The sequence below is a fragment of the Vigna umbellata genome, chromosome 1, assembly GCF_029865625.1.
Source record: "Vigna umbellata cultivar VRB3 chromosome 1, Vumbellata_1.0, whole genome shotgun sequence".
Lineage (NCBI taxonomy): Eukaryota > Viridiplantae > Streptophyta > Magnoliopsida > Fabales > Fabaceae > Vigna > Vigna umbellata.
In genome coordinates this window covers 25,310,454-25,382,542 of record NC_142165.1, presented here as the reverse complement: position 1 = coordinate 25,382,542, position 72,089 = coordinate 25,310,454, and the positions used below count along the sequence as shown (strand labels likewise).

Sequence of the window (72,089 nt, the reverse complement as noted above, 5' to 3'; positions counted from 1 at the left end):
AACACCATCCACTACGCCACTACGGTGCAACTGAAGACGTCGTCGGTGCCGTTTTTGGCGTCATTGTCAGTGACACTTCCATCTCGTTCTTCTTCTTTGTGTCGTGTTCTCTCATTTCTTATTGTTCATCTTTGAAAATGGAGCTGTTGATATTGGTAAAATAGCATAAAGAATCCGGAAAATTAATATACATGAGATCATTAAGTCAAGTCCCGTGTAAACTCCTCTGTCAAAACGAAAAATCACAAACAAAGAAAAATTTGAAAAACAAAATTGAATGTATAGGTCAGGAAGGAAAAAAAGAGATAAAAATGTATTGACGACAAAGAGTGATAAAGAGAGCTATATTCAAGTGGAATTAATGGCCTATATAGATATCCATTATGTGAATTTGAAGGGAAAGATAGACCAACCATGACTGACATTGTGGTCAATTTAGAGAAGGCTTTATCTATTTGTGATACAATTTCCAATGGCTCTATCTATGTTCTTTCAGAATAATAAAAGTTCAGCCACGGGAAAGGGGAGAAAATATTGAAAATTCTGTGAATTCTTATTCATTTTCCTCAATTTCATATTTTCATTCATTCTTTCCAATATAGATTGATTAATGCATATTAATTGTCTTTTTATTACACGACAATAATTTTGTAATATAAATGAGCCACCCACCAAACGACCTTTGAATTCACGTCTTAGCCTATGCTTTTCTCATCTACCCTTTATCTTCTATATCTCGAGTGCTTGGTCACACATTTTGGTCTTTTTCATTTATCACACTACAAATTCAACTCTGATTTTGTCTCTTCCTACTCCTTCCATAAACTTATTTCCATTTTGGAAGCTACATGACTCAACTTTCTTAAAAGAAGAAGTCAAGTTTAAGCTCAATCAACTTATTTCCATTTCGTTTAACCTCAATTTCCTCTTTCTTCAACCTCAATCACACAACCTGCATAGAAAACTCTAAAATCCTAAATCAGAAAATCCTTAATGTGCAAAAACCCAAATCGCAACATCACTCCATCATATTCGTTTTCTACACCTCGAGACAACCTTGTCCTTCATCGCGAGCAGCACCTGCAAATACGGGTTATCCCACCTCCCCTCGAACCACCACCATGTGAAGAATGCGGAAATCCTTTGCCCTATGTCTTCGAACAAGAAGAACAACTTTGTGAAGAAGTCATTCCTAACCCTAACCCTTTTCGTCACTATACCATGAATCACCAACAACCCTAACCATTTGCTTTTAAATTTGAGACAACAATTTGCTCACTGTAGCACGAATCACTTTGCTCACAGGATGAATCAACAATTGATTTTGCTAACTGAGCAGCTCTGTCGTTAGCCCTTTTAACGCCGTAAGTAAAAAGGACTAACATGAATCGTTTTTGCAAAATATAGGATGTTAGTGAATTTAAAAAAAAAAAAGGAGGACAACTTTGAACAGACCCTACAAACCTAAGACCAAAATAGGTATTAAAGCTAAATTTTTTTAGTAATTTTATTTATATTTTAAAAGTTGTATATGTTTTATGTGGACAAATATTTTTTAAAATAACTTTATGTAATGTGTATTATGGACATTTAATTTTGATTTATTTTTCATAAATGTAAAACTTTTTATTTCTAAAAGTTTAAACTATCTTTAGTTTTTTGTTTATCGTTTTCGTTATGTGTAATTTTCACATAAGATTTTTTATTAAAATATTAGTTATTTGAATTTGTAATGTTAAATTTCTTTTTTAATTTCAACTGCATAAAAAAATTAAGAAAAAATCGGAAAAAAATACTAAAAGTACTACAATAATTAATAATATTTATAAAAATGAAAACACGAATCAATAGACCTAAGAAAATTAAGAAGATAATAAAAACGTGTTAAAAGGAATGGAGAGTAGTTGAAAAAATTTAAATGATATATGAGCTAAAAGTTAAAACAAAAATGAAAATAACTTGTAGCTTATAAACTCAAAATTTTGAAAATAAATTATTCTGATATATGTTACGTAATATATTTGACTAGTATTAATAAACTACTAAAACAAGTTAATAACAAGTTAATTGACTTCACTAAATACATAAGATATTTTTCTTGCAGTATAGGTGAATGAAAACAATTTGGGAAAATTTAAAAGCGGCCTGTGCTAGTGTTTTGGTGTGTATAACGTGTTATGTGTATTGGCAGTTGAAAAGATTGGAACTGAAGCTGAAGCAGTTTGCAGAAATTGAAACACAGTTGATGAAAGAATGTGAACAAGTTGAGAAACTGAGGCTGAGGTTTGCTTCTGAACGGTCCCATGTTGTTTCAGCTCGTCTTGGAAACGGTGGAACCACTCCTCCAATGAATGTATCAGGTGTTGGTCCTTCCATGATTAATAATAATAACAACAGTAGGCAGCAAATGATTTCTGCTTCTTCCTCACAGCCTAGCATCTCAGGGTATGGCAACAGCCAACCAGTTCATCCACACATGTCCTTTGTCCCGCGGCCTTCAATGTTTGGATTAGGGCAAAGGTTGCCCCTATCTATGATACAACAATCACAGGCTGTTTCTTCAAATTCGATGTTCAATGGCCCTAGTAATGTGCAGCCTGCTCCTAATCATTCGTTGTCGAGGCCTGTGTCAAGAACTAACTCTGGTTTAGGTTAATTAGAGGTTCGGTGTTAGTTTTAAAATACATAAGATACAATTATTGTATTTGATTATTGTTTTCAGCAGTTATGAGTAGTGCCATGAGTTTCTTTTTTTTTTTTTTGTTTTAGGCCCTGTAATTGGTTTCAGTAAACTGTGAAAGTGTTGCTTAAAAGGGAATAAGTAGGCATTTGATTTTCCTAAAGTTATAGTGCCTGTCCTTTTGCTTTCCGATTTAGGGAAACATGAAAAGTTTATTGACATCAAAGTAAAAACACCTCAGTTAGTTTACACGAACAATTGACATCGAAATATGGTCTTTAGTGACTTTTTGTCACACTGTCTTTGCTATTGTACAATCGAATAAATCCATGTTAATTTGATTATACTGTATCTGTCACAGGAAAATGGTGCAAACTGTTTATGGTTCAAGACCATTGAATTTAACGCATATGGTTCTCTAATTAAATTTAAAAAACGACGTCACACGCAGGTTAAGTACTAAAAGGACGAAGTTATTTATTTTGTCAGCAAGAAAGAATTATATGAGAGAACTTGGGTATCCCAACCTGTAGAGACAAAGCAAAGCCAGATAAAGAAAGTGGCTATTTTCTATTTGCATTTAAGGAATTCAAATACTTGGTAACCACTGCATCACCAAAAAATCCCCATACAAAAAAGACACAGCAGTCAACCAAACCTTGAAAAAAATTCCACACACCAGATAGCAGTAAACCAAACCTAGAAATGAAAAGTCAGTTGCAGTGACTGATTACACTCAAGGCTCAACTGAATACGTTGAGAACCTAAACAGTTTCTGTTGAAGACCTGCAGACCTCAAAAGGAGATTTCTCGGACCAACATTAACTGTTGGGGCCTCGAATTTGCAGGAACAGGATCACTCTTCACTTATTCATGTGTACTTCATGCATGGCTTTTCTTAAAAGCCTGCATAGCTTTAGGTGTATACCTCGAGCCGGTTCTTGCGAAATTGTTTGCACCTCTGCTGCATAGTACAAAAATTACCTGATAAGAACTAAGAAATAACTTAATATCAAGTTTGTAGCTTTACAGTAACAAGGAGAAACCAGAGCACCAGACTCTTGCAGAGGATGACTCTCCTCCTAACCAACTCATCACTTTCTTACGGTACCCCCTTCACACTTTCTCTACTCTCTCCTATAATAGAATTTTCCATCCTTGGATTCTTGACACGTCATTCCCTATCCTAACTAACTTCTCACTATTTCTTTTCCTAACCCCACTTTCTTTCTTCTTACATAAACATTTCATATTTTGAACCTATCTATTTCTTCTATAATTTTTCCTTGCTGAGTAACAGGCCCATGTACACTTCCCACCTTATGATCCTTATTATGAGTCTTATCATTACCCCTCCATATGTTCAGTATCAATTGTCTTCTTAATCATATAATTAGAATCCAATGATCTTGATAGCCTTAAGTGGTTCTTGATTCAAATTCCTGGTTAGATCCATCCTAAACTTGACTAATCAATCTACACATGAAGGAATGATTAAATTGTGCTTTTGAAAACTTTTTCACATTTTTCACAAAAGTAGTCTTATTATGAATAATTAAATGATAATTTTATATATCAAATAATCAATTGTGATAGTTTCATCTTGTGAGGTTTAAAAGATGTAACTTTAGTGCTTTATTGATTTACTTATTCAAATGTTTGTTTATTCGTGTTCAATAGATGGTTCTTCTTCTAAGTTAGTGTGAATATAAAATAGTAACGTGAAGAGATAACGAAAGAAAAAAGAAATACTTATTGTATTTTTATACTAATTTGTCTAACTACATAGACTATGTTTAGTTCTCAATCTATTGGTGCAACAAGCTATCCCTTCCAAAAACGGTTTGATTTTTCTTTTTATTTTAAATTTTAATTTTTCGGGCATAATAAATTAATGCTTAGTGACTTGGATAGTTTGATAAATATGACAAATATATGGTTTTGTCACTTTGAGTGAGTTGTGCATGGTATTAATTGATAACCATTTTTTTTGCTCAAAAAGTGATTTTGGATATATATTGAGATTATGATGTCATTTGTGAAAACATATGCTTGGGGTTGTTCTCATGTTTATATACTGAATTTATCATTGTTTTATTGTAATTAATAATTGTGGCAGAGTGTATATTGCTTTTGGCAACCAATAATTGAATCATGTGAGATTTTGTGCTTTTAGGTTTATAACTACTGTGTGCTACCTCACTTATAATTAACTTTTTGTTTGAGTTTCATTGCTAATTATTTTTTATTTGCATGTCTACATATGAACAAGTATTTTCTTTTCTTCTTTGCATCATAGTTTGACCTAAAAAATAACTTTGTTTTTCAAGAATAAAACCTTTTTGCAATAAGTATTAAAAGAAAATTTTCTTTATGTTTGAGCTTAACCCGTGAGTCTAATTGAAAATAATTGACCATCTTGAAGGAAAAACATTTTAAAATCATTAGTGTCATTCAAGTTTGGAAAAAGTTATTAAAAGAACAACTTGAAGGAAATATCATAAACAAATTAGAGATGGTTGGGTTCATGTGGTATATTCTTTAAATATTCCACACACACTGAAATACACACTTTATCTTTCTCTTTCACACTTTCTCTTTGTCTCTCTCTTACACACACATGCACACAAACAAACACACACACACACGCACGTAGACATGCGAGCGCACACATACACATACATGTACACACGCACACACACACACACTCACACAAACACATCCATTCACACGTACATACATACCCACACCCATGCATACACACACACGCATACACACCCTAAAGTTGGGAGAAATACTCGAATATTAAACAAGGTAAGTAAATTAAGTAATTATAATTTTGTATATTTTAAAAATAATTAGATTTTTATTAAATTTTTAGTTTAATACCTATTTTGGTCCCTCGGTTTGTAGGGTCTGTTCGAAGTTGTCCTCCTTTTTTTCAAAAGTTTACTAATGTCCTATATTTTGCAAAAACGGTTCACGTTAGTCCTTTTTGCTTACGGCGTTAAAAACGCTAACGACAGACTTTCTCCCGTGGTGAAAACTGAATGATTTGTACACTTCTCGATGACGTGGCACAGAGAGGTCATTTGAAGTGTTAATTTTGAGAATAAAAGTAAATAATGTGGAAATGTTATATCAGAGGGTTAAAATCAATTGAGGGATTCAAGATGTGAAATTACATTTAAAGTAAAATCAATTGGCGATTTGGGGTTAACAATCTGCTTCTTCACCAATTTGTGAATTTGGCCAATTTGCGATTTAGGGTAACATCAACAATTTGGGGGTAAATGATGTGAACTAGGATTTGCTTCTTCACCTAGGAACCAAGGAGCATTTCCAACACCATCCACTGCGCCACTGCGGTGCAACTGAAGACGTTGTCGGCGCTGTTTTTGGTGTCATTGTCAATGACACTTCCATCTCGTTCTTCTTCTTTGTGTCGTGTTCTCTCATTTCTTATTGTTCATCTTTGAAAATGGAGCTGCTGATATTGGTAAAATAGCATAAAGAATCCGGAAAATTAATATACATGAGATCATTAAGTCAAGTCCCGTGTAAACTCCTCTGTCAAAATGAAAAATCACAAACAAAGAAAAAATTGAAAAACAAAATTGAATGTATAGGTCAGGAAGGAAAAAAAGAGATAAAAATGTATTGACGACAAAGAGTGATAAAGAGAGCTATATTCAAGTGGAATTAATGGCCTATATAGATATCCATTATGTGAATTTGAAGGGAAAGATAGACCAACCATGACTGACATTGTGGTCAATTTAGAGAAGGCTTTAGCTATTTGTGATACAATTTCCAATGGCTCTATCTATGTTCTTTCAGAACAATAAAAGTTCAGCCACGGGAAAGGGGAGAAAATATTGAAAATTTTGTGAATTCTTATTCATTTTTCTCAATTTCATATTTTCATTCATTCTTTCCAATATAGATTGATTAATGCATATTAATTGCTTTTTTATTACACGATAATAATTTTGTAATATAAATGAGTCACCCACCAAACGAACTTTGAATTCACGTCTTAGCCTATGCTTTTCTCATCTACCCTTTCTCTTCTATATCTCGAGTGCTTGGTCGCACATTTGGGCTTTTTCATTTATCACACTACAAATTCAACTCTAATTTTGTCTCTTCCTACTCCTCCCATAAACTTATTTCCATTTTGGAAGCTACATGACTCAACTTTCTTAAAAGAAGAAGTCAAGTTTAAGCTCAATCAACTTATTTCCATTTCGTTTAACCTCAATTTTCTCTTTCTTCAACCTCAATCACACAACCTGCATAGAAAACTCTAAAATCCTAAATCAGAAAACTCTTAATGTGCAAAAACCCAAAAATCGCAACATCACTCCATCATATTCGTTTTCTACACCTCAAGACAACCTTGTCCTTCATCGCGAGCAACACCTGCAAATACGGGTTATCCCACCTCCCCTCGAACCACCACCATGTGAAGAATGCGGAAATCCTTTGCCCTATGTCTTCGAACAAGAAGAATGACTTTGTGAAGAAGTCATTCCTAACCTTAACCCTTTTCGTCACTATACCATGAATCACCAACAACCCTAACCCTTTGCTTTTAAATTTGGGAACAACAATTTGCTCACTGTAGCACAAATCACTTTGCTCACAAGATGAATCAGCAATTGATTTTGCCAACTGAGCAGCTTTGTCGTTAGCCCTTTTAACGCTGTAAGCAAAAAGGACTAACGTGAATCGTTTTTGCAAAATATAGGATGTTAGTGAACTTTTGAAAAAAAGGAGGACAACTTTGAACAGACCCTACAAAACGAAGACCAAAAAAGGTATTAAACCTAAATTTTTTTAATAATTTTATTTATATTTTAAAAGTTGTATGTTTTATGTGGACAAATATTTTTTAAAATAACTTTATGTAATGTGTATTATGGACATTTAATTTTGATTTATTTTTCATAAATGTAAAACTTTTTATTTCTTAGTTTAAACTATATGTAGTTTTTTGTTTATCGTTTTCGTTATGTGTAATTTTCACATAAGATTTTTTATCAAAATATTAGTTATTTGAATTTGTAATGTTAAATTTCTTTTTTAATTTCAACTGCATAAAAAAATTAAGAAAAAATAGAAAAAAAAATACTAAAAGTACTACAATAATTAATAATATTTATAAAAATGAAAACATGAATCAATCACTAGTACAAAATGTGCTTTTAAACTCGCACATTAGACCTCTGTTTATACCAAACCGCTGCCTATCGAGACACAGTGGCAGTTTCGTAATTAAGGAGACCTTATAGACCTCGGTTCAAAGAAGACCGGTGCAGAACAGCTCTACCACTTCGGTTTCAAAGGCAATCGGTGCCTAAACATATACTAACTTTCCAGGCTTTTCGTTTGAAATGGTTAGAAAAAAGGATATTGCTTCGGTTGCACGCAGAACCGAAGCATAAAGATCTACAACACGTCAAATCAGTCAAGTCAATATTAATAGGCACCGATTAAATTGAAGAACCGAAACAGAAACATAGTAATATTACCTCTATTATATTTTTGAACCGAGGCCGTATAGGCCCAGATCCTTTCTCTGCGATATTACCAAGTGGGCCTAGACCTAATTAAGGGTGAAGCTTCTTTCCCTTGAACGCACACCGCACCAGATCCTCCTCTTTCCTTGGCGCACCAGATCCCTTTCGGAGCAAACCCACTCTTTCCCTTGAAGGCGCACCAGATCCCTCAGATCCTCCTCTTTCTCTTCAACGCGCAACAGCAGCCACGCTGTTTCACTGAAGCTTCTTCCCTTTCTCTTCTTCCCTTGAACGCGGACGAGCAGCGAAAGTGTTGTGATGGAGGTGAGTGGCCAGCGAAGACGTGGAGAGATGCGGCGAGGCGCGGCGAGGTCGCGTCTAATAGCGACGAGGTCGCGTCTGATACCGGTGAGGTGCGGCCGATAGCGGCGGGGTCGCGTCTGATAGCGGTGAGGTCACGTCTGATAGCGGCGAGGTCGCGTCTGATAGCGGTGAGGTCACGTCTGATAGCGGCGAGGCGCGGCGAGGAAGGCGGCAGCGGAGTGAATCGTTTTTCGATTTGGCATTTTAGGGTTTCTGAAATTTCATTTTCAGATTTGGGGTTTTTGTTCTTGTTTTTGCAACTTAAGGTTTCAGTTATTCATCTAATTTTGGGGTTCCAGTTGTGTTATCTGAGTTTGTTGAGTTTGTGAAACAGCGTGGTGGTTATCTCCTCGGATTATTCATTTTGTTATCTGAGTTCTTGTTCATTTTTAACGTTTTTCAATTTGGGGTTTGCTGCTAATTTCTGAAATTGAAATCAGAAACGAAACAGGCTAAAGAAAAAAAAATATCCTACTACCTCGGTTTAGGTTCTAATCGAGGCCGTAGAGACAGACAAAATAACACGGTTTAGAACCGAGGCAAAAAGGCTACACTTTTTGCCTCGCCTGAATATGCCTGGGTTCAAAAACCGAGGCCTATGAGTGAAATTAACCGGTATCATATCCTCTTCTTGCACCAGTGAATAGACATAATAAGAAAATTAAGAAGATAATAAAAACGTGTTAAAAGGAATGGAGAGTAGTTGAAAAAATTTAAATGATATATGAGCTAAAAGTTAAAACAAAAATGAAAATAACTTGTAGCTTATAAACTCAAAATTCTGAAAATAAATTATTCTGATATATGTTACGTAATATATTTGACTAGTATTAATAAACTACTAAAACAAGTTAATAACAAGTTAATTGACTTCACTAAATACTTGTGTATGACTCTTAGACAATAATTATAATAATGATTAAAACAAAATGATTTACGAGTATTACAACAAAAATAATTTGAGAGAACGGTTTTTTTTATATCCCAGTCCAAAAAATAATATTGTATTGAAAAAAAAAGAGAGAAAACACGAATGTAAACATTGTAGTTATTAATTCTCGTGAAGTGTAAGTAATATTTTTAGTTATAGGACCTAGTAAATTTACTTAAATTTCACTTAAACAAGAAATAATAGGAAGAACGTGTAGTTTTTAACATTTCTTTATTCTTTATTCTGAAAAGTTTGAAGTTTATGTGAATTAGTTACAACTATGCTCCTATTATATGAAAAAATTTGGATTTCTGTTATATTTATATGGAAAGCTCAACAGAAAAATAACACAAAAAAAAAAAACTAAATAAACAATCGAATTCTATATATGAAATTACCAATAGTAACGTGTCTTTACTGTTTCTCCCATGACATTAAATGTGTTCTTGGGTTAAAGGAAACGTTAGTATGTAAGTTAATAGAACGTTTATATATTTTAGCTGTTAATTAATTACTAACATAAATTTTCATTACTTCAATAAGACAACTAAAACTGAACCAAGAAGCAATATTCTTCAAGTATAAATATAACTTCTCAACACTATTTTAGTACCATCATCAACGTGTCGTTGTAATCAAGTTATCATCATCATCAAGAGCTTCTTTCATAATCAGACATGGCCACATTCAGCAACAACTTTTGTCTAATGTTGTTATGTTTTATGATGAGTTCGACACTGATGTTGAACACTGTGCTTTCTAATGTTGCTTCGGCACCATCAAATTGGCCTGGGCCAGTGTCATCATCGTACGAAAGTTATTTGGCTAATTGTGCATCACATTTAGATCCAATTTGTGGTAGAGACATATACTTTGCTGTATTTTATGGTAACGCAACTATCATTAAAGATTGTTGTGACGAACTTGTGCGCGATGTTGGAAAAGTGTGCCACGATGATATGACAAAATTTGTTTTGACTAAGACACAGTTCAAGAGCAGTGGTGTTCAGATCGTGGAGAGGAGCCAGAAGGTTTGGAATGACTGTGTTGGCGTTGTTGAATCATAGGACTTTATACAATTCTTACACTGTAATCTCATCTCATAAAAATACAATTGATATCTTTTTTTCTTGAAATTAAATAATAATTCCATATTTTCATGGATGGCAAGGATTTTTTTTTTACTTCTTTCGTAACATCTTTAAAGTTAATAACTTAATAAGAATGTCTTCAGTATAGATAATTTACTGTTTTTATTTTACAAAATTCAATTTAGACATTATAATGAATAAGAATCAAGGTCACATGTTTAATCTTCTTCGTGACACAATTGTTTAAAGAAAATTTGTCAATTATATCATGATGTAGGTTAAATGGATCAAGTCATAATTATTCACCAATAATATCCTTATAGACACAACAATTCATCTTATTTTTTCATGCATGAGATCCACTAATTTCATTATAGACTTCTGTCATAACAATATAAGCTTCATTTATACCAAGGCATTATAGTAATCCCGATACAATTTTTATACAACTTGTTAAATATATTATATTATTAGATATCTTAGATAGATATTTTATATTTATCTTTAGGTAGGTATATTTTTCTTTTATTTGGATCAACTTATCGAAATTTAGATTTAAAATTTTATACTTCTAGGTTGTTTGTGCCAAATCAATGACTTCACAAATAAACTTTCGAAATATATGTTCAAGGCCTCTTACCAATAGATGTATCTTATATATATATATATATATATATATATATATATATATATATATATATATATATATATATATATATAAATTCATGTCCATCTCTTACGTGAGACTTTGTTTGTACCCAACAATTATTTGAATAATTTGGTTGCATTTCACACAACACTTTAGGGGAAACATTATTATTTTGATGCTTGATCTAATATTAATTGGTCATTTTCTAAATAAATTAATTTTTTCCTACAATTTTATGTATGATGAGTCATAATATCAACTACCCTTTAATCACTTTTAAACTTTCAAATGGGAAAAATTCAATTAATACTAATAACTTCATGATGTCTCAAAATAATGCTTCGACTTAAAATAAGAATAAAATAAACATAAACACAATTTTTGAATGTCGATGTATCGAGTTTCAACGTTTATCAACATTCTAATCAAATAATAAATAGTACATTCGCCTCCATTTATATATGACTTTGATGATTTTCCTTGAGTTACTGGTATCAATATTGGCTTTCTTCACCTGCTCAAAAATTTTCTCGTGTTCTTTATACCACTTGAACTCTTTACCCTTTCTTTAATCTTAAAAAAAAAGGAGAAAACACATAAGTTTTTCCTACTAAATTATAGTTGTTTCTTATTTATCAAGAATCTTATATCAAGAATCTTAATAAGCAATCGATGTTCAACCAAGTTCGTATCCAATCAGGCATCTCTTCATACTCCCAACAAAAGCAATCTTTAAATTCAGGTAGAATTTGGATTTTGCTTTCTCTCATTTACACACTTAACTATTTGTTGATAAACTCTTAATTTATAAATTTCGAATTGAAAACTAACTTATGAATTATAAGCGTGTGATAAAATTATTGATAAATCACAATGTGTAGAATGACAAAATAGACATGACAAGCTATATAAATTTTATTATATAAACAAAATTTTATCTAAGAAAAAATATATTATTATGTAATTATGATTTTATATATTTTCAAAAATATTTAACTTTTTAGTACTTTTCTTTATATTTTAAAACTGGTATACGTTTTCTTTTGAAATAGTTATTTTTTTTTAAAATAAGACGAGTTCATGTATATTAATGACATTTAGTTTTTATTTATTTTTCATAAATGTAAAACTTTTTTTTTCTCAATTTAAACTAGTGTTAGTTTTTATTACGGTTTTCGTTATGTGTAATTTTCACATAAGATTTTGTAATAAAATATTAGTTTTATTTGAGTTTGGAATGTTAAATTCCTTTTTAAACAACTGCAAGAAACAAATTAAGAAGAAAGAAAAAACTAAAAGAAATACAATAATTAATAATATTTATGGAATTTAAAATAGCTAATAATATATGTATTGTATAATTGTCCAGTCATTCATAGATTAGAGGGTTTACTTTTACTTGGATTTATGTGAGTCATCTTCAAGACCGAATGATCATGAAAGTGAACCAGGGTCATGAGTTAAAATAATTAACTTTAATATTGATCAACTTAGAGGTAAATTGTGGATTAGACCATAATTAGGTCCGTGGTAATCAAAGCTCACTCCAAACTCTATAAATACAAGTTTGAGATAAGCAAGTAGGTGATTTACATCTATACACTATTAAGATTTAAACTGTTTGCTTTCAAACCTTATACAATTCACTATATTTTGGACCGTTGATATTAATCATACCTCCCAAATCAATAAAAAAAAGAAAATGTTAAAAAAGAACGGAGAGTAGTAGAAAAAAAATGATTTATGAGCTAAAAGTTCAAAAAATCAGTCAAAATAGATCAACTTATAAACTACAACTTTTGAACATAAATTATTTTGATATCATACCAAATATACTTGTATATGGTTTACAAACTAGTAAAATAAGTTAATAACAAAGTAAATACTTTACTAAATATTGTGCATGATTCTTAGACAAGAAATATGATAATAGTTAACAAAAATAATTTACGAGCATTGCTATTTGATAACAACACTTATTATTTAGATTTACATGGATAGTCACCTAAGCCCAATAAATTTAGAGATTATATTTTGTAAGGGTTGACTGGTCTAAAGAAATATTTCTGTTAACAATAAATAGTAGTATTTATGACTTTACTAAATACTTGTGTATCTTAGAAAATAAATATGATAACCGTTAACAAAAATAATTTACGAGCATTACAACCAAAATAATTGAAGAGCCCCTTCTTATGTACAAGTCCAAACACAAATTATTGTATTAGAAAAAAGAAAAGAAAAGAAACAACTAGGGTAAAATCATAATTACTAATAATATGCGTGATGTTTAAGCAAGTCCTACTAATTTTGGTTGTATGACCTAGCAAATTTACCTAAATTTCACTTAAACTAAACAATAGAAAAAACGTAAGTGCTAATGCTTACTATTAAAAAATAAAGAAAAAAAACGTCCAATGTTAACATTTCTTATTATTTTTTTATTTTGAAAAGTTTGAAGTTCATGTGAATTAACTACAATGTTACTCCTACCGTATGAAGTTACCAGTAGTAACGTGTCTTTACTGTTTCTCCCATGCAATTAAATGTGTTCTTGGATTAAACATAAGTGGAAACGTTAATATGTAAGTTAATAGAAGGTTTCTGTATTTTAACTGTTAATTAATCACTAACATAAATTTTGATTTTTTTTTTCAAAAAGACAATTAAAACCGAACCATTCATATTTAGAAGCAATATTTTTTAGCTATAAATATAACTTCTCAAAATTATTTCAGCACCATCATCAACGTGTCGTTGTAATTAAGTTATCATCATCAAGAACTTCTTTCATAATCAGACATGGCAACATTCAAGAACAACTTTTGTCTAATGTTATGTTTTATGATAAGTTTGTCAGTGATGTTCAACATTGTGCTTTCTAACGTTGCTTCGGCACCATCAAATTGGCTTGGGCCAGTGTCACCATCGTACGAAAGTTATTTGGCTAATTGTGCTTCAAATTTAGATCCAATTTGTGGTAGAGACATATACTTTGCTGTGTTTTATGGTAACACAACTGTCATTGAAGATTGCTGTGACGAACTTGTGAGCGATGTAGGAAAAGTGTGTCACGATGATATGACAAAATTTGTTTTGACCAAGACAAAGTTCAAGAGCAGTGATGTTCAAATCGTGGAGAGGAGTCAAAAGGTTTGGAATGACTGTGTTGCTGTGATTGGATCATAAGAGTTTATACAATTCTTACACTGTAATAATCTCATCTCATAAAAATACAATTGATATATTATTTTCTTGAAATTAAATAATAATTCAATATTTTCGTGGATGACAAGGACTTTTTTACTTCTTTCATCAGATCTTTAAACTTAATAACTTAATAAGAATGTTAAATAATTTATTAACTTTATTTTACAAAATTCAATTTGGATATTATAATGAATAAGAATCAAGGTAATTCTTTGTGAGATAATTGCTTAAAAACATTACGAGTTATATAATAGTCTCATGATGTAAGTTAAGTGGGCTGAGTTATAATTATCGATTAATAATATTCTTTTCGTTACAACAATCATCCTACTTTTTCATCATCATGAGAACCACAAATTTTATTGTGAACTTATGCCAAGTAATATAAGCTCCAATTATATCAAGACATTACAGTAATACTCTTTTAACACAATTTTTAACGACTTATATAAACTGTTCAATTCTTTGACAAGACGATTAAATATTTTTTTCTTAAAAGTTTTCCAATAATACTATTCAATCCTTTTTTTCCAGTGTTTTTTTCCAGATACTTTATAATTGAAAAATTTGTGTAAAGTTTTTCTTTGGCTAATAAGTTTTTACAATGATTTTAGATTATGTCAAGTTGAGTTGATCACGTGTTAAGATGATTAGGTTAACTTCACGTTAAATTTAATATAATTGACAAAATGTATTTAATCTAGATTTAATTTAATTTAAATTATATTAAAAAATTTAAATTAATGTAATTTAGTTGAAATGGATCTAGATTTTGAATCCAATATATTTTATTTAATTTGAATTTCACGTAGACTAAATATTAAAAATTATAATCCATGATCACCTTAGTATATTTAGTTGTTATTTAAATTTGTCAAACTTAAAATATATAAATTAGTGTGGATTGAAGAAAAAACTTGACTAGCTAATATATTTTAAAATTCTGTCAACTTCATATTACTATACTCTTTTTGTTCCTTTGCATGGGCTAATGGAAAGTGGGAAGAAATGGAAAAGAGAAAATGTAAAAGGGTGTGGTGTTGTAGAAGGAGGAAGATGCTAAAGTAAAAAGAAAAAAAATAGAGCAAGAAGAAGGGGAACGAGTGGGAGAATGACCTTGCTTAACAAAACTATCCAGAAATGCAAAGAAAACAATAATATATAGTAATAAAATTCATCATCAGAATAAATTATATTGTTAAAATGAATTTGATATGAAGTGTTCGTTATGAACACATCAATTGGTTTCCTTTTATTATAATTTTTTATCTTTTCATTATTAAAATAAAAATAAGTAAAAAGCAATATTGATAATCATACATAACAATAACAATATAAAAACAATTTTTCTTCTGTTCATCTTTTCTTTTCCCGTCCCTTTTTATATCTCTCATCTCTATAAAACATAGAATTAATCCTAATGATGTTAATTCATATAGAATGTATCATTGCACCATGGTGTTTGAAGTCAACTTATCAGGCATTCAATTAATTTCTCCTTACATTACTTTTTACGTAAAAAAAAAGTAAAATAAAAAATTGAAATAAACTTCGGAGTTTTTGTAAAATATGTTTTATATGATTTTTCTAAATTAGATTATTGTAAAAGATGTTATATGATTTATGAAGGTGTTATGCATTTATGTTTGAAACAATTAATTTGCATGAACATAAGGAATAGGAAAAACCGTTGATTCATGAAATAAGTTATAATCATACGTTGTATCAAACTTTTAATCCAAATTAATTATAGAAATGATCAGAACTGACTAAAGTAAATAAGTTACGAAAATTCTGATATAATAAATACAGTATTCCAAACCATTTCAAAGGCATCATCAAATTTTCCAATTCATGGTGAAAAGCTTCCCCTTTGAAACAATGACTACATTCCACAAATTTTGTGTCATAATGGTACTTACAGTTAGCCTTGGTTTAATGGTGAAAACAGGAGTGTCAAGGGAGATTCCGGAAACATCAACTAGAATTTCTGATGAAAAAAATGATGCAGAAAGGCCATTGTCATCATATGAACAATATTTACAACACTGTGCTGCTAAGTTATACCCAGATTGTGGTTCCAATATTTTCTCAGCTATATTTTTTGGCAACGAAACTGTTACTTGTGATTGCTGTGAGAAGCTTGTGAATGATGTAGGAAAACGCTGCCACGATGATATGACCAAATTCATTTTGCAAAGGCCAGATTATAGGACAAAGAAGAATCAGATCCTTTGTAGAAGTGATAGTGTTTGGAATGATTGTGTTTCTCTTGAAAACCCTTCGCTTGAACCCATTGGTGCACCCTTTTCTGATTCCGTTAGTCTTGAATCAGAATTATTTATATGAAAAATTGTAATATGTTCCATCATATATAATATTATTAATTTATAATGCCTTGCCTAATTCGTCTTCTTAATTAAGAAAAGCCATAGTAACAATTGTTATCGATTTAAACATTATGATAACATTATTTTTTTTAATTTATAATGGAGTGTGTCCAATATTGATATGTGTGCCGAAAAAAAAGGATATATCTGTCTGCGTACATATCTATTCTTCTGTGTATTACCTATATCAAACATCCACCTGTTTTACCATATGCAAATCAGAAGTGAACGTTGGAGACAAAGAAGAAAATTACAAAATGTTCTTTCCATCAAAATTTGTGTCAAAAAGTTTGTATTACCTATAAAAAAAACAAGTATTATTCAATGGATATTTTCTTGAAACCTATAAATTGAAGATCTCTAACAAAAAGAGTAAGAAAATAAACACATAAACACGAATAAAAAATATAAGAAGAAAAACAAGCTAAAAAAACAAATACTCTCATGCTTGATAGAATTCATAAGTTTACTAATATGGAAAGAAAGAAAATTCTAAGAATATGTTAGATTGAATTGTATTTGTACCAGCAGGGACTGGACGCCGTACGGAAGGACATCCACGTCATTGGACCGGCCGCCCACATCACCGCATGAAACCCAAGGACCGGCCGCCGTACGGAAGGACACCCACGTCATTGAAGGGCGAACGCCCATATGCCCGTGATCACTAACTGGTAAAAGGTTATGTATGGCAGGGCGGACACCTATGTACCCCTACCCAAGACTCACCCGAAGTCGGCCGCCCAGGCCACGGACCCGTCAAGACCGGCCGGCCTTGAGGATAAGACCCGCGAGGACGGCCGGCCGTGTTGACTAATCATCTTAGTGTAAGGTAAGTAGGGTTTAAAAGCTATTTGGGCTGAATTGGGCCGTGATTAAATTTTCACTAATCCCAAGCCCATAGCGAAAACTATAAATACAGATCCAGGGTGAGTGGTAGATAGGTTGCATTTATTGCACATTCATTACTGTCTGAGAAAAACGCCTTAGCTCTCAACTGACTTTGGCATCGGAGAATCTTTTGCAGGTCTCCCACCGGCGAACTGAAGGGTGAATACGGAGAATCCGACGTACAGAATACGAGAAGAGAGTTACTTGGAAACGTGGAACCAGCACTGCCCCTCACATCCGAAACAGTATTCATATCTAGCTAGAGTGATAATCTAACTTAAATATAATAAAGTTTTATTCAGTAGCTTTTCTTCAATACTTTTAAGGCTAAGAAAAAAAGTTTAACCATTTGAAATTTTAAACTTTTTTTTTCATCAACACCTTACATCTTACTTAGGGATGACAACGGGTCGGGTATGGGTAGTGTCTACCCGCAACCCGACCCGCCGAATAAAATTCTACCTGTTACCCGATCCGTTACCCGATCCGTTACCCGCCGGATACCCGTTTAAAACATACCCGTGGGTATTTTAAAACCCGCGGATACCCACAAAAATAAAAAAAATATTTAATACATTTTAAAAATAAAATTACAAAAAAAATATATATAATATAATATAAATTAAATTACATATAAATTAAAATTTAATTTTAATTAAATTTAATCTAATAAAATAAAATTTTATTTTATTTTTCATTAAATTTAATTAAAAAATATATAAATTAATTTTTTTTTAATTTTTTGCGGGTAAGGATATCCGCGGGGCGTTTTAAACGGGTATTTAAATACCCGCTACTCGTTACCTGCGGATAGTAAATATCTACAGATAGTTATTATTCGCCGCGGATTTTACCCGTGGATACCCGTACCCGCGGATAAAATTGTCATTCCTAATCTTACTATTAAGTATCACCATTACATGATTAATCACGCCATTAGTTTGCAAGTAATTTCATAAATAATGCTTTTAGTGTTTCATTTTACATAAGAAATAGTTTTTAGTCCCTTTATTAATCTATCAGACCCTATTTTTTTCATTAAATTAGCTTTTTGTCTCAATAAGTTTTTAATCAGTCTTAGACTTAAATTTGAAACTAAAATTTTTGAGAATTAGTTTAGGATTTAATTGGTATAATATTAAAAAAAATTACTTCCAAATTCACTCTCACCTCTAAATCCACTCAAATAAACAATAAATTCTCTCAAATCCATTCAATAACTTTTCTTCCGATCAAATGAATTAGTTCCTCAGTTTGTCATTAATGTTAGTCTCCCGTTAATTATCAGTTCTATAAATGTTTTTCTACGATACTGTGAGAACTTTTAAGTAGGTTATTAATATATGTTCGTGGATTGTTTTTTTCTATACTACGACCTTTTCAAAATTTCAGTGTCTTGTTTTACAATTTTACACTGTCAAGAAAAAAAAAAGAAATGTCCTAAGAAGACCAGAAAATATGAAAAACTAAACAATATTTTATCACACGACTCAATTTAATTCACTAAATAAAAAGTGAATAATGAAGATATTGTGCCACATCATTAATCAATGTTGATATTATATAACAAAAATGGAAAATAATGATGTAAAAATTGAGACTGAACAAAAAATTATTAATCAATCAATTTTATAAGAAAATATGTAAAACGTAAAAGAGATTAAGAATAAATAATTGGTTTATTAAAGAAAGTATTGAAATATTTCATTCACATATTTTCATTTTTAATATAATAAGAAAAAAAATACAATTTTAATTTTATTAATTTTGTTTGAATATTTTAATTCTATTATTTTTTGTTTGAATTATATTAATAATTCATGTAATTAAACATATGTATAGTCACTATTCAATATTACATATTTTTATTAGAGAAAAAATTAATATTAATATTCAATTAATCTTAAAAAAAATACAGAAGAGATTTTAAATTTACAAAACGAAAAAAATAAATAAATAAAAAGCTATCTTTTAACTTGTATTAAGATTAACTATTTTTGTTTAATATACAGATGAGGCAATTAATACAAATTACTCATATATTTAATTACATTCATTATTATAAAATTTAAATAAAAATAATAAAATTAAAAGATTTGATATAAGATTATATTTTTTTATACTAAAATCGAAACAAACAAATACTTATTATTTACCGAAAAACTATTAACGCATTAAAATAATTTCTTTAAAAAATAATGTACTAAAAACAAAAATTCATCCAAAAAAAATTAATATGAATACCAAACCATACAAGATTAACATGTAAAACAAATTGATAATTTATTTATCAGTAAAAAGTATATATGTAAACTATTTTTTTAGAAAATAACATTGCTAAATTTTCATTAGGAAATTAAAAGTAAAATTTGAAAAAATTGCAAGTAAAGACATACTTTTTTACAATGGCTAGAAGAACATAAATTTATAATGGATAAATTAAACCCAAATAATAATTGAATGAATTTTGTATTTTATATGCAGGTCAAAAATTTGCATTAAAAATGGAGAAAACTAGATTAAACTGGGTCTAAAATATATATATGTTCTCATGAAACTACAAAAAATTTGAATAGATAAAGAAATATTTTATTTACGTGGTATATGAGGAATTTGCAATTTGAAAAGGTTTGCCACATGTGATAACGAAATTTGAAATCGTTGAAACCCGTGGGACCGAACCCGCTCCCAACGAATACTTAGCCCAATAAACGGTTCAGATTTGTTCTGATTTTGAACCAACCCATTTACCCTCTCACAATTACAACAATAAAGCAAATTATCCAGTTTCCAACTTTCACTGTTTCCCTACTCTGCATTCTGCGCCAACAACAACAAACCGAAGATCCGTTTTGCTCACTATAAATGAAAAATCGTTTTTCTCCGGCTACTTGCGCACACCAAATGTCGACGAAAAATCGTCGCTCGTCGTTTTCCTCCTCAACGGCGTCGTCTTTGGCCAAACGACATTCATCCGTCGTGTCGTCGGGGAAAGCTGCGAAGAGAGCGCCGCTCGCCAACATCACAAACGAGAGGAATGCGCCTTCCTCATCTTCGGTAATGATCGTTTCGATGTTTAACTTTTTGATTGATTTATCTGCGAAAAGGAATCGCTGAGATCGTGGAACATTATTAGGATTTGTTAAACCATTTTCGTTTTATTTTGAATAATTTGATTCTGGAATCACAGTACGTTGTGTCATGCATTGTAAATTGGATGATTGAAAGACAATGTCATTATTGTGGAAACGTTTCTTGAATGTGAAGTTGCGCGGTGGTACACGAGGTTTTTTAAATCCTTTTTGTGTTTGAATTTCTATTGTCTCTGTCAGTGTAATCAAAAGAAGATTTGTAGTTTAGTTCTAGAGATTTTGGTGGATGAGAATTCTATGATCGGTGTGATTTTTCAGCTGCATTTTGTTATTTGTGACCAGGGCGGCCTTTTCTGAAAAATTTAAAATATTTTTTTATTGTGGAAAGGACATAAAGAGGTGATAACCACCGATAAGAATGCATTATTTTATTTGAGGAGTATATGAAAAGTAAAGAGACTGAAAAGTTCATTTTTATGAGCAAAACTTTGAAGAAAAACAATTAATTTTTCTTAAATTTGAAATTTTCTATGTCAATCAGGTGAGAGGTTTTGATATAGTCGGTCGGAGGTTCTGGAATTTGGATTCTAACCTCAATATCTTCTTCATAGTAAAAAGAAGAAAACAGTTTAAAAAATTTCTCTGTCGTTTTTTTCTTTCCTCTGTGCTAAACAGGTGAAAACTTTTGGAGTACATGCTTAAGTCGTTAATAATTCAAAAAGCTCCTTGTTTTTTTTATTGAATACCGTTTAATTGATATCACAAAAACCTGCTTAAGTTTGGTGCTTGGGTATGTTAATTGGTTGCTAAGGTTTTGTTTTATCCATTACTTAGCTTGATTTCTAATGCAAGGTGTCAAGTTCAATTAAAACTGCCAAGACCAAGAAAGAGGATCCCGCAAGAAGCAGTAGCATCACAAGATCAACAACTTGTGGGAACAAATTACGTGAGTTAAAGACTAACTCAGGCACAACTATCATTCCAAAGGCTAATTCCTTACCACAAACGAAGGATGCTGCTCCTGCAGTTGCCAGAGTCTCTGTGTCCGTTCAGAGCAGCATTGGTGTTTCTCCTAGTAAATCAGATGCGAGGTCCGTTTCTATGGATGAAACGTTGTCTTCTTATTCTATCAAGAGTCCTGATGAAGTTGAATATCTGGACAACAGGGATGTCTCAGCTGTTGGTTCAATTCAGAGAAAGACAAGCAATTTAAGCATTTGTGATACCACCAAGCCAGAAGGTTGTGCACTACTGCAATTTTGCTTTGGTTCAAGTCACATTAATATTTAATTGCATGGTCAAGCATTTGTTTTACATGGTCTTTTGGATTACGATCGTTTTGTTTTTTTGCTTATTTGAAGTGAAGTATAGTATTTCATTTTTTCAGTCTAAGGTGTGTTCATTTGTTTGCAGGTAACATATATAGTGGGGAAATAGTTGTTGATTTAAAAAGAGAGGGCAAGGTTGTCAATATTGATAACATTTGCTCGGATCCGCAGCTTTGTGCAACCTATGCTTGTGATATCTACAAGCACCTACGTGAATCTGAGGTAACACTTCGTTTTTTCACTGTTAAAATAATGATTTGTGTTTCTTATTTCCTACATGGAAATAATGACTTATCAATTCATAATGATAATTTATATAGTATTCTGATCTCAAATGATTTCCAATTTCTGAAAACATAGGAAAAGAAAAGGCCTTCCATAGACTTCATGGAGAGAATTCAGAATGACATAAATGTTAGCATGCGTGCAATATTGATTGACTGGCTTGTTGAGGTATTATTTTGTTCATAAACGTCATGGGTCTTGAAATCTGTGCTTGGTAGAGAGAGAAAAAATATCGATGTGGTTATGGTGCAAACAAAAGGAGTTTGGACTAATTTATTCTTTGAGAAGTCTTTGCTCAAGTTAGATCTCGTTTTGAAACCCCTTTTACTATGCTAAACTTCAACTTTTCAATTGCAGGTGGCTGAGGAGTATCGCCTTGTGCCTGATACATTGTATTTGACAGTGAACTATATTGATCGGTATCTTTCAGGGAATGCCATGAATAGGCAAAGATTACAATTACTTGGTGTTTCCTGCATGATGATTGCCTCGTAAGGGAGCATAATATATCCTTTTCATGTTTTTTAAATAGATGCATTTTGTCCTTTTTGTTGGCCCTCAAGGCTAGCATTGACGTATAGAACAATAATTTGAGTTTTGGTTCTGGTTGACAGTAAATACGAGGAGATTTGTGCACCAGAGGTGGAGGATTTTTGTTATATAACTGATAATACGTACTTAAAAGAAGAGGTATGCATTGAATTTGTTGGTTAAATTTTACTGTTTTAAGTTCCTTTCTCCTATGACTTGAAGTGAGAAGATCTCTTTGAAAATCATTTAAATGCAGCTTTTACGAATGGAATCTGCTGTTTTGAATTATCTTAAGTTCGAAATGACAGCCCCAACAGTTAAATGTTTCTTAAGGTAATAGGTACTTACCAACGACTGTAATTGATGAATAAGATTAGGAAAACTTTTTAAGTTGCTCTGTTCTAACATTCACTCTTTCTTTTATGTGAAATAATTTCAGACGATTTGTTCGTGCAGCTGCTCATGATGTCCAAGAGGTATCTTTCGCGCTTTAAATACGCATTAAAGAATGCTATTGTTCAATATTGTCGTAGATTCCTTTTCTAAAATATTGGCATTTTGGTGATTTTTTTACCTGTCCACTTTCTCAGCTACCTTCACTTCAACTGGAGTGCCTAACCAACTTTATTGCCGAATTGTCTCTCTTGGAGTACAATATGCTGCGTTATCCTCCATCACTGATAGCTGCTTCGGCAACTTTCCTTGGCAGATTTATACTTTTCCCTTCAAAGAAACCATGGGTATGATTCTCGTCAAACTCAGTCACAACCGGCATTGAGGGAAAGTTTTGTATGATTTGATGGCTTACTATTTCTGTATTTTGCAACAGAATTCCATATTGCAACATTACACACAATACTGGCCTTCTGATTTGTGTGCTTGTGTGAAAGATCTCCATCGCCTTTGTTGCAGTAGCGATACTTCTAATTTACCTGCCATCCGAGAGAAATACAGTCAGCACAAGGTAATTTGCCAAAACACAAACATTTGTTATGCCATGTTTTTCCCTTTTAGTTAGGTTGCTTACTTGATTTATGTGGCAGTACAAATATGTGGCCAAGAAATGCATCCCTGTTTCAATACCGCAAGAAGTTTTCCAGAATTGAGCAAAGGAATTGATGTGGGCAATCCAATTATGACACAGGCCAAGTTTTGACAAAGATTCAGTCTAAACGATGAAAGGACCATTTCCTGTTAAAAGGCATAGTTATATGACACAGGTAAAACGTGTGATCTAAACATGTTGCAGATGTGCTGGTGAAGGTAGTGACATATACATGACATTACAAATTTCGTATGCCAACTTCCCTCCTCGTCGTACACACAAAACACATAAATGGTACTCATAGGAATTCCCTCGACTATTCATTCTAGAATTTCGTGAGACAAATTCCCTCTATTCTTAGTGTGTACATTTCAGGTATTTTTTTATTCTATTTTGAAAATATGCTTAGCAGGAAATTATCAAGCTTTCTTATCAGTACCCTTCCTTAGCTACTGTACGTTTTAGTATAATTTAGTAAAAGGAATAGAGAGCCGATAGGCTTGAAGAAGTTGAGATGTAACTCGTGATTGTAAATTTTAGTTTTAATTCGAAGTTAATTCAAGACGGGCATGCATTTGAAATATCATATATTCACTTGCAAAAAATCACAAATGCATTCACTCTAGAGGTAGTTAGTTGTAGATTGTCTATAAATACCAGGTGTAGCATATAAAAAGGGAGGAAGGATTGAAAATTATTTTTGATAGAAAACATCATCGATTATCAATTAAATTTTACTAAAAATTACAATTTTATTGTCAATCAATAACTTCTTTAGAAGTTATATATTTTGTTCCTTCACTAACATAATATGTTCCAAAAGAGTATTTCAATAGAGTTGTGAATATTAATGGGCCTACGATTCTGATCTCGAATGATGAATTCGCTAGCTTATCTAATCTATATAAGAATAATTTGGTTGAGGTGTCCGTGAAAAAAAATTCAATTTCCATTTATTGGAGGTAAAACACCAAGAAGTTAGACAAAAAATTAGAAGGATTCATATAATTGATTTACATGTTGACTGTTAGCGAGTGTTTTTTTTGTAATGAAGATGATTATAAGCCAACTTAATCTGTTTCGATTTTCAATTTGAGTTGACACGTTTTGACTTTTAAGTGAGAAAACTTATTGTTGAGACAAGATCGTTTATGGAATAATAATATGGAATTAAATGGAATAATAATATGGAAATAACACAAGAAGAAAATATAAGACTTAGAATTAAAACGGTTAGATATGATCTTTTATAAAATAATTTGTTATTATTTTGAGTATATTTTGTAGCATTAGTTGCCTAAAGGTTAGCCTCAATTATAGCTTATCAGTTATAATGGCAGCCTAAATTATAGCTTGAAATTTGTATATATTCTTTATGGCATAATACCCAATTTTGTCCCCACTTTGGTTCGGAAATCTCAAGTTAGTCCCTTTATAGAAAAGTGAGTTGAATGGATCCTTACTTGTAATTAATTGACTCTAATGAGTCCCTTCCGTTAAATAGAAGGAAACGGAGTTAGTGGACTGATGATGTGGGGCCCTTTCTTCTTGACACGTAAGCACGCAAACCTGAAGTTCTTCCGTCGGCAACATTGCATAAGCCTCGAGAAGTTTCGTTTTTCCGCATTGCTTATCTTAACAAACCTGAAATCCCAGTGTTACTGATGGGGGCTCTGGCAGCTGCTGCAACTGGCGCAATACTACCCACCATGGGGTTTCTTCTTTCTCACTCGATAAGTACTTTCTTTGAGCCTGCAGATGAACTCCATAAAGATTCAAAGTTTTGGTCTTTACTATTTCTTTCCCTCAGTGTTGCCTCCTTCATATTTCATCCGTTAAGGTCTTACTCTTTCGCGGTAGCTGGTTCTAGGTTGATAAAAAGGATCCGCCTGATGTGTTTTGAGAAAATAATTCACATGGAAATGGGCTGGTTTGATAAAGATGAAAATTCATGTGGAACACTTGGAGCAAGGCTGTCAACTGATGCAGTTTCTATTCGAACATTGGTCGGGGATGCTCTAGGTTTGCTTGTTCAGGATATTGCTACAACAACTACTGCATTGGCAATTGCCTTTGCGGCAAACTGGCAGCTTTCCCTCATTGTTGTTTTCTTAGTACCTCTCTTATTACTGAATGGATATGTTCAAATGAAGTCAATGCAAGGATTCCGAACTGAAGCAAAGGTCTGTGACTCATTAACATCATACTGGTACGACCTATGAAGGTCGGACATGCCTCACAATTAGTGTGTTTCGTGCATTTTCGGAATCTTTATTTTCGGACAATGCCTCAGAACCCTCCATAAAACAACAATTGGGCCCCACATCATCAGTCCACTAACTCCGTTTCCTTCTATTTAACGGAAGGGACTCATTAGAGTCAATTAATTACAAGTAAGGATCCATTCAACTCACTTTTCTATAAAGGGACTAACTTGAGATTTCCGAACCAAAGTGGGGACAAAATTGGGTATTATGCCATTCTTTATCAATGAATATGCAAAGCACGGATGATTTCCTCCATGGTATCAAATTAGGTTACCTTCCTCAAATTCTAAAACACCTAGCCGTCACTATTCTTTCTCTTCTTCCAAGCAATTTCTTTTTCCCCTTCCTTCTTCCCATTGTTGCCCATCAATGGCTGAAAATTTCAAATATTACTCTGCCCTAGTTGTCACCAACGTGAAGCATCTTATTCCAATCACCTTGGACATGGAAACCGGCCAATATCACTCATGGGCAACCTTATTTAAGATCCAAGCTAAAGTTCATTCAGTGCTCGAACATATCATCCTCCTACGGATGTTGCAGCCATAACAACATATCAAACAACCAAGGCCGTCTCCCACTATGGAACCGTCTTGATGCTGTTGTACTTCAATGGATTTATGTGACTATATCTCCTGATATTCTCACATCAATCCTCGTGGCTGATGATTCGGCTGAAAGAGTCTGGCATCATGTAGCTGATTTATTCCAAGATAACAAAAACTCTAGGGCGGTGTATCTTGAAACTCAGTTCACAAACACGTGCTTGACTGATTTCTCCTCCACCTCCGCCTATTGCAACCACCTCAAATCTCTTGCTGACCAATTATCTAATGTCGGGGCTCCTGTTTCAGATCAACGTCTTGTGCTCTGCTTGCTCGCTGGCTTAACCGAAGCCTATGTTGGTTTTGTCACGGTTATGCAACAGAAGGATGAATTGCCCAGTTTTGCTACATGTTCTCGTTTGAAGTTGGAAGAGATCACGATTAAGGAGCGAGCAACCCGTGAATCTGGTTCCACTGCCCTCTTAACCGTACATGAAGGCTTCTTTTCACAGCCGTAACACCATAACAACAACATTACTTCATCACAGGCTCGTAATAATATCAATCGAGGCAAGAAAAACAACCGAGGCAGAGGCAACAACAACCGCGGTGGCAAAGGCGGACGCGGTGGTGCATGGGCTGCAGGCGCTGGAAGGGGCGGTGCACCACAACAACAGCAATACCTAACCTACCCACCGTACCAGCATCCCTTCTTTAATCCTTGGGCAGGGTGGGCCTAACCTCCCTGTCCTTATCCAACAGCCTCATGGCAACCTAGACCTCCACGCCAAGCTGGTATTCTTGGATCAAGACCACCACAGCAAGCATACAATGCATCAGTAGCACCATCCAATGATGGTTACACACCTACAGATATTAATGTGGCCATACATAGCCTTTCACTATCTCAACCAGATGAGAATTGGTATATGGACACTGGTGCTACCTCTCATATGACGGCGGACCAAGGTACACTCTCATCTTATTTTTATTCGAGCAAAGATCATAATATTGTTGTTGGTAATGGTCATTTGATTCTTATTCATGGTCATGGAAGCACTACACTATCCCCACCCCACCCTCCTTTAAACCTAAACAATGTGTTGCATGCTCCAAAACTCATTAAAAACCTAATATCTATTCGTAAATTTACAAGTGACAATTTGGTTTCTGTTGAGTTTGATCCATTTGGATTTTCTGTGAAGGACTTGCAGACGGGGAACCATCTAATGAGGTGTAACAACTCTAGAGATCTCTTTGTCGTCCTCTTTGTCGTCAGAATTTTATCAATTGTAATAAAGGCAGTAATGATTTTTGCACTTCTTGTCCTCTTGGTAAACATGTGAAATTGCCATTTAATGTGTCTTGTTTGTTCACTGAATTGCCATTTGATATTATTCATAGTGATATTTGGACATCACCTATATCTAGCTCTTCTGGCCATCGATATTATGTATTGTTTCTTGACGACTTTAGCAAATTCTTGTGGACTTTTCCCATTTCTAAAAAATCACAAGTTTTTTCCCTCTTTCAATCGTTCACAACTCTAATTAAAACATAATTTGAAAGAGACATCAAGAATTTCCAATGAGATAATGGAAAGGGATTTGCTAATAGTCAATTTCAAAAATTATGCCAACAAAGTGGAATGCAATTTCGATTCTCCTGTCCTCACACCTCTCCTCAAAATGGCAAAGCTGAAAGGCAAATTAAATCAATCAATAACATTGTGCGGACCTTATTAGCACACTCATCCATGCCACCTTCCTTTTGGCACTATGCTCTTCAAATGGCCACTTATCTTCTAAACATTCTTCCCACCAAAGTTCTCGGATATTGTTCCCCAACGCAAGTCCTCTATCGAAAAGATCCCATCTATTCCCATCTTCGTGTCTTTGGTTGTCTATGCTACTCACTCTTTCCAGCCACTACAATTCATAAGTTGCAAGCAAAGTCCACCCCATATGCATTTCTTGGCTACCCATCACATCATAGAGGTTACAAGTGCTATGATCTTTCGAGTGGAAAAATTATTATTTCCCGTCATGTAATTTTTTATGAGACACAATTTCCTTTCTCAAAAATACATGATCCATCCCCCAAGTGTGTATGACCCTTTAAGTGAAGACACCTCTCCACATTTAACTCATCACTTATGGCCCACTCTCCCTGTTACAAACCCCACCACACATCCAGGCCAAGACTCTCGACCACCTTCTCCTCAACCAACCTCACCCGCTCCACCATTCAAATCTTAGCCTCACCAAATACTCCTCTCTCTTCTCTTACCACTACCCATCAGCCCCCAGTACCCAATCCCAGGCCTCACCAAATGACCACTCGTAGTCAACATGGCATAGTTAAACCAAACCCCAAATATGCCCATAATTTGAGTACTTCCACCACTACCTCTATTTCCCCTTTACCTAAAAATCCGGTGAGTGCTCTTCATGACTCAAATTAGAAAAATGCCATGACTGATGAATATAATGCTCTAATTAAAAATAAGACATGAGATTTGGTACCCTGGCCTCTTGATGTGAATGTAATTCGGTCTATGTGGATTTTTCGACATAAACACAACTCTGATGGTTCTTTTGAGAGGCATAAAGCCCGTCTTGTAGGTGATGGTAGGTCACAAAAGAAAGGAGTAGATTGTGATGAAACATTCAGCCCGATAGTGAAGTCGGCGACCATTCGCACAGTTTTGAGCATTGCTTTATCAAAGTCATGGCTCATTCATTAGTTGGACGTCAAAAATGCATTTTTACATGGTACTCTCAATGAAACAGTTTATATGCATCAACCCATGGGTTTTAAAGATTCATCTCATCCTCATTATGTTTGTTTGTTAAAGAAATCACTCTATGACCTAAAGCAAGCCCCTCGTGCTTGGTACAAGCGTTTTGCAGATCATGTGGCCACAATCGGTTTCAATCATAGTAAATCTGATCACTCACTTTTCATATATCATAAAGAGTTTGACATTGCATATATTATGTTGTATGTTGATGATATTATCCTAATAGCCTCCTTTGACTCTCTTAGAAAGTCAATTATGTCATTATTAAGTGCAGAGTTCGCTATGAAGGACCTTGGTCCACTGAGCTATTTTTTAGGGATTGTAGTTACCCGTAATGCAACCGGTATGTTTCTCTCGCAGAAAAAGTATGCGGAAGAAATTCTTGAAAGAGCAGGGATGACTAATTGTAAAACTTGTCCCACACCAGTTGATACAAAGCCCAACTTGGTGCCTCTAATGACATTCCCTATGAGAATCCTACTAAGTATAAACGTCTTGTAGGTGCATTACAATATCTTACTCTTACAAGGCCTGACATTTCTTATGCGGTGCAACAAGTATGTCTTCATATGCATGATCCCAAGGAAAATCACATGAATGCTCTCAAGCGTATTTTACGTTACATTCAGGGTACTATTGATTTTGGCCTGCATTTGTATAAATCCACCATTGGCAACCTCCTCTGCTACACAGATGTCGATTAGGGTGGATGTCCGGATACTAGACGATCTAACTCTGGATATTATGTTTTCTTCGGTGATAATTTGATTTCATGGTCGTCCAAACGACAACTTACATTATTCCGCTCTAGTGCTGAGGCCGAATACCGAGGAGTAGCTAATGTTGTTTCTGAATCTTGTTGGATTCGAAACCTCCTTCTTGAGCTTCATTGCCCAATTCACAAAGCTACAATGGTGTATTGTGACAATATGAATGCCATTCATCTATCAGGTAATCCAATTCAGCATCAACGCACAAAACACATTGAAATGGACATTCACTTTGTACGTGAAAAAGTTGCGCGTGGCGAAGTCCGTGTCCTTCATGTTCCGTCCCGCTATCAAATTGTTGATATCTTCACTAAAGGCCTTCTGCGCATACTCTTTGATGATTTTCGGGACAGTCTCAGCGTTTGTAAACCTTCCGCTTTGACTGTGGGGGTGTGTTAGATATGATCTTTTATAAAATAATTTGTTATTATTTTGAGTATATTTTGTAGCATTAGTTGCCTAAAGGTTAGCCTCAATTATAGCTTGTCAGTTATAACGACAGCCTAAATTATAGCTTGAAATTTGTACATATTCCTTATCAATGAATATGCAAAGCACGGATGCTTTCCTCCAAAAAAAATTGAGGCTAACCTTTAGGAAACTAATGCTACAAAATATACTCAAAATAATAACAAATTATTTTATAAAAGATCATATCTAACAAAATCCCAACACAGAAAACCTTAGGAAAACATTTAGGATTTTTGGAAATAGAAAAACAACTAAGTCAAAACATCAAAGTTTATCATACTTAAAGGATACCTTGTCTATCTAAAAAAGGCAAAGTCACAAGAAGCGTTTAATCTATCTAAACTATACCTTGAGCTAAAATATTATTTCCTTTACTCAACTTTTGATATCCTTAGAAGAAAAGTTTAATTGTTAACTAAAAATAAAAAGTAATTTATATACACTAAAATTTCACATACATAATTAGTGACTAATCGTTTCCGAAAATCTTATATTATTTATTTTAGGAATTTATATTTCACTCTTTGTTGAATGTATAAAAAGTATCATTACACACACACACACACATATATATATATATATATATATATATATATATATATATATATATATATATATATATATATATATATATTAAAATTTCACATACTTAATTAATGACTAATTGTTTACGAAAATTCTACTTAATTTTTTCAATGAATCTTTCCAACATTATTTCTTTTAAAAACATCATGTTTTGGACTGCATAGTGTCAAACTTCACTTTTCTTTTTCTACACCTTTAATCGCTTTTAGCCTGCCACGATTTGGTTAGTGTTTGTTTTTGTTATCCTTGTTTGGTTACCCAACGCTGTATTGTCAAAGTAAGTACAAATAGTATAATCAACATTTGTTTGGTGTCTAAGTGGTAAGAAGCCTAATTCTCCTTAAGGTTTTATAAATAAGATTTAAGGTTTTACTTCACTTAAAATAATACTCAAAGAGATTTGCTTTCATAAATGAATTCATAGAACATATCAATTTGAATATTAAAAGAAAGTAATTTAAGCATGCTTCGAAAGATATTTTCTTAATAACATGTGAAATTGGTACATTTTTAATTTTAGCTGATTATACTAATAATAAGTTTAAGCTTCTTTGTACGTATTTTGGTTTATATTAATTTATTATCTGATTTACGTTATAAAACTTTAGTGAAAAAAATTAGAATTTGTATTTATTGTTGATGTGAAATATGAAAAATTATCTTTATTTTGTTCAAATTATAAAATGATTAGTCATGAACTATATCTAATTACAAAGAGTTACAACCAGATTTTAATGTTATTGCTGATAGAGAAAAAGTAAGTGATGCAAACATACAAAATAAATATATATATATATATATATATATATATATATATATATGACTAAATTATATTATATAAATAAAAACAAACATCATCAATAAATTTTATAAAATTGACATAGACTTAAAATGATTAATGTACTATCATAATCGTAAAAAATTATTTTAACCAGATTTAGATTTCGTGCTGCATATGGTCTTCTTTTAATTTTCATGCTCCCATATCTTCAATTCTCATGCTCCCGTATCAAGCAGGAAATCTTAAAAGTTGTTTTGGAGAGAATTAGATGAGAAGTGATAACGACAAATGTGTTTTGAAAACCAAAAGCTAAGTTTATAATGATGACAATATGGAGCACTTAGCACACCAGAGAGAAGTTTCGTAGTGATATGTAGTCAAAGTTCTCACCTATACGTAGCTGAAATATTTGAAACATGTGCATATAAATAATGAAGTAAGTGAATATTAAATAATTATATAAATAACATTATAGTTGTTAATCTATCATTAATTATTAGTATGATATTTTTATCAGTGGAGTAAGTGAAAAGAAAGAGAAAGGTTGTATCATCTTTCATATCAACTATAAAAGGTAGAAAACGGAATATTTCACGTTATTTGTTGGATGGTTAGCAATGATATGAGTTTCAAAAGCTCCATGTATGCCCACAAAGTTATTTTCAATGTGTGTATATATCGTTTTATTTTTGGTAGCAGGTTTTATTTTTGTGGGGAAATTAAAAATTGAAATGAACTTTGAAACTTAGAACCTCCAAGTTTGCTCCAAGATTTATTTGGCTTTGGTTTTCTCACATTGGGGTTAGTCAATCTCTTTTGGCTCTGCGAAACTGATTTGTGATAATGTAAGGTGTTTTTACAATATTGAGATAGTCATATAAGACCATTGTTTTTTTTTATATGTTTCTATGATTGTTTGTCCAACTTTGTTATATTCAATTTCGAAGAAATGAGAGAAGGTACATGAAAAATATTTATTTTTAGGATTGACCGGAGAAACACATTTACCACCCTTCATTTCTATTGTTATGGTTATTACTTGTAAAAACAATTGCATATATTTATTTAACCTTACTAGAAGCACACATACGAGTGTTTCTCAACCAAGATTCTAACCCAACGTTTATGTTGCTTGGCTATTGTATGTTACCTTTCAAGATAATAAAAAAGCAAACTCTTCATCATACAAACAAATAAGAAAACAAACAATGATAAATTTTCTCATGTTTGTGTTTGTGTTATGAATAAAATTATCGGCGATAATCGTATAATGTGTTATACGTGAGCAAATGATGTTGTAGATGGTGTTGAGGCATGATAAATTCGAGAGGTGACAACAAACATATTTTGGATTTTTATTTAAAGTCATTGCATTTAAATTTTAAGATTATGTATTTGGATATATTTTATTTCCTTTGTTATTTCCATTGGACAAGAGTTTTTGGAACTATTATGTTTTGAATAAATTATGCACGTTAAATGTTGAGGTTTTCGAAAAAATGTTTTCGCACTATGATAAAGTTTTGAAATTTACTGGTTTTTGAATAATCCGTGACACCCTAGAAATAGGTGTTACATTATCCCTTCCTTATCAACAACAAATACAAAGGGAATGTCCCTCCCTTTTCAACATCTAGGAGCATCTAATCAGGGGGAGTACACTAGACGATAGGATAACATAGAATCAGGGAGAGTCTCCAGATTCCTAGAAGTCCTCATGCATAACATTGTACACATTCATGTTAATGTACTCTATTAATATTTTTATGTTAATACGCTTAAATATTTGTCTTTTACATATATTTGTCTTGAGTTCGACTCTCAGTGAAAGCACCAAATGTAATATTAATCACAGACAGACAGTAAGCAAAGTAAGTAACAGTAGAGAATAATATTCTTCCATAAACATTACTGTATTATTGTGCTCATCTTCCTTGACTAGAAAGAGAGATCATTTCAAAAACATGCAAGAATAGAGAATTAACAGAGAAGTCAGAAAATGAACCATCCATCCCCTTTTCCTTTTTCCCTCACTCTCATATAACCACCCCCCACATCACACATAATCTTTCATACGTATATTGGGCCTCCTCAACCTTATACTTTTTCTGTTATGCACAATTGTATCATTGCTTGCCACCTGTACATTCTGTCTAACATAATTATTCTCCTCTAAATTTTTTTCCTGATTTGCCCTTATGTCATTCCCACTTGTGACATTATGTTTGATCTGAAACTAACCAGCATGCATGTAAGTCAACCTAATAATGAAAATAAACTAGTAAAATGTCCAAATGATGTGTGAAACTTACACTAAGAACTTTAAAATTTTAGAAATATAAATGTACTTCTACGCTGACTGAAAATCATACTGTTTACATCAAAACGGGAATATTGTTAAGACAAGATCATCTATAAGACTGAACTATCTAAATGACCTCATATGCTTTCAAGTTTAACAAACAACAATAAGCTAAATGAGCATATGACACAATGTTATCTTTGGAAAAGCAATACAGATAATGTAGTTTATGAAAAAGCTTTAGTAAAACACACCAATACATGAATAGACACACTGTTAAACGACTTCTCTCTTATAAGCGTCAATGAGAGTATTGTTGAATGCACTAGTGTTATACATTGCTATACAATGATCAAAGAACTCTCAATATGTCTTGATAGATAAAAGAGTCAAAATACGATGATCCAAAACTTTGTGTTAAAAGACACCTTGCTAAATGCGCTTTTGGACAAATCAGAGAAAACTTAAAGAAGTGTTTTGAGTAAAATCCTTCAGTAGACTAGACGATACCATGTGTTAAACAAACTCCTTCATCAAACGATGAAGTATTCATCAACTACTTCGTATCTTAATCAAATGCTTAAACAATCAAATCTTGCCTGAATAATAAAAAATGTGAAAAAAAGACTTTCTAACGCGCCTATTACGCTTCGGTTCTCACAAAACCGAAGCATAAAAAGGCGTGGTGGGATTTTTGCATTTTCACAAACATATAGGCCTCGATTATAAAAAAATCGAAGTCATAACATACTTTTGGCTTCGGTTCTCTACAGAACTGATACCATAAGGTCCTACGAAACTGACAATTTAAGACTTTTCAATTGACAAGTTTTCTAGACAGGACTTTTGGCCTTAGTTTTCTATAGAACTCCTACCATAAGGTTGATTGTTGGCCTTATTTCTCTACAGAACCGCTGTCACAGGGTCCTGCGAAACTAACAAGCTTTTTGTACACAAATTTTGGCCTCAACTCTTTATAGAACCACTGCCATAGGGTCCTAGGAAACTGACAATTTAAGACTTTTCAATTGACAAGTTTTATGGGCAGGACTTTTGGCCTCGGTTCTCTGCAGAACTGCTCCCATAAGGTCCTATGAAACTGACAAACTTTTTGTATATGACTTTTGGCCTCGATTCTTAGCAGAACTGCTGCCATAGGGTCTTGATGTTACAAGTTGTATTTTCAATTGACAGCCCTATTTATAGCTCTATGGCCTCGATTATGTTGAAAATTGATGCCATAGAATCTTTATGTTTCGGTTATACAGCGAACCGAGACATAAAGTTTGAAAAAAATTTAAAAATTTTCACCTGAAAATATTATTTTTTATTTTTTCAGAACGCTTTAGGCAACGGTTGGTCATAAAGCCCTTATATATTTGGTTAATATAATAACCAAGGTAATATATGTTCCTAGGGTTATATTTTGCAAACTAACAAAGCCTCATCTTACATTTCTTCTTTGTTTCTTCTTTTTCTTCTCTGCTACGACGAACTTTCAGCAACCACCATAGGTAATTTTTCTTTCATTTTACACAAATGCTTATTGATTAACTACTTTAGGGATGATTTCCTTTCGTTTTGACCGATTAATTACTCTTTCGTTTTAACCAATTACCTTTTTCCCTTTCCAGCACAAAGATTTATTTTGACACTAAACTCATCTTTATGGTTAGTTTGATTTTGAGTTTTGATGAACTTTCATTTTTGTTTTCGTTTTCGATTTTTAAGCTCGTTTGTTGTTCATACATTGTTCATACATTGTTCATAAACCATAGGGTAAAACTGAAAATATATCCAAATGACCTGGAAATTCTTTTCAAAGCACCAAAATACCATGAAAAGCTCCCACAAAAGGTTTTGGATCAAAATTCAAAGTGTAAGTATATGAAATATTTTTCCTAAGTTTGAAAAAAGCAAAATAAATTGACAAAAAATAGAAAATGCCTTTTTTTAAAAAAAATCTAGAAGGAACAGCGGCTACGCGAGCTTGCACGACTTTGGAAATTTTTTTCTACCCAAATTGATATATAATATGGTCAAATCGGCTAATCAAAATAAATGTTATGATCAAATCGACAAATCGACAATTTTTTTTTAATTTTAAGGGTATATGATAGTGGTTCCTAAGAGAACTGTTGCCAAAAACCGAAATCTTTTTCTTTTGGGTTTACTGCTTTGGTTCTTTTGAACCAAGACAAAAAGCATGCCCATTTTTTCGCTTCTTTTGAACCGAGGCCAAAAACTCTCCCTTTTTTACCTCGTCTGAATAAACCTCGGTTTCAAAGTCGCTATCAAATGTTGAAAATAATCACTGTCGTAACCTTTGTTGCACTAGTGACACATTCTTGTTTTGAACGTGCATTAAATGTCGTTAAATGCACAACGTTTAAAAACAACAAAAGTGATAAAAAAATGACATATTTGTCTACATGTATATCTACTCTACTATATGCATATTACCGATCAAAAGTCACAAAATGTTCTCTCTATCAAAAGTCGCGTCAGAAAGTTTGTACAACCTATTTTTGATAAAGAACTGAAAAAGCATGCTTGCTTTGCAAGTTGACTATTACCAATGGCTGCTACCTATGACAAGGCTAAGAAGATCTGAAGGTCAAATCAAAGTACTATCTAACGAACATTTTGTTGAAACCTATATATTGAAGAATGTCAAACAAAAGAGCGAGAGAATAAGCACACGAACACGAAAGAAAATATTTGTGAAGAAAAGAAAAGCTCAAAAGAAAAAGGAAATACTCTCAAGCTTCATAGAATCATAAGCTTATTGTTGTAAGAAGACAGAAGATTCTAAGAGTCTATTAGATCAAATTGTACTATATACACATCCTCTTTGCGAGAGTAACAGTCTAAGGACTTGTAACCAATCTGTTTGATTGTAAATTCTGAAGAGAATTCAAACACTTAACAATTAACTCGGTGGAGTTAAACAGTAGCTAGATGAGTTTGTCTATTGGAAGCCAGGAACTGGTGAAACTCACCTAGATAGTTTATCAAGAAGATATCAGGAGTGTCTAGGGATACCGAGAATGGTGAAGAATAATGCACATCCAAGAGTGGGTGAAACTCGGTTCTAGTCAGAGTAATGTGGGTTACTTGGAGTGACTAGGTAATACCAGTAGTGGTGAGAATACTCAATTGTAATCTTGTTGAAGATTATAGTGGAACCCTCTAAGAGGTCTTAGAGGAGAATTGGATGTAGCTCGATGGAGTGAACCAGTATAAAAACATTTGTGTGTTTATTGCTTTAATCTTGTTAAACATTTCTTTTTACAAACTCTGCAGTTGCACACTATCTTAAACATTATAAAAGTTCTTGTCATCGAAAGTTATTTTTTACTAAGAGCTGATTTTGTTAAAACGCTACAATAAACTTGTTTTAAACGACTGAAAAATACTTTTTTGAAAATTTATAGTTTTAACAAAACTTTCAAGTCAAACATTTAACAACTTATATATAAATCTTTTAATCGTTGACAAGTTTGTTAAACAATCTCCTTTGGAAAAAAAAAACTTTCCTATAACACTATACATACATCTACATTATTACAAACAATCAAATTTGGAATATGTTTTAATTATATATAAAAAAGAAGAAGATATTTTTCTAGTTAAATCAATTCCTCTTGAATGGATAACCTAATATTGGAACATAGTAAAAGTTCTATATTAGAAGAGCGGTGTTCATAAACCGCATAAATATGAACAAGAATATGAGAGAATAACGCACGTAGGTTATTTCAAAGGTAAAATTTGCCAACTTTTATGTTGGAAGCTAAATTTACACAAATCTAAAAGCACATTCTTTATATTGTTGAAGAAAACTCAAATGAACGGTTGACTTTGCTTTAAAATATTTCAGCAATTTGTATCCCTAGAAACTCGTCCAGGATATTGTAGCTAAAATTTATCCATACATCTTCACCACAATCTATTTTTAATCCTTTGAAACCCTATAAATTCTTATGTTCTCAAACATTCCACCAAGGTCCACACAACTTTTTCAACTCCTCCTCCTTTCCAAAAGAAAAACAAAAAGGAGGAGGTGATTGTTTCTCTTTTGCAGGAGCAATCAAACTTCGAAAGTTGTTTAGGTTTTTTAGAAGAAAATTAAATAATAATTAATAATTAGGTCACCAAGAGCACAAGCTGTATACCAAAGGAACATTCATGTCAAGAGAGGGATCTATGTCTCTTATCCAGGTGATTTTCCTCCCCATTGCCATAATAATTACATTTTTTATCTGCATACCTTTCTATGTCATTCAAACCTCATCCAGTAAACTATTACATATAATTTCCTTAAAAGAAAATGCATGTCATTCTTAATATTTCTATTTTATTAAATATAAAATTAATTTCAAAAGTAAAAATATAATTACTTATTTTTTTATATCATGCTACAGCAAATCACGTGTAGCTTCCTTAGAAGAAAGTTGGATTAAGAAACTCAAGAACAAACACTTCCTTCTTATACTTATAGGAGAGGAACTTCCCTATTATAAAAGAATAGCTTTTATCTTGTGATAGAGAAAAATCTTGAGGTTTTATTAGGGCAAATTATGTTCATAACCATATTTTGACTTCAAATGATAGAGCACTAGTATAAAAAAAAAGTCTTTTGCATAATATATTTAGGATTAATTTACATATGTTTAAACTGACAAAGATGTGGTAGAAGTAAATTTAAATTAGAAAAAAATATTCAGCATAATATTTTATATCGGATTTGGTAAAATCAGAGGTAAATTTACATCAATTGGTATGGTTCAACATAATTTTTTTAATTTTGTTTTTAAATTTAATTGATTTGACACAAAAACCAAAACTTTATATAAAGAAAAAATATCTTTAGACTATCTAATCCAATATCTCATCTAACATAAAACATTTTAACAAAAATTTCAATAAAAAATATAATCTAACAAAAAAAAAACCTAAACAATAAAATAAAATTATCTACATAATCTATTTTGGAGAAGGAAGGTTGTTAATTATCTCTTATTTATTGGATATCTTTCTCAATTAAAGAGGCTTGACCGTAGAAGACTTAAAACATTTGACTTAGGTTATTATGCAATAGTCATAAGAGTAACTTCGAACTGTAGCAAACATTTAAGTTCTAGAATTCAATAATACTTGTCATGCTCATCATCCAGTGTAGTAACATTAGAATAAATTAACTTGTCTATTATATTAAAATGAGAAATAAGTGACAAAAATTAGTTTATGCAACTTTTAGGAAAAATAACTATTACATGCAACTTTAGAGTACATGAATTGTTATAACTTTATTATGCATATATAAAACACAAATGGTAATAATTATATAAAACTGACAAAATAATTAAATGAAACATTTTGAACATGGAAGTATAAAATATCTAACATGTAAAAGTTTGATAAATCTCTATTTGATATAAGGAAACACCACAAAATTTTCATAATTTATTATATTTGTAAATATAAATGTCAACTAAATGTCTAAAATTTAGAAAACTGCCTGAAAGGTACTAAACAGATACAAACTTTTATTAAATCATTAATATACAAACTTTGGAGATTTTGATTCTCCAATCTCCTTCCACTGTTGAGTAGAAGATTTCTAAACTAACTTTCACGCATAAAGAAAAAAAAACACAAAAATACAAATAAGCAGATTCAACAAATTTAGAATATAGAAATTAAATATGAAAATAATAAAACAAAACAACCAAAATAAACTTAAAAACATAAAACAAACACATAAATGGATCACGGGTTAGTTCTTTAACATATAATGAATTGGTGAAAACAAAAATTACACCCACAAACAAATTCAATGAAGATAATCATTCATTCGTGATTGAGATTCCCAAAATCAATCATGGTGTTTCAATTTCAATACTACAATAGAGATATAAAGCACTTATCTCAATTTCAATACTACAATAGAGATATAAAACACTTATTTCAATAACACATTTTGTTCCACAAAAACTCAAATTTAGTCATTAAAATGAAAGACTCACACCAACTGATTCAAACTAGCAAAATAACTTTCAAGACCTCTAGAAACTCTCACAAATTTAAACATTGTCATTGGAAAAAGAAAACAAAAGAGAAAAATCACTTTAGAATCATGAGGAGGAAGATAGTTGATAGTATTAATTTAAATAATTTTATATCAAATATCAAATAGTCCATATAAACAAATTTAACCTATTTACAAAAATGTCATTACATATTTTTGTTCATTTTCATTTAGATCTAAATAAACTGTATGACATAAAAAAACTAGTTTTGCTCTAATAAAGTTATAAAGTTATAGAACATAAACTAACTTAAATAAATATTAAAAATAAATTATATTACTATCAACTTAACAAATACAAACATAAATAAATGTCAAAAATAAATTATACTACCATCAACCTCGCCAATTCTAACATAAACATCAAAATTAAATAAAATAAAATACTAACTTCAATAAATATTACAAATATTAGATTAGTCTTACATTAAAGTAAAATAAATTGTACTAATAAGTAAATAAATACTAACTTAAATAAATATAAATATTAAAATTAAATTACATTAGTTTCAATTTTATAAACACTAGCTAGCTTCAATATAATCAATTTTGTTAAAAAAAAATGTACTCTAACTTCAATTTAAAATACACTTAACCTGCTTTAAACTCACTTTATTTACACCCACTCATACCTCTAGCATTATTTGATATTTAATTATTACTATTGTTATAAAAATTATTAAATGAAAATGAAATATATTGAATATCTCAGTAATACAAAAGAACTATGTATATTTTAAGTATTTTTTTTTCACTTGTTTTTAATCAAATGTTTGCATTAATGGTCAAAATAAAACCTAACAGTTTGATTGAACAACAGCATTAAGAACACAGTATAAAAAAAACTCCTTTTGCATATTGTAAACATTTATTTGCATAGTTGTATCTAGCAATTACTACATTTTGAATTCAAAGAACTAGTGGATTGATCCCGCCAATTAAAATAGAAAAGATTATCAGAAGAATAAATTAACCCTAAAATTAGTCAATTGATAAACATATTCAAAGATACTCACAAGTAGACTTTCTGTAATAATTACCCTTTTTTTCTCGGTTTATTGGGAACCAGAGAAAACGAATTAGATGCCCCATTTCCACCAATTATGGGAATTTTCAGTAGAATTTTCTGAGTGAAAGAGATCCATTAGCAGTATTATGGACTATATTAGGATCACTACCATAAAAAGGAAACAATTTGACTCAAAAAATTGATAAATATACCTACCGTGTAGCACTTTGTTTGGCAAATCGTTCAATTCATAAGAACCCTATTCTCCACACAAGAAAAATGTTTTTGCAAAGTGGTCCTTTAAAGTGAAGTTATAATGATATTTTGTAGGTCTATAATGCATTTGTTCCACTATATAAGGTTGATATAGTAGTTGAAGTGAGGCACAGCAGCTACTTGAATAAACACTGTAGCTTCTTCTATATTCTATACCTCTCTTTCTGATTATTATTTTCATTATTATATTATGTAGCTTCTGCTGTAGTAGCTGTGTGATGAATGTGATAAAGTAATGTTGTACTGAAAAAACAAAAGGAAGCATACAGAGAGACAAGACCCTTGTAGCTGAAGGTATGAGAATTATACTTTCAATTAATTTCTTAACAAAATTTATTGTTGTTGTTATCTTTTCAAATTTAGAACTGTTGCATTGTCTTTGAAACATTTGAAGCAAACATCTTTACTACTATTATTTTAAGTTTATGAAAAAAAAACATTGAAATAAATTTTAGTATTTTGAATTGAATTCTATTAACTTTATTTTTTCTACTTAATATCAAGTTTTTATATCTTTTATATTTTTTTAGTGTTTAATTTTTCTATTAAAAGTCGGTGTCTTTACAAGAAACTTGAGATTTTATAGTAAATATAAGAATGATATTAGTATTAATTAATATAAGATGACAAATAGCTTTATTATTTTCGTTTTCACAGAATGTTTTGAAAATTTTGTTAATATGTTACGGTACAAAGTAGTTTTATGAGTTACCACAGATACAATTATGACTTTGTATCCTAGAATGTTTAATTTGCATATAACTCTTCCGTTTATATTGTGAATACCTAAACAAAAGATTGTGAAAATCGTGGTTTCGAACACAAAACAATAACAATAATGAAGTGTCCGAATTAGGTATGTCCTTTACAATCAGTGTTTGGCATAATATCCTAAGAATGGCCAAGTCATGTTGATTTAGAAGATGATTTTCATGATTTGATGTCGTTCAAAAGAAAATTCTCGAAGAAAAAAGAAAAAAGATAGATCCATAATGATAGGTAAGATTTGTGTTGGTTTTCAATTAGATTTGATGTTCTCCTCTTGATAATTCAAGTACTAGAATTCACTGAACATTAATATACTATTGAAGTAAAATTCCAACAAAACAACATTTATTAATTACATATCAGAGCATTTTTAATTATTTTCTTTTTTTGTAAATAATCCTCCTTTTGTTTCTTACCTAGTTACACGAGATTAAACAATAATTGATTCTTAATTAACCACCCAACAGTAATTAAACTTAAGCAATTCATCCTACTGTGTATAGCTATACTTCAGTGGACATTTTCTTATAAGAAGCTGCTTTTTAATTTTAAATTCCGGAAAAATAACGATTTAAAGTGCTGTACTTAATTTAATTTTAAGAAATATCTACAAACCTATGGTTAGGAGTTACTTAATTTTGATATGAAATCATTACCACAGACTTATGATTAATTTAATTTCAGTTGCATCAGTATGAGCATGTGTTTTGAAAAATGGTCAAATTTGACTCTCATGTTTACTTTACAATAGCTTTTTGAACTCATAGTGCCATGTGGGTCAGTAACTCCACTCATTGCACAAAATACGTTTTCTCTTTGAAGTTCCACGAGTCTTCCTCCCAACACTTATATATATATACCCCTCCACATATCTAGTTTCATGCACAATACAACCCCTCTAAACCAATTTCTTCAGAACCTTCAACATTGTCTGAATTTTGAAGATCATCACGTAAACACACACACACACTTTTTCTTGCTCTTTCTCACCCAAACACACCATTTTCTCCTTCCAAAATTCTTTTGAGCAAGAGGGGTGTGTGGTAAAACACTTGAAATTTGTTAAACTCTCACAAAATCCACCACCTTATATCAATAAGTCCATATTTCAGAGACAGTTCTTTCTATTTTTTATTTTCTTTTACTTGACTGATAATAACTGATTATAATCATACATATAACTCAATCCTACTGAACAGTGAGCACAATCTCTGAGGCTGCATATATTAGACTCTGAAGTTTAATTTGGGTCGGTGTCTCTCTCTCTCAAAGCAAGATGTTGGAAAACGATGCAGGCAGAACTTATCCAGAGGCATTTGAAGCCTCCAATGGCAAAATTCAACTCTCAGATTCCGATTCCTTTGATGATGATGGGCGACCCAAAAGAACTGGTAATCAAATTAGCCTTCAAAATCCAAGTATTTTGAAGTTCACTACAACTTCAGTTCATGTCATGGAATTGTTATTTTCAAAGTCACTCACTTTGAGTTTCACAAAACAGGAACTATTTGGACTTCAAGTGCCCACATAATAACTGCTGTTATTGGTTCTGGGGTGCTATCTTTGGCTTGGGCTGTTGCTCAACTTGGTTGGGTTGCTGGTCCCGCTATAATGATTTTGTTCTCTGCTGTCACTTATTACACCTCAATTCTTCTCGCTGCTTGTTACCGCACTGGTGACCAGCTCACTGGCAAGAGAAACTACACCTACACTCAAGCTGTCAGATCCTACCTAGGTATGCATCACTGTATAAAGTAAATTTATAGGATATAAATACGGGTAAACATCGTCTTATAAACCAGTTTTATAAAATTGAATTAGGTTTAAAGTTCAATATTAAAACTAAGTTAAAATATATTCTAACAAAATTTGTGTTAATATATTGTTCTACTGACAGTGAATTATCACCCATTAAAGTCTTTTCATAACATTTATGAAAAAGTATAAATTAAAACTAGCCCGTCTCTAAGTTGAATATAAAAAATTTAGAAAACTTATCAAGAGATACAAAATAGTTTATATATAAACTAATTCTAACTTAACGAAACTCACTTATATTGGATTCAGCGAGTAAGTTATTCATGTTTTTATTGAAGAAAATGGTTCTTGGGTTTTGCAGGTGGAATGAATGTCAAGTTTTGCGCGTTGGTTCAGTATATAAACCTTTTTGGAGTGGCAATCGGGTACACTATAGCAGCTTCCATAAGCATGATGTGAGTTTTGAAAGATGCAAGTGTTGTTGTGTGGATGAAAGTATAAGAACAAATGTGCTAATTGGTGTTTTGGGTTGTTCATGAAACAGGGCAGTTAAAAGGTCCAACTGTTATCATAATAGCGGAGGAAAAGATCCATGCAAAATGAACAGTAATGTTTACATGATTTCATTTGGAATTGCGGAAATTATTTTATCCCAAATTCCAGATTTCAACGAATTGTGGTGGCTCTCTATTGTGGCCGCTGTCATGTCTTTCACATACTCGATAATTGGACTCGGTCTTGGAATGGCTAAAGTTATAGGTACGGTTCTATTCATGTTATGTTAGAGAGAATTGTCATTTATTATATCATTGTGAGTTGAGGATTGAACTACTACAACGTAGAAATTTGACTTGAACTGTGCTTGTAACAGAAAACGGAATGGTTAAAGGAAGCTTAACTGGTGTAAGTATTGGTATTGTCTCAGAAACCCAAAAAGTTTGGAGGACATTCCAAGCTCTCGGTAACATAGCCTTTGCATACTCCTACTCAATGATCCTTATAGAAATTCAGGTACATCTACATTCATATGAACTTCACTGTTCAAAAGATAGATTCATAGGTCTTATTTGTATTCTTTTTCTAATCAAAATTGAAATTTTACATCAACAATCTGTATGATTCTAAATGGGAATATTATAAGTTGAAGTATAAACTAAAACAGGGGTTGTCATGAAACAGGACACAATCAAATCACCTCCTGAAGAGTCAAAGACAATGTCGAAGGCTACTTTAGTGAGTGTCTTGGTGACAAGCATTTTCTATCTGCTATGTGGTGGTTTTGGCTATGCAGCTTTTGGAGATTCAAGCCCTGGAAACCTGCTAACTGGTTTTGGCTTCTATAACCCATATTGGCTCCTCGACATAGCCAATGTTGCCATTGTTGTCCACCTTGTCGGTGCATACCAAGTTTACTGCCAACCCCTGTTCCAATTTATTGAAAACAACGCAGCACAAAAATTCCCCGACAATGATTTTCTGACCAAGGAATTTAAGGTACCAATCCCTGGTTTCAAACCCTTGAAGCTGAACCTCTTCCGGTTGGTCTGGAGAACAATTTTTGTGATCTTCTGCACTGTGATGGCAATGCTGCTTCCATTCTTCAATGACATTGTGGGGCTCATCGGAGCCATTGGATTTTGGCCACTGACTGTGTATTTCCCTGTGGAGATGTATATTGTTCAAACTAAAGTACCAAAGTGGAGCACAAAATGGATATGCTTGCAGATGCTTAGTGCTACATGCTGCGTCATAACAATTATAGCTGCAGTAGGTTCCATCGCTGGGGTTCTTGATGATCTTAAAGTTTACAAGCCATTCACCACCAGTTACTAGTTCAGTAGCATTACTCTGTTAACATTGTCAAAGATTTCATTAGCAATTTACGAGAAAAAAAAAAGGTAATCTTTTGCTAATTTGAAATCTAAGGACGTGATCTTGTTTATTCCTCAGCGTCTCGTGTAAGAGTCCACTACTCTCTGAATAGTATTGACGATGGCATCAAGTATGAGACCTTTCAAAAGGATTACAGAAAATAGGCTTGGAGTTAGAATAAAATTGTTGTATTTTTTATGTTGTTTGTAATTGTTTTTTTTATCGGGACTTGTGTATGCTTCTATTTATTCTGTAAACAGTGACTTTCTGTACTTTAGTGGTGTTTGAGCCCATGAGTACAGACTCTATAATATTTAAAATTGTTCATTTTGGAATTTGAATAATTTTCTTTGAAGTCAGAAATTTAAGTTCTTTTGTAGAATTTTAATGATGTAGAATATTTATTGATTATGCTAATATCTAATTTTAATAAAAAAAATCTTTATTTCCAACCTCTTTTAATAAAACCTTATCTATTGATTAATTCTTTTTATTTATGAAATTTGAAATTTAAATCTTATTTAAGAAGTTCAAAATAGTTGTACTATTTTAGAGCAAACTATTCACAAGTAACTTCTCTATTTGATTAAGTAAGTGTGTGACTCCAAATACTTGCATCAAAATTAGTCTTTTAACATTAGGTGCACTTACATTTTATCAGAAAACTTTTAGTTATGTTGGAAATGTACTCCGTAACTATGAGAAGCATTTTCTGTGCATGAGATTTAAGAAGATGATTTATTTCAAAGTCTTAATGAACAGTCGCTTCCATCTTTGTAAAGAAAAAGTGTAATCAATATGTACTTGCACTCTCGTTTGGAAAGTCTCACTCCTTTAATATAAAGCTCTTCTTCATTCTTTCCGCGTCTACAAATTACTTTTTTCTTAATTCCTAATTTTGTCCTCTAATTTTATTGAAATTTTTAAATTTGGTGTTTTTAAAAGACTAAAAGATTAAATTATAAAAACCAATAATTAGAAGTTCTTTTTGAAAATTTGAATGAAATTAAAGGACTAAATTAGGAATTAACTTTATTTTTTTAGAAAGTTGACTTATTGTAGGGATGAAGATGAAATTGATTGGGTTCCTACACTCTACGAGTGAAACGTGATTGGATTCTCTTTGATTTGTATGTGTGTTCTGTTGGAATTGCAAGTGATGAAGGAACGATGATAACTCATAAATGTGTATATTAATTGGAGAGTTTGATACAAAATTGATTAAGAAAAGTAGGTAAGGAAGATTTTGGGTGATGAATGGGAGAATATGTGCGTTGGATGAAGGTGTTGCGGGTTGAATGTTGGAGAGAATGAAGATGATAGGTATCAAGGGATAGGAAGAGCAATGTATAGTGTTCGTGGAGGATACATCCATTGAGTGGTAGATGGAATTTGAGATACATCCAGAAGCATATCAATACCCAACAACATAATCATGCTTGCACACATTTACAGGTTCAAGACATGCCTCTTGGAGTTCCTAGTTAACAAAAGACGAAAATGCCAAAGAGTAGAACTATCAACAGAAGCCTCTTAGAATGAACCATTGAGTGAGGTGAAATGTGTAGCTGAAAACATCCTTAATTTTTGTTTCGGTCGTAGGGTTGAGTCACTTAACACTTTCACAATTTGTCCCTTTTTGTCGCTCAGTCTCGCTCTCTGTATTTTGTTTGCTCGTTTGCTCGTTTGTCTGGAGGGGTACCTGCTAAAGGCACTCCGATGTCAAAGTTAGTAATTGAACCGTTTCGGTAATCCAATACAACAATGATAGTAATAAACACATAGTAAAATGCGATCACCTATCTCTTACCTTTGACTTATATTTATAGTTTTTGGGTGTGGGCCTAGGATTAGCGATATTTTAATCTCGGCCCAATCTCGGTCCAATATCCTTAAGCACGATTTACCTTAATCTCCTTAAGATTAATCGTTCGTGTTGTAAGGTCGTTCGCCCTTACCGGGCGTCCCTATGGACTTTCCTCCCGGCCGTCCGGTCACATGGTACAATTTTGAATTGAGTTTGAATTTTATTTTAATTGAAATCCCTTTTCCACAAAGAAAAAAAATGTTGTAGTTTTAAAATAAAAGGTAAATTTTAATTATATTTATTATTTTATTTAACAATTTTAACGACTTTATTCCGTTAAATCATACACAAAATATAAATAAAAATATTGTATAAATGATGACAACTGTCTAATCAAAGGTCCCATCACAAAAAGCATGATCAAACAAATACAAGAAGAGTCAATCAAAGAAGGTGAAGTCAAAGTCAAGCTCTTTTTTTCATTGGCCATCATTGAATAATTTTTGGGTTTTTTGTTTGGGCTTAGTAGAGTAGGACTTAATTTGGGTCTTGTATTTTGGGTCAAGTAGAATAGGGTTTTGACCAACCAAGTCAACAAAGGGCCAAGGCTCAATGTTGACCAAGGTTGGATGTCCAAAGCATAAAATTGACCAAGGGATCAACAATTTTGCCAAGCTTGGAGGACAAGGAAGAGGTTCAACCATGATATGTGTCTCTATCCTATTGGAGAGTTTTTCCTCCTAGTTAGTGATCACATGTCACTCTAGGAATGGAGAGTTTGTCCATAGGTAGTGGCCAGATGTCACCCTCTCATTTGAGAGGATTTTTGCCACTTGTCTCCCTCTTATTGGAGAAGATTTCTCCTTGCTTTCCAAGCCAACTAAGGTGGTTCTTTTAGGTTAAAGTTTCTGTCCATTTTGAGACACTTTAGCCTATAAATAGATGTGTCCCTCTTTTATGTAATTACCTTTGAAATAAAATAATGTTATGTTACCAAACTTGAGTCATACTATTATTATTAGGTTACTTTAGACTATAGCAACCCAAGTGACATTCTCTAACATCCTTACTCCAAGAGTTGTCCGACCTCTCTTAAAGAACTCCTAAACACATCATTCAACACTATAAAAGTCACCATGACCAAAACACTTAGTCTTGTCCCATCATCAAATATCCATCTTCCATGATTTTTCTTTTAGTTTTGGTCCAATTTAGTTAGGAGATTGTCATCAATAAATTCGTAAAATCTTATAACTTTATCAATTAAGTTCTAATTTTAATTATAATAATAAATAAAAATACCATAAGAGACAAAATACATAATATATATATATATATATATATATATATATATTTATTAACATATAAAAACACACAAACCAACATTAACTTCATCAACTTATAAGTATGAATTAAAACTAGCATTTTTATTAAATTATAAACTTAAAATCTAACTAAATTTAACGACTTTCAGATTTTATTCTTCCAATTTCTCTGGGATATTTGTTATCATACAATAAGAGTCAATTGGATTAACTCCATTTGTATGTTTACAGTAATAAGCACATGTACATACTTTACTAAATATTATTTAAATCACGAAGTGATAGTATGCAAATTTTAAACAAAAATAAAATTATTGACGTATATGATTCGACAAAATAACTAATTAACCATCAAAATTATTAAACATTTTTAATAACATTTTTTTTAAAAAAAAACTTAAGTATCAAAATTACATAATTCAAACAGTAAATAACTATAATAATAAATAAAAACATTATAATTTTTTTTTTGGATTATTCATTCATTCATCTTAAATTCACCTAACCCACAAATTAAGTTTGACAGATTCATTTATTCCATATTTGGAAAACGTTTTTAACACAACCTGAGTTTTGAAGCCATAATAAATGAAGTTAAACTGACATGTGTGAACTCATTCTAACACTCCCGAGGCTTTTAGAATATGAAACCTAGAAAAGTGCGCAAATTTGGACTCATCGCTTTCTCGTAACTATAACAGCATGCACTCCTCTCTAAATACGTATATGAAGAGAATGAATTTTAGTAGATTTAAGATTAAAGTATTTAAAAATTTATATATAATATAATGAATAAAATAGATGAAAAATGTTTTAATAAATAAAAACTAAAAAAGTATTATTTTTCTCTTAATTATAAAAGTAATTTAATATAAAATATAATTAATAATAACATTATTATTATAAATATGAAGGCCCAATCCTTCCTCATTGAAAACAACATTACTGTTTGAACCGACAGCCACCACCTAATCCGCGTTTACATTCTAGAAGTAAACAAAAGGCTACGTTTTGGTTCCAGCGTCACAGCGCTGATTTCATTAATAACTATTTACAAAATATTACAGAAATTAAAAGTAATCGTGCTTCAGACTTTCCTTGCTCATATGCCAAGAAAGTGAAGGGAAGTTGTTCTTTTATAATTTTATATTAACATTTTTACTTATAAAATAAACCAATAATCTATTAAAAATTATTTAATTAAAAAGAAATAAAACATATTAATGTATATTTATTCTTTTGTTATAATATAATAACTAAGAAAAAGTTCTATATTATTTTTTATTTAAATTTATTTGAATTGAAATATATATATATATATATATATATATATATATAATTTTAATAATAAATATAAATAATACTAATTTTTATTTTCATCTATTAAAATATTTTTTAATTAAATCTATTGTATCAATTTATTAATAAACAAAAGAGAGTGAAATAAAGAGGGAGTGACATAATTGTATGTCAAAATAAATGAGAGTGAAATAAATTGTATATCAAAATAATGTTAATAGAGACAAATAAAAAGTTTATAACAACAAAAAAAAACATTGTGTAAATATGTAAACAAAATACTTGAGTGAAGCTCAAGTTTTTGTTGTACTTGAGACGTTTGACCAATGCAAGAAGAACAACGTGTGTACATAGAAAAATCTACTCTGCTTAGAAAAAAAGAGTCTAGTTTTTATATTAAGGTTTCAAAGAGTCCAAAAGGAGTGTTTGTTCTCCACCACAAACTGAAAAATGGATAAGCAAGTGAGGCTATTCCTTCTTCATTTGATATCCCTCTTGACCGTGTTCACACAAGGAGCTGCATCTTCCAGATGCCCCATGGATCTCTCCTACGTTGCTTCCATTCCCTGGAACACCTCAATATGCAGAGGCCATATTGACACGGATCGCTGTTGCGACACGCTAAGGAGTGTCTTTGCCATTGGCCTCGCTGAGCTCCTCAAAGATACTCACAGATTTTACCTTCCTAATGCAAACACTTCCTCCGCTTGCTTACATGACTTCGCAGGCAGGCTTTCAGCCTTGTCCGTCAGCCAAAACATGGTCCGTCTTTGCTTCCCCAACCCATCACGCTTTGTTTTCAACTCTTCGGCTTGTGGGGGTATCAGAAACACGGAAGATTGGAACATTTCGGTGGACCGGAATACCCCTTTGTACTCAACTTGCAATGGGGACCTCAAAGACAAAACTCGCTGCAGAGTTTGCTCTGATGCTGCTCACACACTCACAGAGAAGCTCACAGCTATTCACCCTAATGCTGACGCCAAAAGGTGTTTTTACTACATTGCGCTGTACGCTGCAGCTCTTGTTAACCCGTTTGGTACAACCGATATAAGCACCACTTCTTGCATACTTTGCCTGGAGCATGATGTGGTGGTACACGGGTCAAGTCATGGAGTAGAACTGTGGAAGCTGGGTTTTGCGTTGTTGGGTGTTGTTATTGGTGTTGTTCTTGCTTTTGTGATGATTTTTGTGTACAGGAAGTGGGATAAGAGAAAGAGGCAGAGTGTTTATCACAGGGAGATTGAGAACAAGGTCAGGGCATGTGTTTTGCCTAATGTTGGGGCAAAATGGTTTCGTGTAGACGAGCTTGAGCGTGCAACTGAGAGATTTTCGCGGAAGAATGTGGTTGGTCAAGGTGGTGATGGAGTTGTGTATAAAGGTACTCTTTCTGATGGTGCCGTGGTTGCTGTTAAGGAGATTTATTATTTGGAGGGTAAAGGGGATGAACAGTTCTGCTATGAAGTGGAGATCATAAGCAAAATAAAGCACAGGAATCTTCTTCCTCTTCGGGGCTGTTGCATTTCAAGTGGTGATTTGGAAGGTAAGAGAAGGTTTTTGATTTACGATTTTATGCCTAATGGAAGCCTCAGCGACCAAATGTGTTCTGATGCTGCTAATAGGCTTACATGGCCACAAAGGAAGAAGATAATCCTTGATGTGGCTAAGGGGCTTGCTTATTTGCATTATGAAATCAAACCCCCAATTTATCATCGTGACATAAAGCCTACCAACATACTTTTGGACTCCAAAATGAATGCTAAATTGGCAGATTTTGGGTTGGCCAAGCAAGGCTCTGAGGATGAGTCTCATCTCACCACAAGGGTTGCTGGCACATATGGTTATGTAGCACCAGAGTATGCTCTCTATGGGCAACTAACTGATAAAAGTGATGTCTATAGTTTCGGTATTGTTATTCTTGAAATCATGAGTGGAAGGAAGGTGCTTGATGTTTTGGATTCATCTGCTGGTTTAATTACAGATTGGGTATGGACAATGACAGAATCTGGAAAGATGGAGGAAGTTTTTGATCAGTCAATAAGAGAAGGGCAAGAAAAAATCATGGAAAGGTTTGTTCTTGTTGGAATGCTATGTTCTCACTTGGCAGTGGCATTAAGGCCTACTATTGTTGATGCCCTTAAGATGTTAGAAGGAGTCATTGACATTCCCCAATTACCTGAGAGGCCAATGCCACTGGGTCATGAGTCCTTCCAATCTTCTTTGTTGAATGGTTTACAGAGTAGTGGTTGAACATGTAAGGCACTTGTTTATCTTATTTGAGTATGAGCAAAATGTAAATACAGATCCGTTTCCTTTAGAATTAGGTAGCACTTTTACTAGTAAAGTTCAAAGAAAAAATCATATTGTAAAATGTTTGTGTATTCAAGAGTAAGAAAATTAGTTATTATGATTAAATGTATTTTAGGTTCCTCAAACCTTGCTTTTGTATAGTCTTCCAAATTTAGTTCTCAGAATTTCCCAGTGGAATGATTGCATTTTTATCTGTCATAATTTGGTACTTTAGGAGCACTGAAAGACGAGTAGGTTTCTTCAAATTTTTCATTTGATGATAATTACGTGAGTATATATATATGTGTCAGAATTTAGTACTTAGGAGCACTAAAAAAGCCTTTAATTTCTTAATTTGATTGTATGTTATCTGTCATAATATGTAAGTGTTGGTTTTTCATGATAATCGAAGCTTCCTAGTTGTAGCATGTCCAAATCAGTAAAACAAAACATCAAACATTTTATTTTAGCAGTCAATTGGAACCAGAAATGTGTAACTTTTCACCTTATCATGATTTAGCATTCTGGAATTGATGATTAGTTTAGTATTTTTATTCTGTACACTAGTTTTTTTCATTCCTATGAATTAGAATGCCGTCGAAATTCGAAGATTTTATATGAAATACAAAATTTCCCTATGAAATTAAATTACTCTATATGTGAATTTCCTTGAGATCTACTACACCATTAAGCACTTCCCACGTAGATTATTTGATACTTATTTGCTCTTAATTCTTTTTTATCAGTTACATATTGTAATTTAACATCATAAAATATTGATAAAAAGGATATAAAACATTTAATAGCATTTTATGTTTTTAATTCACATCTCTGATCGATATTACTTCTCAAACCTATGTCAAACACAAGAAAATGATGAGAAATTATCTGAGTTGTGTCTGTATGATTCATGTGTCAAAGGTATTTAATGCGTTACGAAACACGTGTCAAGTTAAGAAAATACATTTTTGACGTCTTTTTTCTGCAAAACGCGTCTTTGCGCAAAGCCAACCAAAGTTGACGGGTAAAACCTGAATAATTGATAGTAATATCTTTAAAATATAATATTTGATTATTTTACTTAACATTTGTTTATATATATATATATATATATATATATATATATATATATATATATATATATATATATATATATATATATCCCAGAAAGTTTATAAATATGTGTCAACAAAAGGAAGTATAATAATCTGATATTTACTTTATTTTCATATATCTATTTATTTTCTCTTACTATTTTTATTACAAACTAAACAAGAAGAAGATTAATAGCACCTCCAACCTAATACTTTAAAAAATATGAGTTATATATATATACATATATATATATATATATATATTTTTTTTTTTTTTCTTTTTTCAATTTTTCATATTTATGAGTGAGATGAGACAGAAACTTATATTTGCATTTTTAGTAAATCTTATATTTGAAATAGACTTTTGACCTAAGCGAAAGATAAGTGAAAAAATCTAATAAAAAGATTAAGTCTGTCATTGGAAAGAAAAATATCTACTAACTTTGATAAGTACTAACATAAGGATCACCACACCTACCAACTTTGATCATTTTTCTTTTGAATTTTAAGAAACTCGAATTTGTAATATCAAGTGATAAGTTTCATATTAACTAATTTCAAGAAAAAATTATTAGCTATTATACTTTTAACATGATCTCATATTGACGTTACATTCATGGATTATTTTGTAGTTTTTCAAAGGCTTAATTACCTACTTAGTCTCCATGTTAGGAGGTAATTTTCTCTTTAGTACCCAGTTTTAAAAATGTAGGCATTTGGTACAAATTTCAAAAATGTTATAATTTCTCGCATCAATTATAACGCAGATAGGATTGAATTGATACAAATTTCAAAACATAGGTACCAAATGCCTATATTTTTAAAACCGGGTACTAAACAGAAAATTACCTCCTAACATGGGGACTAAGTAGGTAATTAAGCCTTTTTCAAATACCAATATATTATCTATGACGAGGTCCACAACAAAAATTAAAATTATCCTCAAAAAAATAATAACCATTTAAATGTATCACTTTTTACTGCATTGGTGCGCCTGTTTTTGTGTTTAACCAAAAGCCACAAAAAATACACTTCTTTTAATATATATAATAGGAAAAGAAAAGAAAAGAAAAAAAAAACTTTTCCAATAAATGACTATAAGAACCATACATGTTCGATGTCATCTTCTACACAACGTCTTTCGGCTTGCTTGGTTGACCCGTAAAACTTAGATACGCATGGAAAAATTTCTACTAAATACTTCCTGAAAAAAATTATCACTTCGTAATGGTAAGAAATACGTTATGCATAAATATAAAACTGTTACAATTTTTTTTAATAATTTATCCCCACTAATTGAATACAAATTGAATAAAATAAATAATGAGATCAACTTGAAAAAATAATTGAACTATTATTAAATGTTAAACCAAATTAACTAAAATTAATAAATAAGACTAAAAATATAATCAAGTTATGATAAATAAATCCTTTTTTTCATATTTTTCATTTAAAACTACTAATAAAAATGTTTTCTTTTTTCTATAAACATTTCTAAGAGAGAAAATAAAAATATATTTGCACAAATTATTCCATAAGATACTCGTAAAAATAATAAAAATGGCCTAATTAAAATTTTCGGAAACTAAAATCAACTTATGTTAAAGTTAAAAAAAATAAGAGTTTAATTTTTTTTAAAATTAATTTTAACTTGGAAATATTTTTTTCTTATAGAAAAAGTTTTTCTAATCATATCCTCATAAGGGAAAGGAAAAGGAAATAAATTTCTAAACTCTTTTTATTAAATTTTACTTGATTTTAACCTATTAAAAATGTTTGTTATATCCTGTGTGTTGCTGGTACTATATTATAATACAACGACTCGAATACACAAAAAAGAAAGCAAAAAAGAAGTGTTCTTTAAGCAAGATGATCCTTACCTTCATGTTGCTCTTCACCATTCTCATAGCTGCTGCTGCTGCATCTTCTTCATGTCCAATGGATCTCACCTATGTTCAAACCATTCCCTGGAACACTTCAATCTGCAAAGACCCTGTTAACAAAAATCTCTGTTGCAAAGCCCTTTCCAGCATCTTCGGCATAGGCCTTGCCGAACATCTCAAAGAAACATCCATGTTTTACCTTCCTGATGTAAACACTTCCTCCGCTTGCTTATCTGATTTCAAACACCACCTTGCAGCCATCTCAGTAAAACCAAACACAGTCTCTTTTTGCTTCCCTCACCCAACCCAGTTTGTCACTAACTCTTCGGCTTGTGCAGGGATTACAACTCTACAAGATTGGAACCAAAAGGTTACCATGGATAGCCCAGTGAAAACATCGTGCAAAGGGGACCTTAAAGACCAAACTCTCTGCAGTAATTGCACTCAAGTTGCTACAGAATTGGTTTCCAATCTGACACGTATTGACCCAAATGCTAATGACAAATGTTTTTACTACACAGTTTTATATGTTGCAGCTGTGGCTAATCCGTTTGGGACGACAGATCTAAGCACTACTGGATGCATACTTGGCCTGACACAACCATCTAATGCAGTAACAAGAGGGTCATCAAACAAAAGAAGAAAAACGATCAAGCTTGTTATTATGTTGTTGGGTGGTGTTGGTGTTGTGTTTGCTTTGGCTCTTGCTCTGATGGTCGTGTACAGGAAGTGGGATAAGAGAAGGAAGAAAAATGTTCATCGCAGGGAAGTTGAAAACGAGGTTAGTGCTGGTGTTTTGCCTCGTACAGGTGCTAAATGGTTTCACATATCAGAGCTGGAACGTGGCACGAGTAAATTTTCAGAGAGTAATGTGATTGGGAAAGGTGGTCATGGGGTTGTGTACAAAGGGACTCTTTCAGATGGAACTTTGCTTGCCGTTAAGGAAATTTTTGGTTTGGAAAGTAAAGGGGATGAAGAGTTCTGCTATGAAGTGGAGATCATAAGCAAAATAAAGCACAGGAATCTTCTTCCCCTTCGGGGATGTTGTGTTACAAGTGATAATTTGAAAGGTAAGAGGAGGTTTTTGATTTATGAGTTTATGCCTAATGGAAGCCTGAGTGATCATTTGTGTTCTTATGGTGGTAATAGGCTAACATGGCCACAAAGGAAGAACATAATCCTTGATGTGGCTAAGGGGATTGCTTATTTGCACTATGAAATCAAACCCCCAATTTATCATCGTGACATAAAAGCTACCAATATACTTTTGGATTCCAAAATGCATGCTAAATTGGCAGATTTTGGGTTGGCCAAGCAGGGTAATGATGGCAAATCTCATCTAACTACAGGGGTTGCCGGCACATATGGTTATGTAGCACCAGAATATGCACTGTATGGGCAACTAAGTGAGAAAAGTGATGTGTACAGTTTCGGTATAGTGATTCTAGAAATCATTAGTGAAAGAAAAGTGGTTGATACTTTGAATTCATCGACGGATTCAGTTACAGATTGGGTATGGGCACTTGCAGACTGGAAAGATGGAGGAAATTTTTGAGGAGTCAATAAGAGAAGGGTCAGTGAAAAGTATGGAAAGGTTTGTTTATGTTGGAATGCTATGTTCTCATTTGGTAGTGGCGTTTAGACCTACTATTGTTGAGGCCCTTAAGATGTTAGAAGGTGACATAGACATTCCTGAATTACCTGAGAGGCCAGTGCCACTTGGCCATGCGTCCTTTCAATCTTCTGTGTTGCATGGTTTGCAGAGAAGTGGTTGAAGATCAAAGCCACTTGTTTCATATTAATCAACCCTACTTTCTGGACGCAATGAACATTTTCTAGACCGTAGGACTTCCTCGTCTTAACCGTTCCATATCCCTGGAATTGGTTCCATATACCCTCCCCTCTTCTTTATTTTTAAACCCTCTTCCTCTTCTTTATCTTTAACTCCTTCCCCTCTTCTTTATCAGAGAGGGTGAAGAATGCTCTATATCTTGCAAATTTATTCTCACACTCACTCCCAAATCAGTGCATTTGAACATGAAAGAAACCCAAAATCGGTCGCTCCAAATCAGTGCATACACTACAATCCATTCACGCGAACACAACATAAAGGATATGTACGATGGACTTAAGAAAATATTATGAGAATCCATTAGTAATGTAGGAAAGTGCATTTTTTAAATGATGTTGAGTGTTTGATTATTTGAATGTTGAGTTAAGTAAAGAAATGGAAGGTCATAGCATTGAGTCGAGCATTTCTTATCGAAAGAGAAGTAAAAGAAGACAATGTCTACGTGTAAAAATTGTTGTTTGCATTTTACCCAGGAAGAACTATGGTATGATATTTAATTTTTGTGTTTAATTATTTAAATATTAAGGTTAAAAGTGACAATAATTAATACAGTCATCTATAATATGTGATTGTTGTTATTTTTTTATGAATGTGTCGATTATCACTTAAGATACTGTGATAATCGATTATCACTTAAGATAATCGATTATCTTAGTAAAAAATTTATAGAAGTATCACACATGAAAGGATAATCGATTATCATCCTAAATAATCGATTATTCTCGCAACCATACACAACATCGACGCGTAGATAATCGATTATAACTAATGATAATCGATTATTGCCAAAACGAAACACATCTCGTATGTGTTTTTTTGTTTACAATAATCACTTTAATGGTATGAGCAAATGAAAATGTTTCAGCTAATCTTGTGCAGGATGAAAATGATGCAATAACCTAGCTTAAAATATAGTTTTTGTTGTAAATCCTTTTTATTTTGAAAAATTCTAGTGTAAGTTAGTGTGTATATATAACTTTGTATATATTCAGTACATACTTTATAGATGATTGTGATATAATAGTTATATATGTTTGATGATTATTGTATTTATAATGTTTTGTTTAGTAATTTTATTTTACTAAATGGATACCACAATAATATTATTAATTAAAAATTAATATAATTAAAGTTTACTTTTTATTTTACAACTATTTGTTCCATTTTGTGGTGAATGAGATTTCAATTGAAACCAAATTCAAACTCAATTAAAAGTTAAAAATGTTTTCAAATGCATATTTCATCACTCTAGTGGCTAAATGAGTTTTAATTAAAGTAATATTCAATTCAAACTTAATTAAAAACTTTTTCTGATGTATTTTTCACCTTATTCAATTGAATAAGTTTTAATTAAAAATAAAATTATATATATATATATATATATATATATATATATATATATAATATTATAACTTTTGTAAAAAATAAAATCTATTTGTTACAAAATTTACAATTTTATAAATGTTTCACCATCTTAATATCTTAATATGATCCCAATTTCATGTACTTACATTGTAAGAGATTAAATATATAACTCAACGTGAAAATAAAACAAAATATAGCTTTTAATAAAATATAGCTTTTGAACGAGTGAACTCCACTATGCGAGTGAGAAATAAAAGTGTGCACACTTTTACAAATTTGGACTTGCAATTTTGACAAAAATAATGACTTAAATAGTTACTGATTCATTCTCCATGGTAAGTTTGTGAATTTTGTATACGGGATTAAAATTCTATTTTTTTTCCTTCATACAGTTTATTAATATAAATGACATATCAATACAAAAATTTAATTTACATGTGTAACTTTTTTTAATATTAAACTTCTACGTTTGCTAAAAGTTCTTAATAAGGTTTTTTATTTGTGGTTTTCATAAAATTTATATTTTTGTTATCCTTATAGCTATTTTTTTAAGTAATAAGCTGAATGGCAAGAGACTATTTATTTCTGACCAAAAAATGATAAATAAATATATGATGCAAACAAAATGTTATTTCCAACGCTAGAGTTTCTCTCCACATTTCTTTTAGTCTTTTCTATTAAACGATGAAAAAAAAAAAGAAAAATTAACATGTATAGAAAATATTTCAAGATTTTTCATTTTAGTTGGATTTTATCGTTAAATAAAAAAATTATGCAAACTTTAATGAAAAGGAAGCGATGTTTACCTATCATTGATTAATTATTTTCAAACAAAATGATTTTAAAACAAATACATGTAAAAATTATAATATGAGTATTTATTTAAAATAACTGAATTAATTAGAAATATAAAACATCTACACTTACAAACTAAATTAATACTAAAAAAATTTGAAAAAGATAGCAATCATCATTTAAAAAAAAAATTGTCACAAATTGAAAAAGAATATCATTTACAAATATAAAAATCAAATAATTACGAATATTATAATATCTATACTTGTTAAATAGAAATTAAATAATTGAGATAATCACACATGTTTAAATATTTAAATTAATACAAAATATTAAAAACAGATTTAAAATAAAAGATATGAAGAAATTAAAGACCTTTACAAATGAATCAAAACATGTTCTTAAAAACAAAATTACTAATCAATTCTTACCGATTTCTTATTACAAATTAGAAAAGAGAATGAGACAGACAGAGAGGCTCATGATGCTGAGAAATTGGTTTCTAATTTACTTTTGGATGATTTGGTTACCTTGGTAAATTAATTCAAAAATAGGTTAATTCAGTAAATACAAATAAAAGAAACTGGATATTATGAAATAGAAAACCCGTAATTTGAAAACTTATGTATCTTGCACTCCGTTTTTTTTTTTTTCATTGGAAATTAGGAAGCAAGTTACAAGAGATGAACACAGTCAGGAATAAACAAGATCACATATAGATTTCAAATCAGCAAAATGTCACCTTTTTTTTTTTATAAATTGCTAATGAAATATCTAACAATGATGTAAAGAGAGAAATGCCAGTCAACTAGTAATTGGTCATGAATGGCTTGTAAACTTTAAGACCATCAAGAACTCCAGCAATGGAACCTACTGCACTTACCATTGCCAAGACGAAGCATGCAGCACTAAGCATCTCCAGGCATATCCATTTTGTGCTCCATTTTGGTATTTTAGTTTGAACTATATACATCTCCACTGGGAAATACACGGTGAGTGGCCAATATGCAATGGCACCGATAAGCCCCACAATGTCATTGAAGAATGGTAGCAACATTGCCATGACAGTGCAGCAGATCACAAAAATTGTCCTCCAAACCAATCTGAAAAGGTTGAGCTTGAAGGGTTTGCAACCAGGGATTGGTACTTCAAACTCCTTCCTTATAAAATCACTGTCTGGGAATTTTTGTGCTGCGACTTTTTCAATAAATTGGAACAGCGGTTGGCAGTCAACTTGGTATGCACCAACAAGGTGGACAACAATGGCAACATTGGCTATGTCGAGGAGCCAATACGGGTTATAGAAGCCAAAACCAGTTAGCAGGTTTCCAGGGCTTGAATCTCCAAAAGCTGCATAGCCAAAACCACCACATAGCAGATAGAAAATGCTTGTCACCAAGACACTCACTAAAGTAGCCTTCGACATTGTCTTTGACTCTTCAGGAGGTGATTTGATTGTGTCCTGTTTCATGACAACCCCTGTTTTAGTTTATACTTCAACTTATAATATTCACATTTAGAATCATACAGATTGTTGATGTAAAATTTCAATTCTGATTAGAAAAAGAATACAAATAAGACCTATGAATCTATCTTTTGAACAGTGAAGTTCATATGAATGTAGATGTACCTGAATTTCTATAAGGATCATTGAGTAGGAGTATGCAAAGGCTATGTTACCGAGAGCTTGGAATGTCCTCCAAACTTTTTGGGTTTCTGAGACAATACCAATACTTACACCAGTTAAGCTTCCTTTAACCATTCCGTTTTCTGTTACAAGCACAGTTCAAGTCAAATTTCTACGTTGTAGTTGTTCAATCCTCAACTCACAATGATATAATAAATGACAATTCTCTCTAACATAACATGAATAGAACCATACCTATAACTTTAGCAATTCCAAGACCAAGTCCAATTGCAGAGTATGTGAAAGACATGACAGCAGCAACAATAGAGAGCCACCAGAACTGGTCGAAATCTTGAATTTGGGATAATACAATTTCTGCAATTCCAAACGAAATCATGTACACACTGCTGTTCATTTTGCATGGATCTTTTCCTCCGCTATTGTGATAACAATTAGTCCTTTTAACGGCCCTGTTTCATGAACAACCCAAAACACCAATTAGAACATTTGTTCTTACACTTTCATCCACACAACAAGACTTGCATCCTTCAAAACTCACATCATGCTTATGGAAGCTGCAATGGTGTAACCGATTGTCACTCCTAAAAGGTTCGCATACTGAATCCATCCACATAACCTTGCATTCATACGACCTTCAAAAAACATAATAAGAAAGTGGAGTCCTTGCTGTCAATTTTGATACAAGCTAGTTTTAATTTATACCTTTTCCGGAAATATTATGAAAAGACATTACAAAACTACCATAATTGAGTTGAATAGCATGCATACCTAGGTGGGATCTAACAGCGTCCATGTAGGTGTAGTTTCTCTTGCCGGTGATTTGGTCTCCAATACGGTAACAAGCAACTAGAAGACCGGAGGTGTAGTAAGTCATCACAGAGAACAGAATCAATGAAGCAGGACCAGCAATCCAGCCAAGCTGAGCAATAGCCCATGTCAGAGACAGCACTCCAGACCCAATAACAGCTGTTATTATGTGGGCACTTGCAGTCCACATAGTTCCTGTATTATGAAGCTCAAAGTGAGTGAGTTTGAAATGAATACTTACCAATAACCAACCCAAATACTTGGACTCTTGAGGATATTTGATTACCAGTTCTTTTGGGACGGCCATCATCATCAAAGGAATTGAAATCTTCTAGTTGAATCCTGGCATTGGAGGCTTCAAATGCCTCTCGATAACTTCTGCTTACACCTTGTTCCTACATCTTGCTTTGAGAGACCACCAACCCAAATTTGGCTTTAGAGTATATATGCAGCCTCAGATTATGCTCACCCTTCAGAGGTGTCGTTTCAAGATGTTGGCATAAAGCACCTCAAGACTAAAAATCACTGAGGTGTGGTTCCATGACGTTAATGCCGCCAAGGAATATGATTTTTTTTTTCTTAATTGACTTTCTATTAACTGTTTTTTCTACTGGTCTCATCTTTTTCAGACTCTCAAAATCTTTACTTATATTAAAGGATTGAGGCTTTTCAAACAAGAGTGCAAGTAGATACTGAATAAACTTTATCTTTACAAGGATAAAAGTGTATGTTCTAAAAAATCAACCAAATAATTCCAATACTTTAAAATAAATCATTTTCTTAAATCCCATGCATATAAAATGCTTTCTATAACTACAGAGTATATTTGAAACTTTACTAAGTTTTGTGAGATAAAATGTAAATGGACCTAGTGTTAGAACTATTTTTGATACAAATATTTAGAGTCATAAAATTGCTTAATCAAGTAGAGAAGTTATTTATGAATAGTTTGGTCTAAAGTGGTACAATTATTTTCAACTTCTTAATCAAGATTTGAATTTAAAAATTTCGTAAATAAAATGAACTAATCAAATGATGACGTCTTATTAAAATAGGTGGGAGCACTACAATAAAATTTGGTAATTAGATATAGGAAAAATACTTCTCAATAATTTAGCGTTGTTTAATGAAAAAATACTGACGGAAAAATACGGTAGTTAACTAAAGTTAATTAGATATGGTGTAATACATGTATAATTATTATTTCTTTGAAAAATTTAATACTTTTAGCTATGGAATAATTTTATGACTAATCTGTAGCTAAAAAATGCGACTCACGGAAACAACATTCACATCCTCGTATTTTTGAGGAATCAGGTTAAGGACTTCTCTGCACATGCTTCGATTGTCTTCGATTATAAGCTCATAAGAAGCAGAGTTAGATCATCGCTCACAACTTGTTAGTGGGTCGTTTGGGTTCTCTACACTTCGGTCATTGCTGGTCTCTGGCTTTTAGAGGAATGTTAATGGATTCAATAGAGGTCCATTCGTGAATGGTCAAGTTGCAGAATCTTATTTAGCTGTTACTGTTTCTGTTGTTTTTAGTATGATATATGGTAAAGTTACTGAATCTTATATATAGTATTATGTAGCTGTTACTTCTAAAATGTAGGGAGCTTGTTATTTTAAAACCTATTCAGTATGTTCTAATGGCATGGCCACATGTGTGGTTTGTAACTTCTCATTTTCTGTCTCCCGTATTCCTGTCTTATATTTCTGCATTTTTTTTGTTCAATGTGATTTCGTTTGCAGATAACGTTTGTCAAAACGAAGTGGTTGAAAGGTCAAATGAAGTAGTGTTGTATTTTAACGATATTTGTTAAGAAATATTAAATATCGAAAACTTATTTGTTTTATTCTAAACTAAAATTTTTCTATTTGATAATTTTATTTTCTAAATGTTTATTAAGTGTAGTTCGTGCTTCTAAGTATGAATCGTTTAAAAGAAATGATAACTCTATAAATTTTAAATTTTAAATCAAAATATTAAATAACAATTAAATAATAAATGTTTAGTTAATTAGATAAGTTATAAGCTTTTTTTTTATCCTTTATGCTTCTAATATCTAAGTTATACATTCTTTGCTAATTCATAACACAGTTTTGATTTCTCTTTTGCAGTAATATTTTGAGTGCGTTTACTTTTGAAGATAAATTTGAGAGAGTGAAAGAATAAATTTGAAAATAAAATATATATTAGTTTTTTTAAGAAATTTGAAGATGACAGTGAATTATTTGTACATAAAGTTTGTGAGAGATTTCACTGATGTAATAAATTAAAAAAATGTTTTAAGAGAGAAAAAAGATGATTACTAAATTGTTTTTAATGTTATAAATAATATAAAATGATAATTATAAGTTTCATATATTTTAAAAAATTTATTTGAAATACGAAAATATTTAAAAAAATTTATTTGAAATACTAAAATATTTAAAAAAATTAATAAATAAATAACACAATGTAAATCAGTATCACCACACTAATCCAATTTCATAATGCATACGAATACTAGTTCCAACTTACCCTTCCACCCTTACAAACAAAAAAAAAATATTGGAATGAGTTAGAATGCAATGAAATCAATTACAACTTTAATGAGTTATTATTGTTATTATTATTATTATTATTATTATTATTAATGATTATAAGTATTAAATATGAATGTATTATTTGATGAGATTATAATTAAATTATTATTATTAAAACATAATTAAATTACTAAATTAACTAAACATAAATCCGTAAACATACATCCGTAATCAAAATACTACAAATTGTTATATATTTTTACATAAGCTTATACACAAACTTAAACCTATCAATTAAATAATTAAACTATTTAGCTTTACTTAACTCATGCATTCTAAAACCCTTTTCTTTCCATGTCTAGCTAGTATTTGCAACACATTTGATTCAATTTTATTAGACTCATTAAAACCAAAATCATGAATACCAAATCCAACTAAAGAAAATTGTATTTTCTCATATGTGTCCATGAGTGGAGTTTTCACAGCCACTGACACTTCACAACCACCAAGTCTCCATAACCACGTATAGTCAAGCTCCACAACTCCTTTGCTTAACGACATTTGACCCAGTTTATCAACGTCCTTGCCGAGCTCAATAAACGTTAGCGGAGCTCAACAAAACAACCTGAAAACAGATGACCGACTTCTCGTTATTTCTATTTACTTCTTTTCCCTTGTATTGACACTTGAACTTTAATATAACACTATTACAATAAAAAGCACACAAACACAATGTCAAAATCGGTTACACAACTTATCCAATTCCAAGCATGTTGGAATCGATTCCAACTCTTTCTTCATATCCATGGAATCGATTATAGTTAATGGAATCAATTCCAACTCCTTTGCATTGATCATGGAATCGGTTTCAGGTTGTATAGGAATTGATTCCCTTTTATGGAATGCTCCTCCTTCTTTGATCTCCAACCAGAATTGGAAGTCATGGATTTATGGTGATGTAACCTCACCACATATCATCCATTTGAAGGTTGTTAAGAGATGCATTCATAGACCATGTGAATAAAGTGATACATAACGAGGGTATTGTATTTTTACTACTATCACCCCAAAATTCCCTTATTTGAAGGAGACATTAAAATCCTTACATCTAGCTAATCCTCTCCTTCCCTTGCTCTTAATGTGCCAAAAACAAACATGTACATCATCTGTAAATCATTCCTTCCTTATCCTTGAATGCAGTGTCTCACCCCAAACAAGCATAATATTGGCATTTTATTTAGTATTTGAGTTCGAGAGTATACAACTAATACTTGTAAATTCAAAATTTACCAATTATCATATTCATACAAAATAAGGAATTTTTAAAATGTTTTCCTTTTATAAAGCTATCACAAACATCGATTATACATTTTAAATATTATTAGCCTTTTCTAGCTTTAAAACTTTTCACACTATTACTCATGTTCAAATTTGTGTTAACCCACGGTTATAGTTGCGTATTAGTGGAGAAAAAAAAGTTAACAAAAGAACTGAAGTATAACAATTAAATATTTTAAATTTTAAAAATTAGTTATGCAACATCAACTTCTATCACTTCACAAACCTTGAATGAATACAATTTGGTTTTTTATTATTTATCCTTTTCTTTGATGTTTAAGGTTAACTTTTATTGATTTCTTACCCAAGATGACTTCAGATCAGTTTATGGCTTCACTAGTGAACATTCCAATGTTTGTCCTGTCCATCCCCAAAGAAAATAACGTTTACCATTCATAATAGTACAATCCACTATTTTTAAAGAAAATATTAGAAAAGATGTATAATAAAATAAACTACCATCAATTTCATATTTCTCTATGTTCTTCAATGCCTTCATGACACTTAATCTATAAGGAAACTAAAGCGAGAGAGAGAAACACAAAAGATAATTTTACACGATGAAGGAGACATTGGATGAGATGAGGCATAGGGACTCCGAAAACAAAGCTAGGAATGATGAAATATGAGAAGAAAGTTAAGCAATGGAAGATGTAATAAAGTTTTGAAACCATGCGATTCAAAATCTCAAAACTCTAAACAATAACAATTTCAAACATAAATATGCATCAAAATAAACAAATGTGTTACATAGTGGTCGACCTTCACAATAATAGTACTGTACCTCCACATAAACAATGCTCCACCTCCACACTAGCGGGTTTAAGCTACTCAAATTTTGAGCTAAAGATTCAGACTTCACGCACAGGCTGACTTTGAGAGAGCTATATTAAGGCTTCGTACTAGGTTTGGGACCTTTGCGATAACAACATTTTGGGGATAGGATGGAGAACGAGGAACAAGGAAGAAATATGAAAAATAACGAAAAACTTTTACGTTTTGTTCAGTTCACTTAGTGGGTTAGCATGGAATGTAACATCTACATGTTTTGAAGTACAAGATGAAGTTTAGGCTGATCTGATATATCTTAATCATTGCTATTTAAATTCCTATTTTAACCAAAATTCCTTTCTTTTGAATGGGTGTGGCTTGCATTTCAGGATAAGCCTACTACAGCTAAGTGAAGAGTTAGTAACATTAGACATTATGATCTAATAGTGGAGCTTTGGGCTACTGATCGAGCTACTAAGAGTGAAGTACAATCAACAGTCAAACACGTCGTATTTTCCAAGAAGCTCGTTTAGTTGTTGACCTTAACGACTAAATGGAGTACATACCCGAAGAACCTACGTTTCAAGGGTACAATGACTCTATTCCACCATCACCTCCACATATGGATGACTGTAGTCCAAGGCTACTCAATTTGTGTCATTCGTCCAATCCATGGGGCACATATTCTTCATGTGGTTCAAAAGGGAAAGCCCCTATGGTGGATTTAATGGAATCACAGTTTGACAAGTTAACTACAATGCTAGACGTGTTCATCGATGTCATAAGATCGAGTAACTCTCACCTTGAGAAAATGTCATCCATAGCCGGTTAACTTTTTGGCAAGTATAAAAAATTGTTCCAAGTAATATGAAGTAAGTTCAGAGTATCGTTCTCCCAAAGGACTTGTGCAACACACGACAATTCTTCCTTTTATAACTCAATTAGACATCAAAATGCACAAAACACCGCAAGAAACTCTTTTTGGTATTTTATCAAACAGTTGGTGTGCAAGGAATTTATATTTAAAAGAAACTTCGTTGGAATTGGGTTTCATGAATCATATGAATATAAAACTTTGTTCAATATTTCATTATTTCATTCAAACATTAACACCATGGCATACTAGTCCTAATCCTTTAGCAACTAGTTATAAATTAATATATCAAATTGTTAATCCCTTAGTTAATTTAACATACAATTTGCATTAAGTCTGATGCTAAGAATGATCAAGTTATTGAGTCTATCCCTAGATCCCAAATCACTTAAGTGCTCTATCTATGTCCATGTTCAAAGTTTCTTAGCATTGACGTTTCAAGATGTTTTTTTGTTTGTCTTGAGGTGCCAAGCTTGAGGGGTTTTTTTTTTGTCTTGAGGTGCCAAGCTTGAGGTGTTTTTTTGACCATCAACATTGAAGTTTTTTTTTTTTTTTCATGACATTGACGTTGGTTATACCTCAATGTTGATTATCAATAACAGCTTCAAAGTTTTCATGACATTGACGTTGGTTATACCTCAAAACCACACCTCTGAAGGGTGACAATAATCTGAGGCTGCATATATACTCTAAAGCCAAATTTGGGTTGGTGGTCTCTCTCAAAGCAAGATGTTGGAACAAGGTGTAAGCAGAAGTTATCGAGAGGCATTTGAAGCCTCCAATGCCAGGATTCAACTAGAAGATTTCAATTCCTTTGATGATGATGGCCGTCCCAAAAGAACTGGTAATCAAATATCCTCAAGAGTCCAAGTATTTGGGTTGGTTATTGGTAAGTATTCATTTCAAACTCACTCACTTTGAGCTTCATAATACAGGAACTATGTGGACTGCAAGTGCCCACATAATAACAGCTGTTATTGGGTCTGGAGTGCTGTCTCTGGCATGGGCTATTGCTCAGCTTGGCTGGATTGCTGGTCCTGCTTCATTGATTCTGTTCTCTGTGATTACTTATTACACCTCCGGTCTTCTAGCTGCTTGTTACCGTATTGGAGACCAAATCACCGGCAATAGAAACTATACTTACATGGACGCTGTTAGATCCCACCTAGGTATGCATGCTATTCAACTCAATTATGGTAATTTTGTAATGTCTTTTCATAATATTTCCGGAAAAGGTATAAATTAAAACTAGCTTGTATCAAAATTGACAGCAAGGACTCGACTTTCTTATTATGTTTTTTGAAGGTCGTATGAATGCAAAGTTATGTGGATGGATTCAGTATGCGAACCTTTTAGGAGTGACAATCGGTTACACCATTGCAGCTTCCATAAGCATGATGTGAGTTTTGAAGGATGCAAGTGTTGTTGTGTGGATGAAAGTGTAAGAACAAATGTGCTAATTGGTGTTTTGGGTTGTTCATGAAACAGGGCCGTTAAAAGGACTAATTGTTATCACAATAGCGGAGGAAAAGATCCATGCAAAATGAACAGCAGTGTGTACATGATTTCATTTGGAATTGTGGAAATTGTATTATCCCAAATTCTAGATTTCGACCAGTTCTGGTGGCTCTCTATTGTGGCTGCTGTCATGTCTTTCACATACTCTGCAATTGGACTTGGTCTTGGAATTGCTAAAGTTATAGGTATGGTTCTATTCATGTTATGTTAGAGAGAATTGTCATTTATTATATCATTGTGAGTTGAGGATTGATCATATTGACTTGAATTGTGCTTGTAACAGAAAACGGAATGATTAAAGGAAGCTTAACTGGTGTACGTATTGGTGATGTCTCAGAAAGCCAAAAAATTTGGAGGACCTTCCAAGCTCTCGGTAACATAGCCTTTGCCTACTCCTACTCAATGATCCTTATAGAAATTCAGGTACATCTACATTCATATGAACTTTATTGTTCAAAAGATAGTTTCATAGGTCTTATTAGAATTGAAATTTTACATCAACAATATATATGATTCTAAATGTGAATATTATAAGTTGAAGTATAAACTAAAACAGGGGTTGTTATGAAACAGGACACAATCAAATCACCTCCTGAAGAGTCAAAGACAATGTCGAAGGCTACTTTAGTGAGTGTCTTGGTGACAAGCATTTTCTATCTGCTATGTGGTGGTTTTGGCTATGCAGCTTTTGGAGATTCAAGCCCTGGAAACCTGCTAACTGGTTTTGGCTTCTATAACCCATATTGGCTCCTCGACATAGCCAATGTTGCCATTGTTGTCCACCTTGTTGGTGCATACCAAGTTGACTGCCAACCGCTGTTCCAATTTATTGAAAAAGTCGCAGCACAAAAATTCCCAGACAGTGATTTTATAAGGAAGGAGTTTGAAGTACCAATCCCTGGTTGCAAACCCTTCAAGCTCAACCTTTTCAGATTGGTTTGGAGGACAATTTTTGTGATCTGCTGCACTGTCATGGCAATGTTGCTACCATTCTTCAATGACATTGTGGGGCTTATCGGTGCCATTGCATATTGGCCACTCACCGTGTATTTCCCAGTGGAGATGTATATAGTTCAAACTAAAATACCAAAATGGAGCACAAAATGGATATGCCTGGAGATGCTTAGTGCTGCATGCTTCGTCTTGGCAATGGTAGCTGCAGTAGGTTCCATTGCTGGAGTTCTTGATGGTCTTAAAGTTTACAAGCCATTCATGACCGCTTACTAGTTGACTGGCATTTCTCTGTTAAGATCATTGTTAGAGATTTTCATTACCAATTTACGAAAATAAAAGGTGACATTTTGGTAATTTGAAATCTATAGGTGATCTTGTTTGTTCCTGAGTGTTTTCATGTCTTAAACTTGCTTCCTAATTTCCGATGAAAAAAAAAAAAAACCGGAGTGCAAGATACGTAAGTTTTCAAATTACGGGTTTTCCGATTTATATTTCATAATATCCAGTTTCTTTTATTTGTATTTACTGAAATAACCTATTTTTGAATTAATTTACGAAGGTAACCAAATCTCTCAAGGTAAGAAATCGATTATTTAGAAATCAATTTCTCAGCATCATGAACCTCTCTGTCTGTCTCATTCTCTTTTCTATTTTGTAATAAGAAATCGGTAAGAATTGATTAGTAATTTTGTTTTTAAGAACATGTTTTGATTCATTTGTAAGGGTCTTTAATTTCTTTATATCTTTTATTTTAAATATTTAAAATCTGTTTTTAATATTTTGTATTAATTTAAATATTTAAACATGTGTAATTATCTCAATTATTTAATTTCTATTTAACAAGTATAAATATTATAATATTCTTAATTATTTGATTTTTATATTTGTAAGTGATATTTTTTTCAATTTGTAACAATTGATTTTAAATTGAGATTTGTCAACGAAACTAGGGACAAAATTGGCTATTAAACCTAATATAAAATGATATTTATAAATAATATATTTTTTTCATAAAATTTATTTAAAATAGTAAAATTTTAAAAAAATTAAGTCTTACGAGAATATTTGATAAGTTTTTTTCTTATCTAAACTTATTTTTTTAAAGAGAAAATAACTTTAAAAAAAAAAGTCAAGCATACTACTGTAAAGGAGGAAAAGATGTAAGAAAGATAAATTTTGATATATTAAATATGTTCTTTACTTGTTTAGGAAGAAATTGAAAAAAAAAAGTTGTAAACAATTGACATGCATATTTCTTTCTCCTTTAGTCATTTACAATGAAAATTGCATGATGCATTATTAAAAAAATTATAGTATACAAATGATAAAAATAGTAAATTGTTAAAAAAAAATATAGAGTAAAAATCACATTTTTGATAGATAATGTACCAGCAGGACCGGACGCCGTACGGAAAGACGGACGCCGTACGGAAAGACACACGTCGCCAAACGGACCGGCCGCCCATCTGATCTTCCTGATTGTCGAGAAGGTATGTAACGGTGGACGCCCATTTATGTACCAGCAGGACCGCGCGTCCAAATGTGACCGGACGCCCGCATCACTGTATGTCCTCCTAACGTGCAGACCGAACGAGCGCTTAACACTGCCGCCCGCCAAGGCCAAAAGTC

General features: G+C 32.1%; 5 protein-coding genes, 1 long non-coding RNA gene and 3 pseudogenes across 7 annotated transcripts; 7 read left to right on the top strand and 2 right to left on the bottom strand.

The window, feature by feature from the left end:
- The first annotated feature begins 414 nt into the window (after nucleotides 1-414).
- Nucleotides 415-2,656, top strand: LOC148205000 (SWI/SNF complex subunit SWI3C-like). Its single transcript, XM_088097979.1, has 2 exons — nucleotides 415-486; nucleotides 2,192-2,656. Exons 1-2 carry the CDS (start codon nucleotides 415-417, stop codon nucleotides 2,654-2,656), a joined length of 537 nt encoding a protein of 178 aa, XP_087954105.1.
- A 575-nt stretch (nucleotides 2,657-3,231) lies between these two features.
- On the bottom strand, nucleotides 3,232-3,792 carry LOC148204999 (uncharacterized). The gene is made up of 2 exons (XR_015782930.1): nucleotides 3,735-3,792; nucleotides 3,232-3,644 (listed from the first exon to the last, which is right to left on the bottom strand). It is a non-coding gene; the product is annotated as an uncharacterized LOC148204999 (long non-coding RNA).
- A 16,708-nt stretch (nucleotides 3,793-20,500) lies between these two features.
- On the top strand, nucleotides 20,501-24,531 carry LOC124844965 (cyclin-A1-1-like). 2 transcript variants are annotated; one of them, XM_047321983.2, is made up of 12 exons: nucleotides 20,501-20,787; nucleotides 21,675-21,913; nucleotides 21,989-22,062; nucleotides 22,236-22,372; nucleotides 22,511-22,603; nucleotides 22,793-22,926; nucleotides 23,050-23,125; nucleotides 23,223-23,299; nucleotides 23,406-23,442; nucleotides 23,557-23,706; nucleotides 23,796-23,930; nucleotides 24,010-24,531. In XM_047321983.2, exons 1-12 carry the CDS (start codon nucleotides 20,596-20,598, stop codon nucleotides 24,070-24,072), a joined length of 1,407 nt encoding a protein of 468 aa, XP_047177939.1. In that variant the 5' UTR covers nucleotides 20,501-20,595; the 3' UTR covers nucleotides 24,073-24,531. The 2 variants fall into 2 exon arrangements, with proteins under 2 accessions (XP_047177939.1, XP_047177938.1); XM_047321982.2 differs by having other exon boundaries at nucleotides 20,502-20,787; nucleotides 21,675-22,062.
- A 2,116-nt stretch (nucleotides 24,532-26,647) lies between these two features.
- Nucleotides 26,648-28,169, top strand: LOC148204998 (uncharacterized; annotated as a pseudogene).
- A 13,856-nt stretch (nucleotides 28,170-42,025) lies between these two features.
- LOC124844967 (amino acid permease 3-like) lies at nucleotides 42,026-46,639 on the top strand. Its single transcript, XM_088101807.1, has 7 exons — nucleotides 42,026-42,208; nucleotides 43,882-44,073; nucleotides 44,184-44,417; nucleotides 44,802-44,895; nucleotides 44,985-45,199; nucleotides 45,312-45,451; nucleotides 45,620-46,639. The coding sequence occupies exons 2-7, from the start codon at nucleotides 43,959-43,961 to the stop codon at nucleotides 46,271-46,273; spliced, it is 1,452 nt and encodes a 483-aa protein (XP_087957933.1). The 5' UTR covers nucleotides 42,026-42,208; nucleotides 43,882-43,958; the 3' UTR covers nucleotides 46,274-46,639.
- Nucleotides 46,640-51,162: 4,523 nt separating this feature from the next.
- On the top strand, nucleotides 51,163-53,187 carry LOC124844966 (putative receptor-like protein kinase At1g11050 pseudogene; annotated as a pseudogene).
- A 2,803-nt stretch (nucleotides 53,188-55,990) lies between these two features.
- LOC124844960 (putative receptor-like protein kinase At1g11050 pseudogene) lies at nucleotides 55,991-58,326 on the top strand (annotated as a pseudogene).
- Nucleotides 58,327-60,829: 2,503 nt separating this feature from the next.
- Nucleotides 60,830-63,814, bottom strand: LOC124844958 (amino acid permease 3-like). Its single transcript, XM_088097912.1, has 7 exons — nucleotides 63,755-63,814; nucleotides 62,763-62,871; nucleotides 62,372-62,671; nucleotides 62,208-62,301; nucleotides 61,904-62,118; nucleotides 61,652-61,791; nucleotides 60,830-61,483 (listed from the first exon to the last, which is right to left on the bottom strand). The coding sequence occupies exons 1-7, from the start codon at nucleotides 63,812-63,814 to the stop codon at nucleotides 60,830-60,832; spliced, it is 1,572 nt and encodes a 523-aa protein (XP_087954038.1).
- Nucleotides 63,815-68,717: 4,903 nt separating this feature from the next.
- LOC124844959 (amino acid permease 3-like) lies at nucleotides 68,718-70,853 on the top strand. The gene is made up of 6 exons (XM_088101794.1): nucleotides 68,718-68,832; nucleotides 68,924-69,157; nucleotides 69,294-69,387; nucleotides 69,477-69,691; nucleotides 69,790-69,929; nucleotides 70,080-70,853. The coding sequence occupies exons 1-6, from the start codon at nucleotides 68,718-68,720 to the stop codon at nucleotides 70,731-70,733; spliced, it is 1,452 nt and encodes a 483-aa protein (XP_087957920.1). The 3' UTR covers nucleotides 70,734-70,853.
- Nucleotides 70,854-72,089: the final 1,236 nt, after the last annotated feature.

Bases quoted from the DNA above. Each gene is read 5' to 3' on its own strand.
- LOC148205000 (XM_088097979.1), top strand. From the start codon at position 415: ATGACTGACATTGTGGTCAATTTAGAGAAGGCTTTATCTATTTGTGAT. The intron at 487-2,191 runs GTTCTTTCAGAA...GTGTATTGGCAG, and splicing joins TTTCCAATGGCTCTATCTAT to TTGAAAAGATTGGAACTGAA.
- LOC124844965 (XM_047321982.2), top strand. From the start codon at position 20,596: ATGAAAAATCGTTTTTCTCCGGCTACTTGCGCACACCAAATGTCGACG. The intron at 20,788-21,674 runs GTAATGATCGTT...TTCTAATGCAAG, and splicing joins ATGCGCCTTCCTCATCTTCG to GTGTCAAGTTCAATTAAAAC. The intron at 22,373-22,510 runs GTAACACTTCGT...CTGAAAACATAG, and splicing joins AGCACCTACGTGAATCTGAG to GAAAAGAAAAGGCCTTCCAT.
- LOC124844967 (XM_088101807.1), top strand. From the start codon at position 43,959: ATGTTGGAAAACGATGCAGGCAGAACTTATCCAGAGGCATTTGAAGCC. The intron at 44,074-44,183 runs GTAATCAAATTA...TTCACAAAACAG, and splicing joins TGGGCGACCCAAAAGAACTG to GAACTATTTGGACTTCAAGT. The intron at 45,452-45,619 runs GTACATCTACAT...GTCATGAAACAG, and splicing joins TGATCCTTATAGAAATTCAG to GACACAATCAAATCACCTCC.
- LOC124844958 (XM_088097912.1), bottom strand. From the start codon at position 63,814: ATGTGCAGAGAAGTCCTTAACCTGATTCCTCAAAAATACGAGGATGTG. The intron at 62,872-63,754 runs GTGAGTCGCATT...AGCAAGATGTAG, and splicing joins AGGATGTGAATGTTGTTTCC to GAACAAGGTGTAAGCAGAAG. The intron at 61,792-61,903 runs GTATGGTTCTAT...TGCTTGTAACAG, and splicing joins TGGAATTGCTAAAGTTATAG to AAAACGGAATGGTTAAAGGA.
- LOC124844959 (XM_088101794.1), top strand. From the start codon at position 68,718: ATGTTGGAACAAGGTGTAAGCAGAAGTTATCGAGAGGCATTTGAAGCC. The intron at 68,833-68,923 runs GTAATCAAATAT...TTCATAATACAG, and splicing joins TGGCCGTCCCAAAAGAACTG to GAACTATGTGGACTGCAAGT. The intron at 69,692-69,789 runs GTATGGTTCTAT...TGCTTGTAACAG, and splicing joins TGGAATTGCTAAAGTTATAG to AAAACGGAATGATTAAAGGA.